The sequence below is a fragment of the Microplitis mediator genome, chromosome 11, assembly GCF_029852145.1.
Source record: "Microplitis mediator isolate UGA2020A chromosome 11, iyMicMedi2.1, whole genome shotgun sequence".
NCBI classification, from domain to species: Eukaryota; Metazoa; Arthropoda; class Insecta; order Hymenoptera; family Braconidae; genus Microplitis; species Microplitis mediator.
The window spans coordinates 19,350,473-19,409,659 of record NC_079979.1 but is presented as its reverse complement, the minus strand read 5'-3'; the positions used below and the strand labels follow the sequence as shown (position 1 = coordinate 19,409,659).

Sequence of the window (59,187 nt, the reverse complement as noted above, 5' to 3'; positions counted from 1 at the left end):
CATTCAAATACTCTCCGTAATTATCAGTATTTTCATATTTACGCGCATTCATACATACAACCGATAAGAAAAAACATCTGGGCCATCTTATCAATTATCGTTTGTGCGACTACGACTATGTAGGCTAATTATATACAAAATATACAAAACAATCGATAACAATTTTCTTAAGTGACACACTAACGATCTTTTCACTCTGTCCTTGACTTTGACAATAACTTTTATTTAAAGCCGATTTTTATCTTGAGCAAAATACGCGCGTGGAATAATAAATAAATCGAAAGTTTTTAAGGCAAAAATAAAATAAAAATTTTTTACTCATTAAAAAAAAAAAGTTATTCAAAATTTCAAACTTTTAAAAAAAGTTTACTGATCATCCCTTAAAAAATCACTTAATTTTTCGCATTCGATTAATTTTGAGTGCTGCCACATTAAAAATAATTTTGAAAATTGGTGATTAATTAGCGAAATTAATTACTCAATTAATGATGACTATTTTTTGAGCAATTAATTATTAAATAAAATTAATTTTTGGAAAAATATAAAATAAATGAAGCAAAGGGATTATAAATAAAAAATATTTTTATTTAAAAAAAAAATAAATAATTACACTACATAATTTAAAGTATAAATATAAAATTGTCTAAATTGTGTTTAAAAAAAAATTTATTTTCTGTATCCGCTGTAAGGTCCATTGGCGTTTGCATCCCAGTGAGGCTGCGCGTGTTCAACAGGCGGGTGACCATAATGTACCACTTCGTACGCGACTTTGGGCTTAGTCAGCTTGAAAATTAGCATGGCTCCACTGAGTACCAATGAAAGAAGACCCAGCGTGAGTGCTTTCCATGTTTTAAGAGCAATTAGAGCGAACGCAAGTGGGACCAAAGCAGTCGCTTTGAATTTCAGTCCCAGTAAGAAAGGAATCATGACTTTTTTAACGAAACCACGTCCTGAAAAAGATCATTAATAAATCAGTGGGTCAATTACTCTAAAAAATTTGATGGTTAATTTGGTACCTTGTCCACTGGAAGAGTCTGATAGCGAAACACTCAAACTGCGAGGCACCGATTCGACCAACGATCGCGGCACGATATTAGATCCGACAATAGCTTCAGGTAATTTAGCTTCCAGCCGATGCGAAGACAAGTACGAGTCAAGTTTTTCCAACATCAATGAACGTAAAAGTTCTTTTTTCTTAGGGTCCACGCCCTCGTACTCCAAATAGTCTTGATTGTCATCGGCATTGAATTCGCGGGACCGAATTATCGCGAGGTCTCGAGTTATTGGAACGCGATCGGAATTCACGACGTCACTCAAATACGACAGTACTTTTGGCTTGACGCACGATATCATTGACTCACTGTCCACACATCTGTAAAAAAATTTAAAGCAATTAATTGATCAGTATTTTTGTTTACTGATTTTTGGTTACTTACTTGTAGTATATTTTCTGCAGCACTTCTGCTGTTGTGGATATTTCTTGTGCGCTTGTAGCAGCTACGACTGCAGCTATTATGAGGTATACCTTCATGATAATGTATTTTTGGTAACAATTATTAGTTTAACGTATATCGATTCCGAGGTATAATCGATTTGCTAGGTGAAACACCGAGTGCCTGAGTTTACTGGCAGCACAGGATTTTATATAGCCGATGGCTGAAGCTAAGTACGGACGGTGAATTTTTATTAGCCAATGCAGTGTTGGTGTATTGAATGAAAATAATACATAAAAAGAAAGCAATTTTATCTAGGGTGACGATGATGGTTTGATATACTTTAATTGAATTATTTAGCTCACAATACTGTATATCATAATAATTATTATTATTAATTAGTAACAGAAAAATGACATTTGAGAAAACAATATTTTTTTAGTGGAAGTCACTGAAAAATATTGCACTATTAATTTGATATCCTACTCGAAGAATAAATTTCTTTAGAAATTCAAAATTTGTTCACGAAATTATGAAAAAAAGGTGAGCGTGATTTGAATGAAACTCGGACTTTTTCGATTAAGAACAAATATTGAATGAAATTTTTGAATTTTTACATCAAAAATGTCAAAATTTTGAATAGCAATATGTTTCAAAGTTATAATGTAGATAATTTAGCTTTTGTAATAAAATTTATAATACAAAGTCACTTAAAATGCAGGTGAGTGCTAATAATTTCGAAGTTGGGAATATTAATATTCATTTTGAAATTTGAATTATTAGATAGATATATTATTTATTCGGCCATGAGATCGTAATTCCTTGAGACCATACATAAGAATAAATACATTTTTACATTAGAGGTTAATATATAGTATTAGTATTAATATAAATATAAAAATATAAATTAAATTAATCAGTTCCAGGTGAGAAATAACCATGCCCGATGAAAAAAGATTTTATACAATTGTATAGAATTATATATCAATTATATATGGACTATATATAATTATATATAGACTATATATAATTGGATAGAAAAAATGGCCCGATCCAATTGTATACAATTTGTATAGAAAATTGTATACAATTCTATACAAATTGTATACAATTCTATATAATTATATACAATTCTATACAATTCTATATATTGCAATTATATAGAAATGTATATAATTATATAGAATTGTATATAATTTGTATAAAATTGTATATAATTATATAGACTTGTATACAATTTGTGTAGAATCGTATACAATTTCTATACAGTTATATACAATTGGATCGGGCCATTTTTTGTATATAATTTTATACAATTGTATAAAATCTTTTTTCATCGGGCACATAGTTTCTTAATTAATAGATTCTTGACTACTCTCTAAATATGAATAAGTGAAGATAAGCGAATATTCACTTATTCAGAGTGCTAATGGAACCACTTTTTGAAATTAGTGGTTCGATTTGCACTTGGAATTAGTGAATATTCACTGATCTTCACATTCATATTTAGAGAGTACGAAAATAGTGAATATTCACCAATTCCGAGTGCCAATAAAACCACTATTGGAAATTAGTGGTTCGACTTGCACTTGGAATTAGTGAATATTCACTTATCTTCACTTATTCATGTTTAGAGAGTACGAAAATGGTGAAATGCAGCATTACGAAATTCATTAAAAGTATCAAGAGTTGTAAGACTCGGCGGTAATGTATTTCAATACTTTGTATTCCAAATTATTATAATAATTAATAACTCAGCCATCTTGGATTTGAAATATCATCTGATCGCTTCTTAAAATTCGTTATGAGCGACCTTGAAAAATGCTACTGTAGAAAAAAAATCAGAGAAACATAAAAAAGTATTTTAAAAATGTTTTTTTATTGATAAAAATTTGAAGAATGTATTTCAATCGTCTATCTAATATTTCTTAACCGAAAAGTAATTAAGTAATTACTTTTTATCAATAATCTGAAATTTTAAATTCCCTAACGACAGTGAAGACAGGGAACATAAATAAATGGAAAAAACCAAGTCGTTAAATTCTCGACTGATCATCTACGCTCCAACACAAAGAATATTCTAAAAATACCGCCAACTATTATTTTTTAATGCCTTTATATGTTGTTTCAAATTCGTTCTAATACTAGTTACATCGAATAAAATTTTGGAAAGATATTATTGGGTGTTAATTTGACGTAAAGAAATGGGTCGGGAAAATTTACTATTCCATGTAAAACGGTGGTTGTTAATAATATTAACAATAAATTTAACATCTGATGTGCATTTAGCAGAGTTGAATAACGATGAAAAAATATCAACTAAATTATTTACAGATAATTTTTTTTATGAACACCGCGAATATGTACGAGTAATATCTGTTACTAAACATATGGGACTAAGTTTGGAAAGAATGATACATTTACCTCGTGACAACAATACTGTAAAAAATCTACGAGTATTGTTCAATTATCTTCTCAGTGGTTTCAAATTTCTTGATGATTTCACCAAAAATAATAATGTCGATGTTGCATTTATGGATCAATTATTATTAACATCGAAATACAATCAAACGACTGTTATATTTTACCAAATATTAAAAAATATCGAAATGATATTTGACAGTAAATTTGTCAATATTTGGCAATCTTATGATGACAACATTTCTGAAGATATATATAGTTTTCTCAATGATACAGTTTTCGATCCGGATTTCCGTAACAGAATAACACTGACAGATTTTTGTCATCCACCGAACAGAGTCGATTTGATGACGAATGGAAAAATTAATAAAAATATATTCCAAATGTATTTTGAGACTTTGCAAAATAACGTAAGTGATTAAATTGAACCAAAAATAAACTAGACTCTTGTATTATTAAATCAAAAAAATTAAGGGACCATAAATTTTTCTCAAAATTTTGTAATTTTACAGTACAGGTTTTTTTTCACTTTTAAATCTATCCGTAATGGAACCCATGAAAATGCTTGGATACTTCTAGTTTATAAGATTTATATCGGGGTATCTTTTGAAATAACAATTAATTTTTGGTTTTAATTTGTTTAACATTTCAGTTCAATTTGAATAATATTTGTGAAATTTCCGTGACCAAATTAATAGTTGATTTTTACGAACGAATTTTAATTGATGTTCTCAAAGGATATACAATGATTACAATAGGTTGGGAACTTTTTCGTGGACGGGAACATGGTTACAGTACGTATTGTTTTTATTCACCCTCTACACTTAGAAAATTTTTATTTTTCGAAAATTCGAATAAATAAAAACATTATCAATTTTCTAAGCGGAAAATTAAATGCTTTTGTGGAAATGTACGCGTTTGCGCTCGAGATGTGCTCTATGTACCTATTAATTATAAATTTCTCGAAGCACCTCGTTGCACTACATATATATGTGTATTTTTTCAGCTATAAAAGATGTCCAAGATTCATTTTTTAATAAATATCTGAATACAACAAAAAACATTTTATATTCTGTAAATAAATTAAACGTACTAATAACTCTACAGCATAAAATGTATAAAAAATGTGATCCAGATTATTGGACAGAAGGTACTCGAAATTACTGTTAATAAGTATTATTTTAATCGAATGAGTCATCAATTTCTTAAGATGATAAAAATAAATTACGATAGTAGTTTATTTCTTATCGCGAATTTTCGAGAGATCATGATATTAATTAATAAAATTTTTCAATAGGAAACAATTACATTCGTGTCAAAAATTATGTGTCAGACCACGCAATTTTCGTAGGGAAGAAAGACCGTAATTTCAATATACTTAAAAATAGGGGTCAAGAGTATGAATGCGACAGTTTTTCAGTGCATTCTGACTTGAGATCTGAATCTATAGAGAGTATGCGATGCCCAGAGGTATTCATATTTATATATTTACTGGAATTGTAGATTAAGTATTAAAATGCATTAATGAATAAATTACAGATTTTTGAAACGAATCCTCCTCATAACAATCTGTTTTGTTCGGATGTAGTAGATGATGAACTCAAAATTTCCGATCATAATTATTCGAAGTGGGATGTCGCGTGTTACGTCAGAACAACACATAATACCGTTTTCAAATCATTTTGTTACTGTGACAAACATTCCAATAAACATTTAAGTATTCGAACTTTAAGTTTGAGAGAATATCGCACTGACACCACGGATAGTCGGTAATGATGAATCGTTAAAAATTTATTCAAAATTGAATATCAGCTATCAAATAATTATTCAATGATCATCTTATTATTTTTATCAGAGTTGTCACGGGGATAAGATTTGCTGTCAAAGATAATATAATTTCGATAGACATCCAGGAGGGCAAGTTGGTTAATAGTACTGTGGATCGCAATACTGTTCAATGGGTCCCCGGTAATGGCTACCCTCCGTCGAAAGGACCTGATAAGATAAAACTCAGTTTTTATGTAAAATCATTCAATCTAGACGACATTGAACTACCAGACGGCTATTTTGTCACAGGTATTTTATTGTTCAAAACTGTTAAATTAATTCTTTATTTTAAAATTTTCTTTTTGTCTCTATTAACATTTATTGGTGTAAAACATATTTGTAGGTGTTAAATTTGAATTGCTCGATGACAATCACATAACGTTGGTAGTAAGAGGAACAAAAATGTGGGAAGAGTGTCAATCTTGGCAGTCATCAAATCATCACTGGTTCTATCCCATCACTGCACCCCACGATCCCAGGTGAGAGTAAAATTAATGAATTTTTTCTAATATTGCTGTATTATTATTATCATTGCTAAGGGATTATTACAATTTTTTTTCTTCGTTTATATTAGAGAAAAAATAGACATCAAGGATTATATACATCCGGCCGAATTAGACACTGGTAATGTTGTACTGAGTCGTTCAGGATCGAACTATGTCGATTTATCGGTGGGTCTCTTGTCATATAAATATAATAACTTGCCAGTAATTCCCTTTTTCGACTCACAAAGTGTCGAGTCGAACCCGCCGTCTCCACTGGGTGGATTAGCATTGACTTACAAAGGACAGATTAGTTTCGGTGGATTTTTTGCTTTCCAATTAATTCATTCTAAATATACAATCAACATATTTTCGGAGATGACTTGCTACAACAATTTATAAAATAGATACCTATCGCCGAATACTGAATCATATCAATAATAAGTCAGAGTCATAAAATTTATCAAACATTAAATGTATTGCTTTAAAAAAATTGAAAATAAATTTAATTCTGATGATGTGTTAATAATTTAAAAATAAACGTTAGTTCTGCTTCTAACAAGTTCACTTTATTTCTCCTGTCCACGTTCGAAATTGCTACCATTAATGATTGGAAAAAAACAAAGTCATTAAATCTTGGACTGATCACCTTCACTCCAATCAATTGTAAGATTTTAAAAATACAATTCTGACAATAGCAGCGATGATTACTTTTTGATGACTTTATATGTTGTTTCAATCGTTCTCATATTAGTTATATCGAATAAAATTTTACAAATTTATTGTGAGTTAATTCGACATAAAGGAGAGACGGATTTATGTAAATATGAGTTGGAAGAATTTATTGTACGATATCAAGTGGTGGTCATTAATAATATTAACAATAAATGTAACAACTGATGTGCGTTCAGTTAAATTGAATAGTCCAAGAATATCAACTAAATTATTTACTGATTCTTTTTTTTCTAAACCACGCAACTATGTACGAGTAATATCTGTTACAAAACATATGGGAATAGCTTTGGAAGGAATTATAAAAATACCTCGTAGTAATAGAGACAGTGGTGAAATTAAAAATAATTTACAAACAGCATTCAATTATTTTCTCAGTGGATTCAAATTTCTTGAGAAAATTACTCAAAATAATAATGTCAATTTAACACTAATGAATCAATTATTATTAACATCGAAATATAATGAAACGACTGTTAAATTCTACGAAATTATAACTAATATTGAAACGATATTCGACAATACTTTCATTAATAATATAAATGCTTATGATTTTTATGATAACAATGAAATGCATTATTTTTTAAATGAAACAATTTTCAATTCAAATTTTCGTAATAGTATAGAGCTGATGGATTATTGCCACATTCAAAATATGACTGATTGGATGATGGGAAAAAAAGGGAATAAAAATATATTTCAAATTTATCTTGAAACTTTGCAAAGTATAGTAAGTGATTTATCTATAAAAATATTTTAAAAAATACTCAACGTTTATAAAAAACTTTTGTAAATCTATGGCATCCATCATCACGTTCCGTAGGGTTCATATATTTTCTCAATAAATAACAGTTTTAATAAATTAATTGACGTTATTCGCGTGAAATTTCAGCTCGATGTACAAAAAAATTGCAATGTATCAATGATCAAGTTGATTATTGATTTATATGAACGTATTTTAATTGACGTTCTCAAAGGATACACTATGATAATAATCGGTCAAGAATTTCTTCACGTCAGACAATCTAATTTTAGTATGTATTTTACTCATTCTGCCTGAAGATCTATATGATTTCTCAAACGCCTTCAATTTGAACATCGAGAAAAAGAAATGTGCTGCAAACTAGATTCAGTTCTTTCATCAAAATTGACGGTAGTTCGCAGCACATATTTTTTTTGTCTTAGTATCTATATGTACTATAATTTTTTTTCTATTTATATTGACATCAAGATGTGTCTGAAGTTCAAATGAATTTTTTCAACAAATACTTAGAGACAATAACAAGAGTATTACGATCTGCAAACGAAATAACTGTATTAATTACTTTGAATCATAAAAACCATAAAGCATGTGATCCGCCGAATTGGGAAGAAGGTATAAAGTATAACTAACATATGTATATAGTAAAATGTAAACGCGGTATGAAAAACACTTTCTAGGTGATAATTACATTCGTGTTAAAAATTATGTATCAGACCGATCAGAATATGTAGCAATGAATTTTCATACTTATAAGTTGACAGAAGTTATAAATAATGGGTATAAATGCAATGACTCTCCATTGTCTACCAATGGTAACCTTGAATCTGTTAATCACATGAGATGTCCAGAAGTATAGATATAATCATACACTATATAATGATCACGTATTTGATCGTAAGCTTAATTACGTGTAAATTACAGATTTTTGAAATGGATTCTAAATTTTGCCCGCATATAACAGAACCTGCTTCCGAAACTTCTGAAGACGATAATTCTGGATCGGGTGTGAAGTGTGACGATAAAACAGATAATCATTACATTTTTCAATTATTCTGCTATTGCGATAAACATTCTGATGAAAAATTAAGCATTCGGACTTTGAGTTTGAGAGAACATTACACTGATAGCGCGGATAGTCGGTAATGATAAATCGTTAAAAATTTATTCATAATTGAATATCAGCTACCAAATAATTATTCAATGATCGTCTTATTATTTTTATCAGCGTTGTCACGGGGATTAGATTTTCTGTCAAAGATAATATAATTTCGATAGACATCCAGGAGGGCAAGTTGGTTAACAGTACTGTGGATCGCGATACTGTTCGATGGGTCCCCGGTAATGGTTACCCTCCGTCAAAAGGACCTGATAAGATAAAACTCAGTTTTTATGTAAAATCATTCAATCTAGATGACATTGAACTACCAGACGGCTATTTTGTCACAGGTATTTTATTGTTCAAAACTGTTAAATTAATTCTTTATTTTAAAATTTTCCTTCTGTTACTATTATTATTTATCGGTGTAAAACATATTTGTAGGTGTTAAATTTGAATTGCTCGATGACAATCACATAACGTTGGTAGTAAGAGGAACAAAAATGTGGGAAGAGTGTCAATCACGGCGGTCATTAAATCATCAATGGTTCTATCCTATGGCTTTACCCGATGATCTTCGGTGAGAGTAAACTTAATTAATTTTTTCTAATATTGCTGTATTATTATTATTATTGCTAAAGGATTATTATAATTTTCTTCATCTTTTATATTAGAGAAAAAATAGACATCAAGGATTATAAAAACTCAGCTGAGGTTCCTATTCAAAATATAGCAAGGAGTCACTCAGGATGGAACTACATCGATTTATCTGTCGGTCTATTATCGCAGAAATATAATAACTTGCCAGTAATTCCTTTCTTTGACTCACAAAGTGTCGAGTCCAACCCACCGTCTCCACTCGGAGGGGTGGGATTGTTTTACAAAGGACAACTTGGCTACGGTGGATTTATTGCACTTCGATTAATTAATTCTAAATATACATTCAATATACTTTCGGAGATGACATGCTTCAACAGTTTATAAAATAGATACATGTCACCGGATATTTAATTATATTAACAAAGAGACTTAAGTCTCATTATTTTCGAGTGGTTTTAACTTTTTTCAGTTTGAGAAACAAAAATAAGTCAGAAAGTCATAAAAATTTATTAAACTTGATATAATTATTGCTTTAAAAATGTTGAAAATATATATACTTCAATTTAATACGTCTAATTCATATATTGTGTTGATAATTTAAACATTTAACGTTAGTTTTAGTTTTAACGAGTTTATTGTGTTTCCCCCACACACAGCAGAAATTGATACAATAACTAGATTGAAAAAACCAAGTCGTTAAATTCTCGACTGATCTTTACGCTCCAACACAAAGAATATTTGAAAATACCACAAACTATTAATTTTCAATGCCTTTATATGTTGATTCAAATTCGTTCTGCTACTAGTTACATCGAAAAACAGTTTAGAAACATATTGTTTTAATATTTATTGGGTGTTAAACCGACGTGAAGAAATGGGTCAGAAAAATTTACTATTCCATGTAAAATGGTGGTTATTAATAATATTAACAATAAATTTAACAGCTGATGTGCGTTCAGTTAGACTGAATAGTCCAACAATATCAACTAAATTATTTACTGATATGTATTTTTCTACACAACGCGATTATGTACGAGTAATATCTGTTACCAAACATATGGGAATAGCTTTGGAAGGAATTATAAAAATACCTCGTACTAATAGAGACAGTGGTGAAATTAAAAATAATTTACAAACAGCATTCAATTATTTTCTCAGTGGATTCAAATTTCTTGAGACAATTACTCAAAATAATAATGTCAATTTAACACTAATGAATCAGTTATTATTAACATCGGAATATAATGAAACGACTGTTAAATTCTACGAAATTATAACTAATATTGAAACGATATTCGACAATACTTTCATTAATAATATAAATGCTTATGATTTTTATGATAACAATGAAGTGCATTATTTTTTGAATGAAACAGTTTTCAATTCAAATTTTCGTAATAGTATAGAGCTGATGGATTATTGTCACATTCAAAATATGACTGATTGGATGATGGGAAAAAAACAGAATAAAAATATATTTCAAATTTATTTTGAAACTTTGCAAAGTACAGTAAGTGATTTACCTATAAATATTAGGGTGGGTTGAAAAAAAACTTTTTTTTTGTTTTTCTTAGCATGGGGGTAGAATTTGTACCTTATGAAAAAAAAAATTTTTCAAGATTAAAAAAATTTTTTTACTCAACATTTTGAGGTGGCCCACTCGTTTTTAAAATAAATAATTGATCAAACGAGATAGTCCCAACGAAAAAAATTACATGGTGTTCTAGAATCTGTAGGGTGTCCCCTTGAAAGCTAATTGACAGTCAGAAGTTGAAAAAAATTTTTTCCTATTATTTTTGTAATTTCAGTAAAAAATTCAAAAATGAAAAGCATTTTCTTTTGAATTAAAATGAAAGTGAAGTAAAAAAAAATCACATTCGACAATTATTAGATGTTTTCCACGATTTTGGACAAAAAAAAAATTTTTTTCGTTGGAACTACCCCGTTTAATCAATTATTTATTTAAAAACCGAGTGGGCCACCTCAAAATGTTGAGTAAAAAAATTTTTTTTTTACAAGGTACAAATTCTACCCTCATGCTAAGAAAAACAAGAAAAAAGTTTTTTTTTTCAACCCACCCTAATAAATATAATAATAAAAATACTCGATTTAAAAAAAAAACCGCCGTAATTCTATGGCATCCATCATCAAGTGTCGTCGTGTTTCTTTATTTTGTCAATAAATTACAGTTATCGTTTCAGTTAGATGTGCAAAAAAACTGCAATATATCAATGATCAAGTTGATTATTGATTTATATGAACGTATTTTAATTGACGTTCTCAAAGGATTTACTATGATGATAATCGGTCAAGAATTTCTTCACGTCAGACAATCTAATTTTAGTATGTATTTTACTCATTTAGCCTGAAAATCTATATTATTTCTTAAGCGCCTGTATTTTGAACATCGAGAAAAAGAAATGTGCTGCAAACTAGATTCAGTTTTTTCATCAAAATTGACGGTAGTTCGCAGCACATATCTGTTTTGACTTGGTATCTATATATCGGGGAGGGAGGGGCAAAAGGGGGTACTTAAGGAAATATCAAGTTTTCGAGGACTCAAATACGCTAAATCTTTTTTTTTAATGATATTCAAAGTAAATAGAAGAAATTTTCAGTTACCGTTGAAAAAAAAAATTTTTCATTTCTGCGGGCAAAGTGGGGTACCCCCTAAAAAAAGTAAAAAAAAATTTCGGGATTTTAAACGAATTTGATTAAGTTAAATTTTTTTTTAAGTAATTTACATGAAGAAAAATTATATTTTACATGTTTATTGGATACAGAAGAAGAAAAAAAATTTTTAATAGTTTTTATCATAAAACAAACGTCATTAATATTTTTCAACTGACAATTGATTTTTGAAAAAGTTTACCAAAAAAAATTCGAAGCAACGCATAATTACATTTACAGAAGTGATTTTGGAATGTTTAAAAACCATTTAAAATATAAAATTTTTTTTTATCAAATTTTGGGGGTACCCCGTTTTGCCTACCGTACCCCCTTTTGCCCCCCCCCTCTTCCCCTACTATATATTTTTTTTCTATTTATATTGACATCAAGATCTGTCTGAAGTTCAAATAAATTTTTTTAACAAATATTTGGAGACAATAACAAGAGTATTACGATCTGCAAACGAAATAACTCCATTAATTACTTTGAATCATAAAATCCATAAAACATGCGATCCGCCAAATTGGAACGAAGGTATAAAGTATAATTAACATATGTTTATAGTAATATGTAAACGAGGTATGAAAAACATTTTCTAGGTGCTAATTACATTCGTGTTAAAAATTATGTATCAGACCGATCAAAATATATAAGAATGAATTTTCATACTTATAAGTTGACAGGAGTTATGAATAATGGGTATAAATGCAATGACTCTCCATTGTCTACCAATGGTAACCATGAATTTGTTAATCACATGAGATGTCCAGAAGTATTGATATAATCATACACTTTATAATGATCACGTATTTGATCGTCAGCTTAATTATGTGTAAATTACAGATTTTTGAAATGGATTCTAAATTTTGCCCGCATACAATAGAACCTGCTTCCGAAACTTCTGAAAATGATAATTCTGGATCGGATGTAAAGTGTTACAGTAAAACAGATAATCATTACATTCTTCAATTATTCTGCTATTGCGATAAATATTCTGATGAAGAATTAAGCATTCGGACTTTGAGTTTGAGAGAACATTACACTGATAGCGCGGATAGTCGGTAATGATAAATCGTTAAAAATTTATTCAAAATTGAATATCAGCTACCAAATAATTATTCAATGATCATCTTATTATTTTTATCAGCGTTGTCACGGGGATTAGATTTTCTGTCAAAGATAATATAATTTCGATAGACATTCAGGAGGGCAAGTTGGTTAACAGTACTGTGGATCGCAATACTGTTCGATGGGTCCCCGGTAATGGTTACCCTCCGTCAAAAGGACCTGATAAGATAAAACTCAGTTTTTATGTAAAATCATTCAATCTAGATGACATTGAACTACCAGACGGCTATTTTGTCACAGGTATTTTAATGTTCAAAACTGTTAAATTAATTCTTTATTTTAAAATTTTCTTTTTGTCTCTATTAACATTTATTGGTGTAAAACATATTTGTAGGTGTTAAATTTGAATTGCTCGATGACAATCACATAACGTTGGTAGTAAGAGGAACAAAAATATGGGAAGAGTGTCAATATTGGCAGTCATCAAATCATCACTGGTTCTATCCCATCTCTGCACCCCGCGATCTCAGGTGAGAGTAAAATAAATTAATTTTTTCTAATGTTGCTCTATTATTCTCGCTAGGGGATTATTAAAATTTTATTTCTTCTTTTATATTAGAGAAAAAATAGACATCAAGGATTATAAGAACTCAGCTGAGGTTCCTGTTCAAAATATAGAAATGAGTAATTCTGGATGGAACTACATCGATTTATCTGTCGGTCTACTATCGCAGAAATATAATAACTTGCCAGTAATTCCATTTTTCGACTCACAAAGTGTCCAGTCCACCCCGCCGTCTCCACTCGGAGGGGTGGGATTGTTTCACAAAGGACAACTTGGATACGGCGGTTTCATTGCATTTCGATTGATTTCATCTCCATATACGTTCAATATCTTTTCGGAAATGGTCAACTACAACAGTTTCTAAAGTAACTTTTTGTCGTCGATATTTTAATTACATCATTAAAAACACTCTTATGCTTCTCAAGTTTATATTTACTGATCATTACTTTATGTCATTAAAAATTACAGCACCAGTTGTGGTTTATTTCCTTACACTTAAATTTTATACATAATATCGGGATCAAAAAAAATAATGGTATTTTTTTTTATCCCTCTTATCCAACTAATTATTGCGGTAGAAAATTATTAGTACTCATTTTTATCGTGCAAAAATTTATTATTTATTTTATAAAGTCATCTTTCATCTCAGCAATAAAAATACATCTCTTAGATAATCTAGAATACGAATTATTTATCTACAGTATCCAATTAATGTCTTACTAATATTTTCGTATGGAAATTGTTCTGTACTACAGTATTACTTTTTACATCTAATACCCATAGTTATATATTTGATCATTAGCCAGGTCTCGATGGAAATTTGAAATGAATAAAAAATATATACATTAGGGGTCAAATCTTGCGATTGCTTGTCGTCGTGCTTTATCCAAGCGGTGAATAAGCATACTAGAATAGAGAGGAAATCTAGCTCTTATCTCATCATCGTAAGTGAATTCAAGGTTAGCACGTTTCAACAACGATGATGCCGCATGTTGAGATAAATATATTACCTTATAGCAGGTTAGAGTAGTATTATAAAGTATTCTTCTTCTCATCATGTCAATTTCTTCACAACAACGGAAACGTAAATCATCATACTCGGGACCTTTAACAGCCGCCATATTCGCTTCACAGACATTTAATCCAGCGGCCATCAACTTGACAATGTATTCTTTGAGAACAGGAATACAAACTTTATAGGACTTATTGTCATCATCATCATAATAATGTATTGGCAACTGTCCGTCACCGTCTATTAAGTCGACGTTAATGCCAGCATCCAAGAGACAGGCGACCATTTCTTTGTTATGGCTCAAAAAAACGGCGTAATGAAGATAAGAAAAGCCTAAATTATCTCGATAGTTGATATTTATTCTAAGATTTCTTATTAATGCTTTAGCGGCTTTCAAGTTCCGTCCCTTCTTAATAACTAGAGAAAGAGATGTCTCCACCGTAGCCGTACCCTTGATTCCCACAGTCCAATTCACATCGGCACCATTTTCCAAAAGTACTTCCATCGCTTCTGCAGAGCTATGTTGAGCACCAATATACAAAGGTGAAGCAGTCTTGACTTTATTGTAGCCATTAACTTCAGCTCCTTTATCGAGTAATATTTTAACAATGGGCGCCAAATTTTTTTTTACTGCGAGTTCTAGTGGCGTATAAGCGTACTTGCGATCATTTATCCATAATTCACTGCGTTTATTAGGATCAGCACCTGCAGAAAGTATTGCCTCAACCATTTTTGAATTTCTTATCATTATGGCGTTGAATAGAACTGGCCCAAAATGTTCCGTCTCTATCGTTACGTTCGCACCGTTACTGATAAGGAAATTAAAAAACTTCTCGTCATGGCAACCAACAGCCACGTGGAGTAGAGAAACTTCAACATAATCAATGCCGGGATCTTTTTTAAAATAGTTGTCGTATTCATTTCTGGACATACGGACTACAGTATTAACGGACAAAGTTCCATTCATCACTTGCCGATATGCGGCCTCGTATTCTGACCATTCCCGAACAGAAGATGATTCCACGTCCGATTTACTTTCTTCTTCCTTTTTTTCTTCTTCCATTTTTTCGTCTTCTTTTTCTACTTTGCTGTCTGCCATTGATGATTCGGTGTCTTGATTTTCCATTTTGTACAACACGATTTCCTTTTATTTTTTTATAAAATATACTTTTTAGTCAGCCACAATATTTATAACAAACTATTATTAACAATGAGTAATTTTTTCTATTAATGACGCAGCTGGTTGACTAACCTCGAAATTTTTTTACTAATTTAACATGTGCAGTATGATAATATGAGAGTAGGTGTCGCAGTGCGAGAGTTCGCGTGGAAACTTTACTTTCTAATTCGCAGTTAAAAGCCCAAGTACCCAACCGCCATTTTGACCAACAAGTTGATGAAAATTAGCGCGCACGAGAGTTGCCGCCATCTTGTAGTTCATATTGGAACCATATTGTAGTACAAAATTGGTCGAGGATTTTTCTGCAAGCTCTGACCCGTACGAAAAAAGTATATATGAGACATATATTCAATTTTGCCTGTATATATCCCGGTTATATACTTTTTTCGTACGGGGGCGCTAATGGACATTTGGTTGTAGCGAAAAATAAGAAAAAGGTTTTAAATAAATGTTGAAATTTTTTTAATGCTCAATTTTAATATCAGATATTTTTAATTTCATTGTGATTATAATAATTATTATTATTGAAGCAATATAATTTTATAGAGTACAAAATAGTTATTATAATTATATGCGCCGTGTTTCGTTATTTAACTTATTAAGTAAATAATTAATATAGTTATGAATAAATAGTATTTAAGCTCGGTGTAAATAAAGAATCACGTAGATGTAAATAATAGGATTATTAGATTGCAAACTGTGTTGGTGCATGCGAAATTGATGAAAGCCGTGAGATAAATGTCAAAGCGGTCACGCTAGCATTGTTATTATTGTCAACTGATGATGACGATGACGATGAGATCGATGTTGACGTTGACGGACGCTCGGCAATATTTGTTAGACAATTAATTGGTCTATGAATTAAGATTTCTCGCTGATGATTTATATCCGCCCAATATTTACGATCAGTTCTATTTGCTGGTACAAATTGACGAGTTTTTCTTATAAATTCATGAAGAGCTTCAACTTCTTGACACAATAAAATTATTTTTTTCCACAAAATTCCGTTTTCGTTCTCTAATAATTTAGCTCTTATTGCCATCTGCAATAAATCATTAATTTAATTAATTACAATAATTGATTAAAAATTTGATTAATTTTTCCCATGTAAATTTAAAATCAATTTTTTGAATTCAAAAGGAAAATTTTGATTCAAAATTCTTCGAATAATTTAGATTTTTAACGAAATTGAAAAATTTTAATTATTCAATTCGATTCGATTTAAAAACCAATCGCACGCCGTAATATAGGGGAGGGAAGGGCAAAACAGATTACTTAAGGCAATACCAAGTTTTCGAGAGCTCAAATCCACTAAATCTTTTATTTTTTAATGATATTCAAAGTAAATAGAAAAAATTTTCAGTTACCGTTAAAAAAAAAAAATTTTAGTTTTGCGGGCAAAACCGGGTACCCCCTAAAAATGGTAAAAAAAAAAATTTCCGGATTTTAAATGAATTTAATTAAGTTGAATTTTTATGTAAATAATTTACATGAAGAAAAATTAAATTTTACATGATTATTAGATGCAAAGAAAGAAAAAAAAATCTTTTCAAGTTTTTATCATAAAACAAAAGTCATTGATATTTTTCAACTGACAATCGATATATGAAAAAGTTTGACAAAAAAAATTCAAAATAACTCAATTATATTTACAAACCCACACGAAAAAATATATATGTGACATATATGCATTAATGTATCGGCTATATGGGACATATATGTTATTTATATATTTTTTTGTGCAGGAAAGTGATTTTGAAATTTTTAAAAACCATTTGAAATATAAAATTGTTTTTTATTAAAATTTTGGAGGTACCCCGTTTTGCCTACCCTACCCCCTTCCCCCCCCCCCTTCCTCTATATACTTACAAAATCTTCGCGTAGTTTCCGAGCGTCTCGTGATTTTTTAGCGGCTTCATTGTTTCTTTTACGCCGTTCATAATATTTATCATCTTTTTTATCATCAGCCATTGGTTTTTTTTCACTTCTCCGATACTTTTTACCCCCACTTAAACTATTCATTACTCAATAAATTTTTTTGAAAACTCAACTCACTTATTTAGCTATTAGATAAAACACAATAAGAGCTTGAGCTCCACGTGGTAAACAGTACAAACTGCAAGTCTAGGATGACACTAAGTGACTTCCGGCAATGAGTAAAAAAGCTCGAGTACGTATTTGTATGTATATGTTTATACATTGTATAACGTGATGTGATTGCATCGAGATTATCGTAACTGTGTGAACCATCAGGTGTTGTGTACGTTTTCCAAAGGCTTGCTCATCAGCTTTGGCCCCATCAACTATCACTGATCATCATGACAAGAGTTATACTACCATTTCCCACATATAGTTATACTTTTTTTTTACATACGTTCCTAGAAAATAGCTGATAAATTTTTAATCAATGCAATAAATACCAAGGACTGCTGGCTGTTGGATCGTAAAAACCTCACGAACGTACTTTTAGTTGCGAGGACTTTTCAATTTTTTAATTATTAATTTAGGTTACTACTTAAATAAAATTTTAATGAGCTTAATAAATTAACGTCCTGGATTAGGTCTCTTTCGCATTATATGTGTCCTACGGAAACTGTGCAGAGCATTTTTTTTTCGTCGCCGTTGCGCATCCATTATCGAAATTTTACGTAAATAACTAAAAACTAATTTAGCAACTGTCACGTGGTTATCTTTTTTCCTGTCATCTTTTTTGTCATAGTTGTACACTCGCGGCATGATTTTGGAAATTACTATTTTTTTTTTTTTTGGAAATGGAAAACTGACTGATAATTTATAAGCCGATTAACTGTCAAAATAAACTCAAACAGAGAGAAGTTGCTTGTTTCTTTTTGTTTTTAAACAATTACCGATCAACAAAATAGACTTCCCTGATTAAAAACTCCGATTGAAACTAATAAATTCCGATTGAAAGTCAATTGGATTCAATCGGAATTCAGCGGTTTCAATCGGAGTTTTTAATCAGGGTTAGTTTTGATAGAATAAAACAGAAAAATTTCATGTAAGACAAAACAAATGTCAGTCAACGAACTGGTTTAGTATGAGTTCAAATAACGTAGATCCCACTGTAGTCTCTATGTCCTACCGGTGTACCCACTCGGCGCGATACCGAATTGGTCTGGGTTCAATTCCTAGTTCGGGCTATCTATATTTTTCTCAATTTATCCATAAATTGTCTTATTGCTCTCTAAAAATGAATTAGTGAAATTCTCGCGAATCAGTGGATAGTCACTATTTCTACAGCTATAAGTATACCACTAATTCAACCAGTGGTATACTTATAGCTGGTTCCCAGTGAATATTCACTAATTTGAAGTGAATTTCCCTGATTCATTTTTAGAGAATGAAAAGGTTATTTGCATGTTTGTATGTTTAGGTTTCCACGATATTTAAGTGGTGGTCTCTATTAGCAAAATTCAGCTCTGTAGGAATTTTTGTTATTTGGTCACTTTTTATGTCTAATTTGATCGGACTACTGATATAAATAACGAACTGCAGATTTGTTGATGACCAAAATTAAGAGAAAATATCCCAAATAACCAGTTGAGCTCAACGAACAATCAAATTAATGCAGAAAATTATTGTTTGTAAAATTAAAATTAATTTCATCAGGCCATTTTCGGTGTTGAATTTTATAAAAATATATTTTCATAGGTGCTCTAGCAAATTGATTGATCAGAATAAATCTTTATACAACTAAAAGAGTTTATCTAGTTGTACTTTTAATTTTAATAAAAGATATTCTAAATGATAACTAATAACAAAAAAATTAAATTTTATTGTGTAACATTTTTTTTTTTTTTTTTTCTCTTGCTGGGTTGTTTTCCCAGCTGGCCTCTGGGTTATCCCGTACAGCCAATTTGTGTAACATTTGATTTGAAAACTTAACATTCTGCGTGATTTAGTAATCAGAAGAGAGAGAGATTTATAGTAAAGAAAAGCCAGCTCGCGACATCTAGCAACTATCCAACAAAGTAAATTCAAAAATCAAAAGGTAAAAAATATCTCTGTATCGCTTGTTCTCGGTCGTCTCCTGCTGTTGGTATATATATCTTGCTGACACCTCTCGGACTTTGACGGCTGATACGGAACAGCCACACAAGAATGCCAAGAAGTTTGAATTTTGAATAACAGATGGCTGCGATCGACAATTTAAAAAAAAATAACAAGTGGAAAAAAAAACTAAAAAGTGAAATTATTATTATTATTTGTAATTATTTAATTAATTTGTGCCTATTATTCACATTATAATAATTACTATTGTTAAATTAAAGAAAAAAAAACATGATCCCGAAGTTAGCAGACAATGAATAATTTTTGGACTTTACTGTCAACAAATCAACTACAAAAAAAAAATGCACATGAAAAAAATTGAAAAAAACTATAGATGCAATTTTTTTATAATTTATCGTTTTTAAATAAATCCAAAAAATATTCTACTAAAATAAATTGATGATGATGCTGCTAGCTTTTGAACCCTAACCCCAAGTTCTAGGTGATGATCTTAAAAAATTGAGAGGTAATTTAATAATTTTTTTGTTTATCATTCAAATATTTATTTCAATGATTTTAATTACAGCTGCAGCTAAATGTTTAGAAAAAAGAAGACAAAATAAAAAATCAATTCAATTAATCAGTGGGTTAATTAAATCATCAACTTTAAAGTCTTACGTACAAAGTATAGAACTAATGGTAATTTTTTTTAAACATTTAATTTTTATTGCCAAAAAAAATTTGACAATTGTCATTTAAATGTTTTTTTTTTCTTTTAATTGAATCTTTCAATTTTAATTTACTTTTTTGTATAGAAAATTTCCAAAATAATCATCTTGATAAAATCATATGGATTATCAGTTATTATGAGTGTGAATGTAGCAGACGAGACAAATTTTAAATAAATAAATAATTAAATTAAAGCAGTAAAATTAAAAAAAATGCGCGTACTGAATTTTCATTGATCTAAATACGCATTTTTTTATTCTTATTCTACTGAAATTTTATTTATTTATTCAAAAATTCAAAATACTGCCACTGGTCAGTAACATTCACACATGAGTGTGAATCTAGCAGACATCAGACAATTTTTTAATTTTTAATAAATAGAGTAAACAATTAATAAAATTAAATTTAAAAAAAATGCGCATTTAAAAAATTAATAAGCGCATTTTTTATAAATATTATTTTTTTTATTATTTACTCTGTTTATTTTTAATTTTAAATTTGTTTGATGTCTGCTAGATTCATACTTATTTCAGTTACAGTCGGACCTCGTTATAAGACTATCATTCTGTCTCTTTTATAAACCAGGTATCACAAAAGTTTGAGAGAGAAACTAAGAGTCTTATAACGAGGTCCTATATTTGTATAAATATATTTTTTTAATTATTTACTCTGTTTATTTATAATTTTGAATATGAGTGTGTATCTAGCAGACATCAGACGATTTTTAAATTATTAATAAATAGAGTAAATAATTAATAAAATAAAATTTAATAAAAATGCGCATTTAAAAAATTTTTAAATTAGTAAGTGGATTTTTTATAAATTTTTTTTTTTTATTATTTACTCTGTTTATTTATAATTTTAAATTTGTCTGATGTCTGCTACGTTCACACTCATATTTAAAATTATAAATAAATAGGGTAAATAATTAAAAAAAAAAATATTTTTAAAAAATGCATTTATCAATTTAAAAATTTTTTAAGTGCGCAGTTTTTTATAATTTTATTTTATTAATTATTTACTCTACTTATTGGTAATTTTAAATTTGTCTGCTACATTCACACTCATGTTTACTTAACTGTTTAATTGCAGAATGAATTTATCGGCCACCAGCTATAATTAGAAATCCAAGCAGTCATTAGATAACGAGTTCTGGTTCAGATACAAAAATACTACGATACTTAAAATTAATTAAGGCAATTAAATTTAATAAATTAAAAGGTAATTTTTATTGATTTATATTTTAAAATTTTAAATTTCTTAAAATATTATTTAATTTATTTTATTTTCAGGAAATGGAAGCTCTTAAAAATCCAATCAGCGAAATAAAGTTTTAAATTTTAAATTATCTAATTATCTTATAAAATAAAATAATTACTACCAAAGTAAGTTGTTAATTAAATAAAAACTTAAATCTAATTAAAACTTAAGTGGGATGAGGAATGAAAGGATTTAAATAAATACATTTGATTTATTATAAAAAAATAAATTAATTTATTTTTATTTCTTTTTACAAGTCAATGATGGTCTTTGACTCTATTGTTCGCAACGTACGTTATCTTTAAAAAAAAAAAAACTTACAGTAATTAAATTAAGTTACAATTAAATTAAGATAGGGTGAATATGACAACGAGTGACTCAACTGAATGATGACAATTAAAAATTTACTCATAGATAAACTTGTCCAACTACAATTTAAATCAAAAACCAACTGCAGAGACCTGCAGTTAATTTTTGATCAAACAGCAATTTTACAAATTTTTCAATGAATAAAATTATACCTGTTCACTTGCTGTCATATTCATCCTAGTACCAGTCTTGGGAGTTTCAATATCACTTTTTTTTTTGTTTATTTACATCTTGTTTGTTCGTTTTGGTTTTTATTTTTGGGAATGTTAAGATGTTTAGTCAACTTCTTCAACCGTTGGGCCAGAGTAGTTGTTGTCTTGGCGATATTGTGCTCCACAATCCTGAGGACCCGCAGAGTTGGCACCTGGACCTTGATGGAGTTTGGTCATGATAGGTGAGCATTGCTTCTGAATCTCGTCCAATTTATGTTTGTACTCTTCCTGCTCGGCCAAGGTGTTGTTGTCGAGCCATTGGATCGTTTCGTCGCAGAGCTGAGTGACCTGGTCTTTGTCAGACTGAGTCAATCGTGATCCGCTGTCCTGGATCGCTTGCTTCACTGAGAACACGTAGCCCTCAAGTTGGTTGCGAGCTGCGACTTTGTCCCGCTGCTGTTGGTCTTGGTCGCGGTAACGTTCAGCTTCAGAAAGCATGCGGTCGATCTCCTCCCTTGACAGACGTCCTTTGTCGTTGGTGATTCGGACGTCGCTGCTGCGACCGCTGGCGGTGTCCTTTGCTGTTACATGCAGGATTCCGTTGGCGTCCATGTCGAAGGTGACGTCGATCTTCGGTACACCACGTGGAGCAGGTGCTATTCCACTGAGCTCGAATTTACCGAGCAAGTTGTTGTCCTTGGTCATAGCACGTTCTCCTTCGTAGACTTGGATGCTCACGCCGGGTTGGTTGTCGGCGTACGTAGTGAATGTCTGGGACTGTTTGCAGGGTATGCGAGCGTTGCGCTCGATGATGTTGGTCATCATACCACCTGCGGTCTCAATACCCAGAGATAACGGAGCGACGTCAACAAGAAGAACATCCTGGAGGGCTGAGTTCTTGTCGCCCTCGCCGGTTAAGATGGCTGCTTGCACTGCGGCACCGTAAGCTACGGCCTCGTCGGGGTTGATGGACAGATTTAGTTGTTTTCCGCAGAAGAAGTTCTGCAGCATCGACTGGATCTTCGGGATGCGAGTGGAACCTCCCACGAGGACAACGTCATGAATAGATCTCTTATCAAGCTTGGCGTCAGCGAGTGCTTTTTCCACAGGTTCCAGCGTGGATCTGAAGAGATCAGCGCAGAGTTCTTCGAAACGTGCTCGTGAAACTTTTGTGTAGTAATCAATACCCTCGTAGAGAGCATCAATTTCTATGGTTGCTTCGGTACTGGATGACAGTGTACGCTTGGCACGTTCTGCAGCTGTTCTCAGTCTTCTTAACGCTCTTGGATTGCTCTTGAGATTCTTCTTGTATTTTCTCTCGAACTCCTTGCACAGATGGTCTACCAACCGTGAATCGAAGTCTTCTCCACCAAGATGTGTGTCACCGGCAGTTGATTTGACCTCGAAGAGCGATCCCTCGTCGATTGACAAGATGGAAACGTCAAAGGTACCGCCTCCGAGATCAAATATTAGCACATTTTTCTCGCCTTTCAGGTTCTTGTCCAAACCATAAGCTAGAGCTGCGGCTGTTGGCTCGTTGATGATCCTGAGGACGTTCAGCCCAGCAATAGCACCCGCGTCTTTGGTGGCCTGACGCTGTGAATCGTTGAAGTATGCTGGTACCGTGATGACCGCGTCCTTGACTTTCTGTCCGAGATAGGCCTCGGCGATTTCCTTCATCTTCGTAAGGACCATCGAACTTATCTCCTCCGGATTGAATCTTTTAACTTCGCCGCGGAACTCGACTTGGATCTTAGGCTTACCTCCTTCGCTGACAACCTTGAAAGGCCAGTGCTTCATGTCACTTTGAACTTTTGGGTCGTCGAACTTTCTACCGATGAGTCGCTTGGCGTCGAAGACTGTGTTTGCTGGGTTCATCGCAACCTGGTTCTTAGCTGCGTCTCCAATGAGCCGCTCGGTGTCCGTGAAGGCAACGTAGCTGGGTGTTGTTCTGTTGCCTTGATCGTTTGCGATGATTTCGACTTTCCCTTGTTGCCATACTCCAACACAAGAGTATGTTGTTCCAAGATCAATACCAATGGCAGGCATTGTGTTTGATTTTAACTTATAACTCCTCACTTAACTTCTTTATAGTTTGCTTTGTATTTGTGTACTGGTGCCGAGGCCAGTCCGCGCCGCGGCTTTTATACCATCGCTCAAAGACGCCAGAGTGGGGCGCGAATATTCTCGATACCTCGGGTACTCTCGCGTATATTTCGCATGCTCTAAAAAAAATTATTATCTATTTCAATTTCTATTATTATTTTATCGGCATAAAAAAATAAAATTGTTTAATTAGACTGAAAAAAACAATAGATTATCGATCAATAAATTTGTTTTTCATTTTTTATAAATTTTAAAATCACTAGAATTATGTAGAACATTCCGGAGCCAAGGCTGTATTTTATCATTTATTTATAATATTTGTTGTTAGATAAATTTAATTTTTTTTTGATCTAATGGTGAGAAAATTAAAAGAAATGCAGTGGAAAAATTTATATTTTTATATATTTTTTAGCGAATTTCCAGAACCAAATCGGGCTTTATTGATCGGGGCGTTCACTGCCGAAAATTCACGAATGTTCTATATTTACAATAAAACATCTCAGCCAGATGTAAAAATATACAGGAAAATTTACGTCATATTTTATTTATAATATATAAATATTTATTTTTTATTATCTTTTGTTATTGAATATGGCTATAAAAATTTAACTCGAAAAATATTTGGTGATATTTTTAGAAATTATATTTAAAATTTAAAGGTTTATTTTAAAAATTGAGAGCAAGGGCATTTTGATAATTCATAATTTTCATATTTTCATATTAATTTGAATTATTTATTAATTTTTGTTGGGAAAAAAGAGTTTTAGAATTATGTAGACTGTTCTGGAGAATTCTAAACTCGGCTGCTCGCAATCAATACCACGGTCTCGAATATTCTCAGACATCAAAGGTCAATGACTCGAACATTCTAGACTTTCTCTATTACCTTCGATGCAGTGTAGTAGAGTTCTGCAATACGATAATTGTAATTTGTAATTCAAATCGACTGTAGATGGCAACAGTATGTCTATTATTTGGTGCAAGTGCTGGTAAGAAGCAGGGTGGGGGAAAAATTAATTGATATTTAAAAATTAATTAATTATTAAATTTAATTACGAAAATTAATAAATTAATTATTTTAATTCATAATTTTCTATAATTAATTACTTTATTTTCAGCCGCGGGCATTCAAATTAAAATTCGCGAGAAAATGAAAAAAACGCAAAAAATTAATTAGGATATTTGAAAATTAATCGAATATTAAATTTGATCACAAAAATTAAGAAATTAATTTTTTAAATCCGTTATTTTTAGTAATTAATTACTTAATTTTCAGCCGCGAGCATTCAAATTAAAATTCGCGCGCTAATGAAAAAGACTCAAAAAATTAATTGAAATATTTAAAGATTAATTAATTAAATATAAAATTAGATCACAAAAATTAATAAAATAATTTTTAAATCCGTTATTTCTAGTAATTAATTACTTAATTTTCAGCCGCGAGCATTCAAATTAAAATTAAAATTCGCGCGCTTATGAAGAAGACTCGAAAAATTAATTAAAATATTTAAAGATTAATTAATTAAATATAAAATTAGATCACAAAAATTAATAAAATAATTTTTAAATCCATTATTTTTAATAATTAATTACTTAATTTTATTTTTATTTAATATTGACAATTTTACAAATAATTTATTTAAAAAATTTTAGTTAATAAAGTTAATTAGTAGTAATTATTATCTTTGATAAGAATAAATTTCAGACGCGAGCATTCAAATCAAAATTAAAATTCGCGCGATAATGAAAAGGACGCGCGTCTACAGTAGCCAATCAGCGACGAGGGTTTTTTGAATTTTAGTTCACTGCGCGTCCTGGCGCCACTTGACAGTCAGTTGTTACTCAGCTCGAACGCAAAATCTACGAAGGTTGCAAGTGCCAGTTCTTTGTGTTAATTAATTTATAACAAGTTTTTATTAATTATAATCGGTTAATTAAATCTTCATCAATTATAGTATTGTTTAAATTATAGTGAAAAATAATAATTAGTGTTAATTATCGAGTGGCATTCAAAATGGTGGTCAAAAGTTCAGTGAATCTCATAGTGTTCGATGGTGACTTTTATATTAAAAATCATTAATTATCTATTCATTTTAATTAAATCTTTTTTTCATATTTTTATTATTCATATTTTTTTAAAAAAGTGCAGTGATTATTTAAATAAATTTTCGTTAATAAGTGAGTGAAATTTATAACCCAAATGATAACTTGGTTTTGTTCTGGTGATATAATTTTTAAAAAGTGATAAATTCAAATTATATTTATTTAAATGATACTGAAAAAAAGAGAACTGAAAATTTGATGATCTGAAGTTAGCCGACAGTTCACAATTTTTTGAATTTTTTTCAACAATTCAATTTAATGACAAAAAAAAAAAACAAAAAATACGTATATATTCAAAATTTTAAAAACTACAAGTGCAATTTTTTAAAATATTTTTTTAAAAATAATTCATCGTTTTTCAAAAATTCAAAAATTATAAAACGTCGGCTAGTCATAATCCTAAAGCTAACCGACAATTAGCAATTTTCATTTTTTTTGTCGTCGATTACAAAAAAAAAACTAAAAATATGCACATATTCAAAATTTCAAAAACTACAGGTGCATTTTTTTTAAATATTTTTTTTTTATAATTTGTCACTTTTAAAAAAATCCAAAAATTATAAGACGTCTAACTTCAGTATCATAAAATTCAAATATTTAAAAAAAAGTACTCAAAAATTTTAAACTTTGTCCAAAAATTTTAAAATCATTCGTAATTTAATTAAATTTCCGACATCTGCTATTTTCAGCATCACTAATTTAAATTTATTTTGTGTTAACAAGTGTCTAAGTGTAAATATTCAGTGAAATTATTAAGTGTCGTGAGTTAAAGTGATTTGTAATTTTTTTCGAGTGCGGCTGCCTGCTATTTCCACCCTAATCTTCTCTAAAGTCTTCCTGGAGCCGGTGAGTGAAAAAAATTTACCTTCTTTTATTATATATTTTATTTATTTAATTACTTAATTACCGGGAAAAAAAACAGTATTTAAATTTATTGAGTATAATTTATTGCATTTTTAAAAAATTATTACATACCAGTAATTATTTATTTTATTTACTTTATACAATTTAAAATTTTTAATAAACATTAGATAATTATCTGTCATTGATTTCTATATTTTATTAAATGTGATGTACTGGCTAATTATTTGCCTTACTAATTTTTTGCTAATTAACTATTTAAATAATAAAATCTATTTTTTATATTTACACTCTTAACATAATTATTATTTTTTATTTAAATTATACTCTACGAAATTAAATACAAAAAAAATTCTACATCTCTACACTTTTTACAAAAACTAATTTCCAATATTTTAAAATCTGAGTACAATAATTATAATTAATATTTTTAATAATTATCTTTAAAGTAAATTATTCACATTAAATAATTTATCTTAATTAATAGTAAATTTATATTTATAATTACTGATTACTTATTACTAATTAATGAAATTATAAATTTAACTCTTCAATCTTAAGACCGCGATAATTAAATATATATTTAAAATAATAATGTTTACTAACAATAGTTAATTAACACATTAAATTTATCTTACATATGTTCGTTTAAAAAAAATAATTATCTTATAAATTGACTAGTCATAAACACAACATTATGCCCGTGGTTTATATATAATTTAAAAATATATATCGTCTATTAATAAACAGTAGAGATATTTTTAAAAATATAGAAAAAATATCATTTAATTTTTAAATTTAAAAAGCTTCGCTGGTTTAAATATTTTAGAATTTTTAAAGGCACTTTTAATGGCACTTTTATTTATTTTAATTATCTATTTATTTATTCAATTAATTAATTAATTAATTAGTAAAAAAAAAGAATAAATATTGTAGAAAAATCTATCGTTAAATTAGAAACATTCCTATTACTATTTATCAATAATCTTAGTAGTCTACTCAAATATACAGTCAATACTGATTTTATAATATTTGGCGTGTATTTTGTCATTTATTTATCATTAATTATTAATTAATAAATTAATAATTAACGATATTTATTTTTCTACTGATAAAAACACGCAGTAAATAATTATTTTGTCATATTTAAATTACATATATATATTCAATTAATTGATCAATTAATTAGTTGGTAGTCATTAGAGCAGGTACGGAAATTTTTCCTCATCATCATCGTCAGCATCACTGGATTCTTGACTCGACGGTGGTGTGTCTAGTTGTGGTAGACCGAGATCCAAATATTCCTAAATTAAATAAATATATAACGGGTTAATTTTTTTTTTTTAAATGAATAAATATTTATGAGGAGATATAATGGATCTTTATGGTGTCAGCATACCTCGTTCGCGGTTATCGTTAGTATCCTATCTAAATCCTCGACAAGTTCTCCAAACATCGGTCGTTCGTTAGCCTGATAACTCCAGCAATCTCGCATAAGCATATATCTAAATAAATAAATATTTATAAATTTAATATTTATTTACTGGATAATTAGATAGCAATTTTATATTATAATATTTACATTTCAATTGAGCAGCAGGGCGGTTTTTCCATCCTGTGTCCAGTTCTCAGTAGCTGGAATAGTTTTTCTACTGAAGGTACTGATGGATATGGGGTACCACCTAATGTCATTATTTCCCACAACAGAACACCGTACGACCATCTGTATAAACACATTTTTTAAATTATTAACTGATAAATAATTATAACATCAGTTCGATATTGAAAAAAAAAATTTATTCTTCTACAGTCGAATTCCTGATGAAATTCTCTTTTATTTGAGTACCCACATCAATAAATTTAAAAAATAAAAATAAATTGCGAAAATCATTAATATAAATAATTCATAAATTATAAACTTTTTTAAATACATGGTTGTTGGTACTCATTTGACGCGTAATTTCATCGTTAGTTCGACTGTGAAATTATTTTTTACGTAAAAAATTTTTACTAAACTATTAGTAGGATATAAAACTTACACGTCGGACTGAGTGGTATAACGGCGATCGAAAAGCGCTTCAGGTGGCATCCATTTAACGGGTAGTCTACCATCTGTAGTTTTTCTGTAGTAATCTTGACAGTGTATGTCTCTAGCAAGACCAAAGTCAGCGATCTTGAGTACATATTCATCGCTAACAAGTACATTTCTCGCAGCTAAATCTCTGTGTATACAACGTCTACTCGCGAGATACTCCATACCACGGGCAACTTGATAAGCGAATGACACAAGATCTTTTTGCGTTAATGTTTTTTTTTCTTTGGCATCAGTTATTCCATTACCGCCAATTGCCGGCTCATAACCACCGGATGACGGCCGATGGTCGCGCAAAAAATCACGTAAATTACCGTGCGGTGCAAACTCGACGACAACATAAAGTGGACCACCCTGTGTGCAGACACCGAGTAAATTTATAATATTAACATGTTTGCCAATCATTTTCATCACTTCCATTTCCGAGACTAAATCCATCATCTCCGCGTCAGTGTGTCCTTCTTTCAACATTTTAACGGCAACTACACTGGGGATTCCGGGCTTTCCAGTATTTGTTTGCGCACGTACTACTTTACCAAATGCACCTTCACCCAGAGTATTACCCAGTGTCAAATGTTCCCGTGACAATTCCCAAGCACTGTCTAGCGGTAATTCATATTCTGAAATACTTCCGCCGTTACTGTCATCAGAAGTAACTGTTGGTTTTAGTCTTTCTATTTTAACAACCGGCATCAGCAATGTGTCTTGAACATTTTGGTCATTACCCAAATTTTGTTTCTCAACAATAACTTTTTTTGTCCACTGATGTACTACTGCAGCCCGAGCTGTTTCAATTGCCAATAATTTCTTCATTTTTTCACGCTTTAAACGTTGGAATATATAAATTACCACAACAACTCCCACGGCAAAAAATACAAATAAAACGGCTGCTAGGATATTCAAAAGCAATAATTGGGGCCGTGCTGTTATTGGTACACGTGGTGGCTCGATACCTATTAATAAACGAAATCAATATTTAATAATCATATAACTCTACTTATTAACTTGTGACAAAAATATTTCCCACATATTTGCATAGAAAAAAATTATCATGCCATAGAAATTATTTCTGTAATTTTTTTTTCTACTAAATTTTCATGAGGTCGCTAAAAAAATTTTGAAATCTCAAATCTCCAAGAATCGAAGTTTTATTTGAAAAATTTTTTTTTTTTTACGAAAATTTCATTGCATGAAAAAATAATTTTTTTCTGTGCACTAATAGACTACACTGTAAAAAATTAGCGGCGTAAATTCGGAGACGATGACTGTTTATTTATTGATTCCCCTCAGAGTGAATGCGGAATTAAATGAAATCCAGATCGCTCTGAAATCACTCCGCTGAAAAATCAAACTACCGTATGCAGGATAATTTTTTTTTAAGTTCCGGAACTCCGAGTGAATACGTATTGGATTAAAATTCGTAATCACTGCGAATTAACGCCCAATTTTTTACAGCGTAATCTGAAAAATAATTAAAATTGTAAAACTTACTTTCAACAACAGAAAGATAAGCGCTACTAAATGTTTCTCCTAATGTATTTTGAGCAATACATGTGTACCATCCCTCGTCTTTTTCCGTAACATTGACGAGTGTCAAAACTTCTGGATTATCAACTCCTCCAGCCTATGAATAAATTTAAAAATTACCGACTAGCAAAAAAAAAATCCACATACAACAAAAATATTAAAGTAATAAACTTCTAATAGACTACGTACAAGAGCATGCTGTTATCCACAAGTAATATATTCCTAATTATTGTTTGCAACGAGTCTTAAATCTTAATTGCAATGAACCCAGTGCGTGTACGTTAATAGAAAAAAATAGCAGTCATGCAATTATTTGGAGGCTTTTTTATAAAATGCTCCATGGCCCACCTTAACCTCGACCCGTAAGCTCGAATTTGTTACGTTGACAGTTTCGAAGGATTTGTGACGGCCGTGGTACCACTCGAGATGACGATGTGCGTCTGACAGAACCTCGCAGATAAAACTCGCATTGGTGCCAATCAGGGCTGTTGTATTAACTGGTGCTTGGGTCAGTATCGGACGATGTTGGACACTCTCTATATCGGGAAAGATAAACCCAACCACCGATATTACGACATAATTTACAGAGATAATAAATACATAGATAAATTATGATAGGAATAAACATCTAATTAATAAAACACATAAGAGGATATAAAATAACCCGTTTAGATAATAATTATTCCGTTCACCAGACACAAATACAAAAGGAAAACATATAATTTTAATTTATACTGTACACAGTAGACACATATTAAGATGTACACCAGAGTGATTAGAAAAAGAGCGGCAAAAAATCTAATTTAATTATTTTTCCCGCTAAGAAAATAAAAATGATACTGAAGTTAACCGATGTCTAATTTTTAGATTTTTTTTTAAACGAAAAATTATGAAAAAAAAAATATTTAAAATAATTGCACTTATAGTTTTTTTAATTTTCTATGTGTGCTTTTTTTTCAGTTTTTTTTTTTGTAATTGACTTGTTAAAAAAAAATCCGAAAATTCATAATTTTCTGTTAAATTGAGATGATACTGAAATTAGCTGACGTCTAATAATTTTTGGAATTTTTTAAAAAAGATAAATTATAAAAAAAAATATATAAAATAATTGCACTTATAGTTTTTTTAATTTTCTACATGTGCATATTTTTAGGTTTTTTTTTTTGTAATTGACTTGTTAAAAAAAAAATCCGAAAATTCGTAATTTTCTGTTAAATTGAGATGATACTGAAATTAGTTAACGTCTGATAATTTTTGTGATTTTTTTAAAAAAAGAGAAATAATAAAAAAAAAAATATTTAAAATAATTGCACTTCTAGTTTTTTTAATTTTCTACATGTCCATATTTTTAGTTTTTTTTTTTTTGTAATTGACTTGTTAAAAAAAAATCCGAAAATTCGTAATTGTCTGCTAACTTTAGGATCGAAAATAAAAACCGATTTTTTCTAATCACCCTAATGTACACAGAGAAAATTATAGGAAATGGTTCCTATAGGCACAGGGAATTTACCGCAACTGTGGGAAATGTCCCCATAATTTATTGGAACTGTTCCATTAATTTTCTCTCCATGTATTTTTTTTTAGACACAAAGTATTTTATAGCTGAAAGAAGAATTATTTTTTTTGGCGTCTTTTTAAAACATAATACATATGTATATATATTTTAAATTAGGACAGTTTCAAAAGTATAAGCGTGTATATATTTAAGTGATTTGGATAGTTTCCAGATTGGTTAATCAAGAAATCAATCTCACTAACTAAAGATAGAAATTTAAAATTTACGATACTAATTTTTTAAAAATAACTATAATAGATTTTTATACTTTTAAACTGTCTAATGCGGATATATATCTACATATATATTTAACGATGACCATCCACCAAGCGATAGAAAATTTTTTGCGCAAAGATTTTTTGTGTTATGAGATGAATTTCGTGAGGTACCTCCACCGCGTGGTCTTAATTGCGGCAGTACCTGTAATAATTTTCCTTTTGGTGTTTTTTCATGATCATCTGGATACTCGGCGACCTTTAGCCACTGAATATAAGGCTCCAAGTCAGATACGATTGGACATCGGAAGCTGATTGTACCGTTTATTGCAACAGTTGCATTTTTCGGAAAGCCTTCATTGATGTAGGGTTTGTGCGGGAAACGTTCTGAACGCATTTTATTTATTTTTTTATGGGTACTTATAATTAGATTCTTGTACATTGTAAAAAATTTTTGGTCCGTCGTGGTGTCAATCATTTTGTGTGAAAATTTTCAACACCGGTGTGAAAGTTACACGATGCACGGTGTTCAATTTTTGGCCGTGTGAATTAGAACGATCACACCGTCAACGGTGTAAATGTTAAATACTTACGTTAATAAAATCATTCATTTATAAACTTTGAACCATAAAATATCTTAGAGTGGTCGTATAAATATGAGGGTAGTCCGTTTGGAACGAATACTTTTTTTTCACTCCCACTCCAAAATATTGTTGTAGAAATTTAAAAAAAATTTCCTGAAAGTTTCAGCTCTAAATTTTAATTTTAGGTTTGATTTTGAAGTTTTCCGATTTAAAATTCATAGGAAAGTTAGGAATTTTTTTAAAAATTCTCTACAGCTCAGCCGCATTTCAAGTTATCGAGCCGCCGTTTAAGTTAAAATTAAAGGCATTTGGTCGAATTTAAAAAAAAAATGTTTTAATAAAATCCCTATATCACACCGGAAAAATTTCACACCGTAAATTCACACGGCGGACACTGTGTAAAGTCCTCGAGGACCATTTTCACAGCAAAAAGTTTTTACAATGTATTTAAAATATTTTTCGTTACTACACGGAGAAGAAAATATAGTAAATTTTACTGAAAAAATAAGAATAATTACTAAATTTGGATAGTAATCTTGAAACGCTTATGATTTCTATGAAAAATTCTTAAACAGATTAGCATATTTTACAAGTCGTTTAGTACATTTTACTATCCCGTTTAGTAAATTTTACTATATTAGAATGGAAAAAAATAAAATTAAATTTTTAATATTTTTTCAACTTTTTATTATTATTGATTACTATTACTATTACTATTATTATTATTATTATTATTATTAATTCTGTCATCTGTATTGGTGTTGGTGTGGATTTTTGTTTTTTATAAAATCACTTGATTCAACCGAGATTCGAACCCTGATCTCCCGCGCGCGAGTCCTTTCCAATGTCTGACGGCCCGATGTGTCCTTTGAACAAAAGTTTCAGAACTTGTAATACATGTTTGTATATGCTATCCCCACCAACTTTTAATTTTATCTATACATAGTAGAATTTACTATACGGATAGTAAAAAAATATAATCGTGTTATCAAAAAATACATTGCGTATAGTAATTTTTAATATTTTGTATAGTAACAAATCGTATATTGTATTAGAAAATTTACTTTCTTAAATTTGTATTTATTAATAGTACTTGATAGTAAAATTTACTATACAAATAGTAAAAAATATGATCGTCTTAACAAAAAATACATTACGTATACTAATTTTTACTATCTTGTTATGTAATTATTACCAACTAGTAAATTTTACTAAACGTTTAGTAATAATTACAATACAGAATGTAATTTTTCATATCTGTTAGTAAATTTTACTGTAGTATTGTAATTTTTACTATACTTTTTTCTCCGTGTATCTTATGATAAAATTAACCGTTTATAAAAATAAAAATAATAAAGCTTACCGATAACGTCGACTTTGAAGGTATGATTGATGCACCCAAGAATGTTACAAACAATACATGTGTAATTCCCACCGTCCGTAACCACAAGATCTTCAACCCTCAATGTCCATTTGGACATAATAACCGGTCCAACGGCACGTTTAGGTTCCTCATTATTTTTAAGCCACGTAATGTTGGGTCGGGGATTACCAACACTTGGGCATCTAAGTCGTAGCATATTTCCCGCTGGTTTAACAATTGAATTATGCATCTCATCAGTCTTGTTAAACATCGGAGGACTTGCTGGCGCTGTATGATTATGATCGCCGGCATTTCCGTTCTCAGATTTGTCGTTGTCTAAGTCGGTGTCCAAATGCAGTGAACGTGTTTCCGGAAGGTCTATAATTTATTTATTTCGTTAATCGAACCACCAAGGAAAATAATTTAACTTAATAATTATTTAATTAGTAGATAGTAGGGTGGTCGTTAAAAATTAAATTTTCTCAGACGCCCCATAAAAAGCTTCTTTTTAGTGAAAAAATACATGGGGAAATTGGTTTTTCCTTTTTAAGTAAAAAGAACACGTGCTGCAGAACGATCAAAGTTCATTTTTCGATACAATCGCGGTTTTTCTTAGATATCTCATTAAATATGCAGACTGAAGGAAAAAACCATAGGAACAATTTTGTAGGAAATTAAATTCTTGACAAAAAAGGTCATGTTCATTTTTTTTATAAAATGTGTATTTACGAAGATATTTTAAAAAAACTTTTAGATCTTATCAATTGAGCATTTTAAGGATTACGAATGTTAAAAATAACGTTTTTTCTTGAATATAGACAACTTCGTAACTCGTAACATATCAATCATTAATGCTGGTTATAGTTTCTATATACTTAGAAAAATGTTATTTTCGAAATTTGTAATCCTTAAAACGCTCAATTCATAGCTCTAAAAAAAGTTTTTTTAAAATATCTTCATAAATCCGCATTTTATAAAAAAAATGAATATAACCTTTTTTGTCAAGAATTTAATTTCCTACAAAATTGTTCCTATGATCTTTTCCTTCAATCTGCATATTTAATGAGATATTTAAAAAAAAACGCGATTGTATTGAAAAATGAACTTTGATCGTCCTGCGGCACGTGTTATTTTTACTTAAAAAGAAAAAACCAAATTCCCCACGTAACCACCCTAATATATAGTAAAGTATAATTACTTCTTGAACGAAGTTCCAGTTCATTCGTTTCGTCTTCAGGTCTCAGAGCACCTAAAACACTTCCCAATTCGCTGCTCTCATTTGGAAACCCATCGTTTTGCGGCTGTTCAACTTGAATTGTTACATTGCGCCACTGTAGTATTGATGAATTTTCTAAACGACATCCATAATTTCCACTGTCTTCTATCTCGACATACTTAAATTTAATCGCTTGTTTTAGCATACGAATACGCGGTGAACTACCGCGCAATTCAGTTGCGTCTTTGTACCAATTTATGTCTGATTCGTAATCTGTTGGGCAGCGTAATATCAATTTTTCTCCTTCAGGCACAATAACATCAGCATTAGTTGTTTCTAAAATAATAAAAGTATAGTAAAAAATTTATATTTATTTATACTTATATATTTTATGAGTTATTTATATAAATAAATTCATCCGTTGCGTAATTTCGATTTCAGAGTTTCTAATATTATTATTATTATTGTTTATATCAGCCAGTTAAATAAATGGTATGAAGATATTCTACGAAAAATTTGTACATAACTGTTTTTAGTATCGGCGCCAGAGTACAGAATTTAGAAATAATTTTAGTCTATGAAATTTAAACGCCTACACAATTCTAATAAAAATCAACACATAACGTTAATTTTAAATTACATACGCATGATTTTATTATATGACTTACAAATATAAAACAAAGTATACATATTTTTATATTTTTGTCAAATTAAAATTGATAAATTATCCCGTATATATCTTTACAAAAAACATTTATTTTAATTAGTAAAAACAGTACATATATTTTTTTTGTTAAAATAAAAATGAATGATTTAAGCTATAGGACTGTTGCAAAATGTCTGAATGATTAATGGCTGGATAGTGAAGGTGTCACATGACACATCATAAACATATATCTCACTGATGATAATCAGCATGACAATTTTCTAATCCCATTGAGTCTCAAGCTTGCCTAAGCTTAATTCACTTGACCGATATACTGTCGCAATCTCTCTTTAATATACCCATCCACTCTTCACATATTTATATCTCTATATACTTATTATGATATAAATCATTGAGGAAGTCGTCGAGCATTTTCCGTACTTGAACAATTGTAGACAGTAATAAATAATATAATAGAATGAATCTAACTAAATGAATATATAAGTTTTGCTTTAAAGTCTCATTCATGAGCAGCCAGACCCGAGGATTCTGTATTATATATATATGTGATGTTTGGAATAGAGCCAGACCGTTAAATCGCGACACTCCAATGTCCCTTTGGACGTCTGTCTCCATTCCTCCCTTGTCGCTCTTCATCCCTCTCGCCATCTTGTCTTTGCTTATTCGTATTATTACTTTTTTATTTTATTTATCAACTCTCTTAAATGTTTTTTATAAAACTCGCCGCTGAAATGTACGACTAATTATAAACCTAGGCCTGCTGTTACTGTCTTCTTGTGTAAACTGTAATCGCGTGTCTCACCTCAACTCGTCGTCAATCTTATTCACATTCTCGGCTTTACATCATCAATGATTTTCTCTTTCGATTCGAAACGCCTTGCTCAGTGACTATTGTTTTTATTGTTTCAAATTCTTGACACTTCGCGCCTTTCTCTGTATTTTTTATTTTTAATTTGAACTTTTATTTTGTTTTTTAATTTATTTTAATCCTCTTACATTGTGACACGTCTATTTATTATTAAACTCCATTCTCTGACTTTGTTACGAAACTTTACAAACATCCTGTGCTTCAGATGCTAAACAGTGAGTTTCGTTGTTAAAAAAGACCCTCGAGTTTCTCAAATCGATTGAGTTTATTTGCTGGTATATACTACTGCTGTTTAACTCGACGTCTGGATCACACGTGATTTTGAATTTACTCTACTTTTTTTTTTTTTCTTTACGTAATTTTTAGTTTTTTTAAACCACTGTAATATAAATCACTTAGTCGTTTAGTGAGTACTTGAGTACACTATTTTTTTTTTTTCACATATTTTAATGTCTTTGATTTTTTATTTTATTTTATTCCTACATTTTATTATTTTTTGTTTTGCTATGGGTAATTTTTGAACATTTTTTTGTCATCATTAGACGCACTGTTTTTTTTGTTGCTTATTTAGATAATGATGTCATGAAGCATCTGTAGACGCCAGAATAGATTTTATATATTTTTAAGATAGACAAAAAAAAATATGAATTTTTTTTTATCTTTCTTATTAAAATTTTTTTACTAAACTTTTTTTTTTTTTTTGCTGTCAATTAATTTAAAGTCTCAAAAAAATTTGAAAAAATTTTATTTAAATTCATTTTTATTTTCCATAAAATTTAAATGTTTAACGTGACGTTTAAAAAATTTCTCTTACTTAAAATAAACATATCTTGTAAAGTAATAAAGATATGAAAAATTTACATAGAATCAATTTTGTAGAGAATTAAATTTTCTACAAATTTGTTCATGACTAAAAGTGCCGTAAAATTAATAGTTTAAAAGTTATATCGCATAAAAGTAGAAAATTTTAATTTAACACAGCATAAATTTTTTTTTTACACTAGTAATCATTTATAATTTAAAATACTGTGTGAAATAGTTGGTCTCATATTTAGGTATGGAAACTAAAATAATAAAGATTAAAAAAAAAAAAATACTGTCAGTATTAAGCGGCATTTAGGGTTACGATGATAATGTATAAATGAAAGCGCGTTTGTTTTTTCAAGTCAAACTCGATCGTCATCATCATCATCATCATCCTTCCATTCCTGACAGTATTTCCAGGTTAAATTTTAGTCGTTCTACGAAAGCAGCCCAATCGCGACAAAATATTCGTTGCTATCATTACATACGAGTCACAACGACACAACGTGCCTCGACAGCTGATTCTAAATTAATGTTTATGCATCATCTTTTCTTTAAACCGAACAGTAAAAAATAATAAAACATCCGGTTATTTTAAATTAAATTTAACTTACAAAGTAACATATTTTATTACTTAAACAAATCCAACTAAAAAATCTTACTCTCTATAATTGCAATCTATACTAATAATAACAAAAATAAGTATTGTATCGAGACTATCCGTACATAGAATTGAGGTAGACGTTCTTATATTCACTCTCGTATCGCGCAAGTTCTAAATTTAAAACTAAAGCTTTATAACTCCCTGAAGGCACGTGCCGGCCGTAAATAAATTTGACTTGTCTTTAGTTTTACTTCTTTGCTATTTTATTTTTATTTTATTTGTTTACCTTTTTTTTACTTTTTAAAATTGCTAAAGAGAAATCCTGCGGTGTCAATTTTACGCGACTTCACGTAACAAACTCGAGTTATTGTCTAGCCACAAAAAAATAATAATGATAATAAACAAAGCAACAGACTTTAAAGTGAAAACTATTTTCTGACATTAATTAAACCGCTAATTTTTTTTTTTAATTACTAAATGAATCAGGTAAAAGACGCAATCATTCAGTAGTAAATTAATTTTATTATTATGTCTCATTTTTTATTGCACTGTAGAAAATTGGGAGTGAATTTTGAATAATTATGGATTTTATTTAAATCATAATTCACTCGGAATTCCGGAATTTTAAAAAAATTCAGAGCATACGGAGTTTGTTTTTCCACCGGAATGATTTCAGAGTGATCTGGATTTTATTAAAATCCACATTAACTCCGATTTAAAGCTTTAATATTAAAATAAACTCTTCTTAGGAGTGAATTTCACTCCGACCGGGAGTTTCAATATTAAAATAAACTCCCATTCACTCCGGATTTACTCCACTAATTTTTTAGTGTGGAATTTTCACCTTAACTTTAAAAAAAATTTTAAACATCACATGGATGTTAATAAAATTTTATTTAATATAAAATGGAGGCATTGAAATAATTTGAAACAATAGAATAATAAAATAAATTATATATATAAATATATTTTTTTTTTTACTGAGATTAACGAATTAAAGAAGGGTAAAGTAGCAGATGTCTTGCTTAAAAGATTCTCCTCTTGTCTCACATCATTATTTATATTTGTATATATATATATACATATACATATATATCTCAAGCTCGTCAAATCGCGTCCCGCCATTTCTTTCATTGTACAATTGACAATATTAACCACCATTACGCCATTGAATACGTTTAATAGACAAAGGATCGTGGCAGTGTTTCTCATCCGTATTTAATTTTTTTTTTTCTTACAGTTTCAAAAAAAAAGTTAATAAATAAATATGTAAACATGATTATAAAAGTTAAAAAATTTCAATATTAGTAGTAAAAATAAATATACGAATTTGTCTAAATAAAATACAGTAGAGTCGAAAGAGATTTTTATGGCAAAGAGAAGATATTCAATGACCGTACAATTGGACAATTGCGTGTAATCATAATAAAATATTCATTGTAAGTGTAACTATTTAAGTTGAGGGGGATAGCCACTGTGAAATTTCAAAAAAAAAAATTTTTTTTTTTTTATTAAATCAAAGTGTATATGTTCAAAAATATGTATCTAAAGTTTTATATGAAAATTCCGAATATTTTTCAAGTTATAGTCATTTTTGTGACAGCGCGTCAACTGACCATTGCATCGACTAAAAACTTTAAACGCATTTTTCTCGAAACTACTTTTTTTGAACTGGTGGCATCTGTAATTTGCATAAATATCAACCGATTCGCAACTTTTTTTTTTGCCGTATTCGTCTATTCAGTAGCTAAAGTTGCACGTAGGGGATTTTGAGAATTTTGATTTTTAAGATTTTTCAGGGCTGTTTGAATCCAAAAAAATGAGAAAAAATAACGAAAAAATTTTTAATATGTCACCATTTTTTTTCAAATCCAAATTTTCAAAATCCCCTATGTGCAATGATAACCACATGCATACAGATTACAACGCCGTTTGGTCTTTTTGTTTCTGATAATCCGTTTTTGAGTTAGAGATGACACCGTGGTGGGGGAAATTTTTTTGTTGCTCCACAAAAATGCTTATAACTTTGTAACAACATGATATTTTTTAATGAAAATTTAGGGGAATTATCTTCAATGTATACTTTAGAAAACAAAAAAACCCGATCCCCAAATTCCTTTATTATTCCAGTCAAAAAAATTCCCGAAAATCACCTATTTTTTCGATCCTCACAGTGGCTATCCCCCTTAATGTTTTACGTACACTGTAAAAAATCACCGGGGTAAGACCAAGCGGTGTAAGTGTTAAAATCGGCGGTGTTAAATTTCAACACCGAAAGCGGTGTGAAAATAATGCCGCCGCCAGTGTTAATATTCTGTACCGGTGTTAAAAAAAATTCCCCGGTCTTAAAATAACGCCGCCGCGGGTGTAGATATTCTTTACCGGTGTTAAAATATTTTAACACCGCTCTTTTTACAGTGTATAATTATATTAAATAGTTTTTTTTATTTTTATTATTTATTATTGTAATGAAATAAATAACGAATACAATTTGACGGTTATTTTGTTGGCGGTATGGAAAAGGTTTGTTGCAGTGATATATATTAGGGTGAAGAAATAGACACATGTGAGTCGCAGGCACAGGTTTAACTTTTAGTTTAGTTTGTCTTCGACGAATTTTTCTTATATGTATATGTATATTTATGTATATATATTGTGTTTATGGGTGACTATGGTTACTGGGATGACAAGTCGATCGTGGGTGGATCTGTGGACCAGATGTGACGAGCTTTCTAACCGTCCTAAATGTCAGGGTCTTTGGACAATAAAATATTTTGAAAATTTTAAATAAAATATTTATTTAATAACCAGCATTAGTTAAAAATTCAAGATGAGGTAGAATGGGTACTTTCATTTTGCTTTTGCTTTTGATTATCATAATTTCAGTGGAATAAATTTATTCAGTAAATTAAATATGAATTTTAATAATTTATAAAAAATACGGCGGTAAACTTTTTTTTTCTTAAAGGATCTGCTTAACAAGGGTCGATTTGAATCACTTATCGACATTAAATTTATTATAATAAAATAGCCGATGAAAACTATTTTTAATATAAAATCTGCATTGGAAATTTTTTTTCACAAACAAACGCGACTCACGTTCGCGTATATAATATATATAAATTTATTTATAACAGTGTTCGGATTACCGTTGCTTGGGACAAATAATTCTCAGAAGCTTTTGCGCATCTATACGTTTAAGAATGTTGGTTAATTTATAAGACACTGGAGTATACAACACAGCTCAAGAGAATGGAAAAGAGATGGCGATAAAAAAAAGTTAACAATAATAATAATAATAATAATAAAGACGAAAGAGACTGTCGGATTTATTAGTTGCATAAATTCTAATGATTGGCCATGGACTGCAATTTACGCTCTATTCAATAGATCTTCAATTAATCTCCATAATAATTTGTTGCGTTTATTTATATCATCATCAGAGTAGTTGCGCCCATACGTTAACATATATACATATGTTAAATGTTAAATGTATTTTATAATTCTTGGTGCTGTGAATGTGATTTATCTCATAGACAAGATAAAGAATTTTATTTTTATACTTTTTGTTTTTAAAATAAAAAAATTTTTTGCGCCCTGCGGGCAAGATTCATCATCCTAATGTTGCTGCTGGTTATAAAATCGCTACTGAAGATCTCCTTGGAGGCTGTATCAAGTGCTGGAGGAAATTTGATCGCTTTATGAGATTTAGCTACACCGCTATATCTTATATATATATATGACTAGTGTAGTGTAGAGATATAGTATGGGAGGTATTATAACGAAAGAAGTGAAATAATTCATGATTTCTGGGTGGGAATTTTCTGATGCTCTTGCCTCTGTAGACTCGATGAAAACACGTAATTTATTTTTTATTAAAATTATTACCGTCTCATATTTATGGAGAAAAAAAAGTGTTAATGGGTTTTTAAATAAAACTTATTTATGTCCTTTTAAATTGTTAGTTTTTTTTAATTAAAAAATTTTTAATTATTATTCATTAATTTTTAAAAATTACTAGATGTTAATTCTGTCAGAATTTAATTTGCAAACGTATCATCGATTAAAAAAAAATCACTTCTTGCGTGAATTAAAAACTTTTTAAAATTAATTAAACTAACGTGTAAAAAATTTTTTTTTTATTAATTTTCAGTTATTGGTTTGTTCAAAAAGAAATGGAGTTAAAATTTGTCTCAAAAACTCGAAATATTTTTTTTTCTGTCGTTTAATTTTCATCGAAAATTTTCAAATAATTTTTGAAAAATTTCTATGCGGCTTTTTTTTATGAAAAGTACCAACGGATGAATTTTTATTAAAGTCACATTTCCTGAAAAATTTTAATAATAAAATAAAAAACTCACCTAGACGAATAATTCGTGTATTGACAGAATAAATCCCCAGTAATAACAACAGAAGGGTGATGTAAAATCTGTAATTTTTAACCGCCATCCTGTCTGGATGCACACACACTCTTAAAATTCAACTAAGCTGCAACATGAGCCTTGTAGTCTGCAAAAAAAAAAAAAACCCAAAGTTAATATTTACAACAACATTAAATTATAAATCGTGGGCGCAACCTTCTATTTAAAGACATACTATATAATTAAATATATATTTTTCTTCTCGGCACCTCAACTACTCTCCAATTCTGGGGAATAGATACCCCATATAATATTTTCCAGACCAGAAAATTTTTGGCTAGCATCCAAAAGTGAAAATGCGCTCATAAAACCCCGTCTGCATTATTCTCATCTCTTTCTTACACTTACGCGTACTCTTTTCGTCTCACACTTATTTATCTCTTTCTCATTCTACTGAGTATACCTTATTCTTATGAGATATTGTGTAGAGCAACACGTGCGTTTAAAGCCGCATACAACACTCGAATAAGATGAGAACTAAAGCACCCGAAATTCAAAGACCAAGATGAGACACTCGCGAGTGTTTACAACCATAAACTAAAATAGTCTTATAAAAGAGGCATTTTATTATTAAATTTTGCGAGGGAGAAAGTGCATTCCATTATTTTTTTTTTTTTATTATCATTATTAAGACTAAGAACAAATGATAATTCATCCGCAATCCCCTTGATCGCGAGTTAAAATAAAATGAATAAGTTGTCACTTAAAAATAATTCCCGCCAATTTATTTATAAATTTGAATAATATTTTTTAAATTTACACTAATTGTCATTTTATCTTTCCGACAAAATATCTCATGTATATATCAAGCTTAAAAGCTTAGTATACGTCATCAACTTTATAATATATATACATTAATATTTATTTTTTAATGCATTTGGCAAAGCCCAAAAAAAATCGCGGCTTTTAAAACAAATTATTTCTAAAATCTTATTGTGCTCTTGTCACTTTTTTTGAACCTAAGAAAAATCTGGCGGGTTTTTTTTTACCCTTTCATGTTATTTTGAATACATATTTTTTCTAAAAATATTCTTTCAAATATTTGACGTTATTTTTGTTATTTTTTGTCATAAATATACGCATCTAATCGAGCGTGTAATAGATATTTATTTAAATGTTTACATTTACTTGGGAGAGAAATATTAGAATATAAATAAATATACGTTTAAAAATTCATTAATGCGTTACAAATTCATTTTATACTAGATTATCAATGCCGTTTGTCAAAATTTGTTACGGTTTAGGTTTTTTATTAAATTTCTGACGTAACAAATCAGAATATTTTAAATAAATTTTTTTTTGAAATCAAAATAAAAACAACAAATTTTTTACCCTTCGAATTTAAATTGCGCCTAAACTATTGACTTTACAGATAAAATCATCAGAAGCTTTTTTGTAGATAATTTAATTTCCTACAAAATTGTATTCATGTATTTTTGTCATATTTTTGATAGTTTGGTCAGAATTTTAATTTGAAGACCAAATTTTATTAATTGTGTCAGATTTTTAACTAAATCGTGAATTCGATACTTAAAATTATAATTACAAGTTTTCTATTGAAGATACGGTAAAAATACACGAGTACAAAGTTATAGAAAATTAAATTTGCTACAAAAAAGAATTCATTAATTTTTTTCGTAGACTCAATAATTCATGAGTTATTGCGATTTAAACTTTTATTTGACTTTTAAACAAACTTTTTTTTTTTAATAGTAATAATAATAATCCTACAGAGTCAATGCCTTCAAAAGGATTAAGGGCTTTCTCTTTTTTATTATTCAAAATCTTTTTAATTCCATCAAATGAAAATCTCATAATAATAACCTAAGATAAATATCAGAATATTAAAATAGGTTTAACTGAGATTTATACCGTAAAAAAAAAATCCCACGTAAATAAAAAAAAAATATTATTCTAACCGTATAAATAAAAATAAAACGTTTACGATAAAATTAACACGTTTCTTAATTTAAGTATAAAAAATACGATTTCATTATTTTTTTTTCAAATTGTCTCTTATTACAAAATCAATTTCGTCATATTAATAGAAAAAAATAATAACATTTCAATTTAATAAATTATTTTCACGTACAATAAAAAATGTGTAATTGCGTTTATTGAACCGGAAATAAATTTATTCTTCCGCGTACGCACGTCCGTTTCAAAATTGCATAATGCATTATAAATCTCAGTTACTCTACAAGTGTTTTATAATTAAAGAGAAGAAATTTTTTTATTTTTACAATTAATAGTGACTTAATAACAGAACTATTGTAGACTCATAAGTAATCAGTGAGTTAATTTACAAACGTTAATGCAAAGTTGAACAAAGGAAATTAGTATCTATTGAATAAACTCAAACAATTTTTCAAATTATAGATAATAATAGGATTAATTTTTTTTATTTTTGTCTAGAGTCTAGACTTATGGAGATAGACCTCGAATTATAGTTGAATCGAAGGTCTTTTTCTCTTTATTTCTCTCTTTCTCATACATATACATGTTTATTCTTTCTACTGACTCTCACAACACGAATTAGGATTAGATTATACTTTTCATTTACACTAGGGTGGTCTCAATATTTAAATATTCTTTTTTTTTAAACTTTTACTGCCAAAAAACCATAAAATTTTTATTTATTCAAATTTAAATAAAAAATATTTTTTTAAAGAAGTAGTTCGTTACTCGAAGTAAAAATAAAAATAAAGAAAAGTATAATTTTCAAAAAATTTTAAATTGTACTTGCGCCACGTGTTTGCGTTTAAATCCTCGATCGTTCTTCAGCTCGCGCCAAACCACATGACGTTTTTTTAAAAATTATCTTACACAAACTTATGCGCACATGCATAAAAATGTGAAAATAAATAACAAACAAATTTATGTTTTAAGTTTCTAATGTACAGAGGTACGCAAATGCAAGCGTTAAATGCATAGGTACGAATGCACTGATAGTTGGGCGGTTAAAAAAGAAACGCTCACGGTCTTTTGTTGGCTAAAGTAGGCGTTAGATTGCATTGTCTAACGGTTTACAAATAATTCACACATATAATGGAAGTATGTAATGGTAGTGTGCATTCTCAATCCATTTTCGTTGTCTAATGCGTACTAAATCATGGTTAAAACATTCAACAAACCATCTTGGGTCTTGACTTGGGTCTGGCTTGGGACGTTGGGACCTCGCCTACGCTTTACCGACCATAGATAATACCCGTGACGAGCATAAAGAAACGATTTTATATATAATAATAAATATATAAAAGTACGTGCGTTGCCTTTTCACACCACACGTACATAACAATCACTATTGGCTGGTTACGCTATTAGAATATATATTTATCATCGGTGCAGTCAGCGAATGCTCATTTGAATTTTTCTTCGTTTTTTTTTTAAATTTACCCTCGTGTTGCCTTGTAACTTTTTTATCTGCACGTTATCGCAGGTAAATACGACTAAGGTACCTTATATGTATATAAATATATACATGTACATATATATTTGTGCAGTGATAATTTTGTCTTAGGGTTAAAGTTTTAAGAAACGAAAGTTTGCTCACGGATTTTAGTCGAGATAAAATTTCCACGGCATCTCGTGATTAGACTATTGATTTTATCGCAATTATTCTCAGGAGCTTTTTTACAGTAAATTTAATCCCCTACAAAATTGTTTCTATACATTTTTGTCGTATCTCGTATAGTTTACGTGTAATTAAAATTTTAAATATTTTTCCAAGGTCTTCAAATCAAAATCAACTGATTTCTGTGCGAAAAAAAAATTTACATAGATCAGGATTTAATTGAAACCTTATGTTTAGTGTTTTTTTTTTTTTTTTTTTTATAACAAAAATAAACAATATTTTTAATTAAAAAAAAAAAAAAATGCAAAGCAACTAATCGCCGGCGCCACAGTTTCCGTTTCCAAGAAATAACATCTCCCCACTTCCTATGTAACTTCAAACATCTGCTGGGTCCAGTAAATTTTTTTAACTCCGGAAAAACATCCCGACAGTCATGGTACGTTTACTAGGGTCAAAAATCAATGGTAAAAAAATAAATCTAAATAATTATTGTATTTATAATCGGTTGTTTACACGTCCATTGATACCTTATCAATCCAGGTAACTCAGCATTGAACTTGATTGTGTGCTACTATCTCAGCTTTTATCTCTCGTAAATAAAAAAAAATGTGTGATCGTGTAAGATAGTAAAGTGTAGAAAGATTTTAATTTTATTATTTTAAAATGGAAATTTAAAAAATTTAAGATGAGGAAACAAGATGGGAAGTGAAGACTTAATGTAACACGTTAGCTCGTAAAAATCCGAGCCTTTGCCCCCACCGATAGTGAAACGAGTGGGCCACGCTCCTCCGCACGCGTACATCGTCTGATCATCGTAATGGACCGTTTCCTGAATAGAACAGCCGCAGACGGTAGTGGTCACTCTCTTGCTTTTTACTCTCAAGAGTACATATATATATATATATATATATATATATATATATATATATATAAAGTCTCGAGACTACTCGATACCAGACTCTTTTACTTTGCTTGCTTGTTACTTACACATATGTAGAAATATATGTACATATACATGCATAAATTATTTGCTATCATATGTATTGGAGAGAATGTTATAATGTATAGCGCTCGTAATAATCCACTGGTCCCTTATATTATATTACACGCAGTGAGTGCATTATGTGTTCATGAAGAGTTTGCTTGACCCCAGGGACATCTCAGACATACCGGACTAACGATCTTGAATCTTTATTTTTTTATCAACTTAGAGTACATAAAAAAATTTCATATTTATTTTATCTAATTACAATAATAATGCAGTAATTAGTATCCACTTAAGTCAGTTTAATTTAAAAAATTCTAATCTGCGTCATTAATTTAATTTTTTTTATTTATCTCATTATTTTTGAATTTAAAAAAAATTATTATTTTTATTTAAACTTGAATTTTTTTTCTCAAGTACGTACAAGCGCATCTGCAGTGCATTAAAGGTCTGGTTCATTAGAGAGCTTCCTTCTTAACGAGCAACAACGTTAGCAGCAGGACGCTTTTCCATTGACTAATTTTAATTCTAAGAATCATTTTACGGTTTGAAACTAAAACATATATATTTCCAAAGCTTTATGATATGATAAATATGAAAATTAAATTTTTTCGGTGGTTAATTAAAAGTTAAATATTAATTTATAATCAATACATGAAGCAGGAAATTGTAATGTGGTTTTTATTATTATTTTGGACACCGGAAGTGACAAAGACACGTGACATTTTGAACTTTGACCCTATCGAGTTAATAACACTGCAGCTTATTTTTAAAAATTATGTATTTATTTTTTTTTAAGCAGTTTTGTAAAGTATTATTATAATTTACGGTAAAGAACTAACAAATACTCGAAGATCCGGTTGTTAAAAAATTTAAAAAAAACATTCGTGGGTGTTTATGCAAACGATTTATAGTAATAAAGAAAAGTAAAGAAAAGAAAAGTATGTGAAGAGAATGAAAATTTAGTATTTGGAGGACGTTACCATCGTGACTCACTTCCAAAAGTTTCAATTTCGTTTATTTATTTTTAGTTAAAAATAAAAAAAAATTAAAACCTCAGAATTGGATTTGAATATGGGGTCGAATTTGAATTTACGAACGTAGAAAAAAAAATTTTTTTATGAATACAGAGAGCGGCAAACAAAGAATTAGTTTTCCTGGTCGCTTTGACTCCCAACGAAATTTAAACTTCAATTGCTTCTTATTCTACAAACTATACACCATAAAATACGCGTGCAGACAAACAAGTTTTATTAGTAAGAATGAACCCACATGATTCGTACTTTTAACGACTACTCACTACTGACTCTCGCTGAACAATAATCTTTTATGTCTACATATATATTCTGTGGAGGATTATACACATTTTTTGACAATATAACGTACAATAGCTAATCGGGGAATTGTTCAAAAAATACGTGAGAATTTTATATTAAAATTTTTTTTTTTTTCAAATAAAAAAATTCGGAGTAATTTCACTGAATTAATTAATTTTACAAGTATTCAAAAGTACTCTAATTTTTTAAATTTAATTAAATTCTCAATTTCCAATCAGTCAAAATTTTTTTTCAAATTTGCTCCATTTTTCTGAAAAATATTTTGCGTCTCAAAAAATTTTTTCTCCAAAAATCTGAGCTGATAAAACAACTCAAATTTTATTTTTTATTTCTCATCATAAATCACAAATTTTAAAAAATGTATTTTTAAATTTTTACCGCCAAAAATAACGAGACCGCACTTTTGAATCTTTTATGTCTACATATATATTCTGTGGAGAATTATACACATTTTTTGACAATATAACGTACAATAGCTAATCGGGGAATTGTTCAAAAAATACGTGAGAATTTTATATTAAATTTTTTTTTTTTTTTTCAAATAAACAAATTCTGAGTAATTTCACTTAATTAATTAATTTTACAAGTATTCAAAAGTACACTAATTTTTTAAATTTAATTAAATTCTCAATTTCCAATCAGTCAAAATTTTTTTTCAAATTTGCTCCATTTTTCTGAAAAATATTTTGCGTCTCAAAAAATTTTTTCTCCAAAAATCTGAGCTGATAAAACAACTCAAATTTTATTTTTTATTTCTCATCATAAATCACAAATTTTAAAAAATGTATTTTTAAATTTTTACCGCCAAAAGTAGCGAGACCGTACTTTTGGATAATTACTTTTCTATCATAAAAATAATAAAATAAAAAATGTTGCATCATTAAATTTATCCAGTTTAATGACATCATTAATATAAAATATATATTTAATTCGCGATCCCTATAGGCGGTCTTGTAAAATCCACCTGCATTAATTTCACTGTTGTTAAGTGTCCACGACACGCGACTCTTTAAAATGATATCCACAACGCCTACAGATTTATATCCACATACATACATACATTCATATTAATATATCAATGATGTACATATACATAGTGCATATATATATATAGATGATTTGATCGATGAGCAATCATCTTTAAGTCATCTTTCTCAACCACGTGTATACTTAAGACCTGAGATTACCGATAAAACGCCAACAAGAAATTATACTATTAATATCTCCAATAAGAAATAGATATTATTAATGAATATATATTAATAACCAAGTATAATAATAATTACAGCTTAATGATAAGAATGAAAATAGAAATATAAAAAATAAATCGATAATTAATTGAATTACATTAAACATTACACGGAGCTTAGGTCATACAAAAAAAATTCAAATGCTTAACAAAATACTTGCTCTATATATTTTATATGCGAACGTATAGTTGTATGATATAAAATATATACGAGATGCATCTCTAATCACTCGACCCTGGAATAGAGTAAGTGAATAATTTAAATGACAAATGTAATTCAATAATATAACTCTAAATTGCGCATGTGAATTGGAGCATTCAATTGTATAATAAAAATATATTGTTTAATTTTATAAACCAATTTTTCTATTTTTATTTTTATTACTAAGGCTCTGATTATAAATAATCTTAGTAATTTTTTATTTAAGAGAACCTGGGGTAAAATGAGAAATTTTTTTTTTTTAATTACTCGGGGCAAGTTGGCCACCAGACAATGCGCCGAATTAAAAATTTTTAGTAAAACAAAAAAAAAATCGGAAAAACTGACTTTGAGGTAAAATGGGCAACTTTTCACTAAAAAACTTTAATTTACCCAACTGTTCGGGCTGACCAATTTGCCCCATAAGTTTTTTAAAGCCATAACTAAGCATTTTTTCACACAAAGAAAATTTTTTATGGTAAAAATTGTCTTCCATTTTGCCTCAGATGAGAAATTTTTTTTTTTTTAATTACTCAGGGCAATTTGGCCACCAGACAATGCGCCGAATTAAAAATTTTTAGTAAAACAAAAAAAAAAATCGGAAAAACTGACTTTGAGGTAAAATGGGCCACTTTTTACAAAAATATTTTAATTTACCCAACTGTTCGGGCTGACCAATTTGCCCCATAAGTTTTTTAAAGCCATAACTAAGAATTTTTTCACACAAAGAAAATTTTATATGGTAAAAATTGTCTTCCATTTTGCCTCAGATGAGAAATTTTTTTTTTTTAATTACTCAGGGCAAGTTGGCCACCAGATAATGCGCCGAATTGAAAATTTAAAGTAAAAGAACAAAAAAATTGAGAAAAACCGACTTTGAGGTAAAATGGGCCACTTTTCACTAAAAAATTTTAATTTACCCAACTGTTAGGGCTGACCAATTTGCCCCATAAGTTTTTTAAAGCCATAACTAAGCATTTTTTCACACAAAGAAAATTTTTTATGGTAAAAATTGTCTTCCATGTTGCCTCAGATGAGAAATTTTTTTTTTTAATTACTCAGGGCAAGTTGGCCACCAGACAATGCGCCGAATTAAAAATTTTTAGTAAAAGAACAAAAAAATTGAGAAAAACCGACTTTGAGGTAAAATGGGCCACTTTTCAGTCAAAATTTTTAATTTACCCAACTGTTCGGGCTGACCAACTTGCCCCAAAAGTTTTTAATAACGAAGCATTTTTTCCCACAAAAAAATTTTTTTACGGTAAAAATCGTGTTCCATTTTGCCTCAGTTCCTTTTATAAAATGCCGGTAAAAAAAATGTTTTAATTAAACAAAATAAATTTCTTTATAATCCATAGCAACAGTTTGCGTGTTTGTCATCATCTTATCTTATAATCCTTATTGATTCTTTAGCATGAAAAAAAAACCAACTCGCCAATCACTCGACCTCGTTGCGCTAGTTCCGCCAATTAAACTCATCGTGAGCATAACATATCGTGGTTGGTTATTGCTGTACGCGGTCTCATACTGATTAAGACTAAATTTAATAAGATTTCTGGGAATAAATCGAGTGCCGTGAGATATTATTTATTTATTTTTGGTACAAACTCTTCTAGTCCCTTTTTTATTTACAACAATAGAAATTAAATTTAAATAATAATTATAATTATAATATTAATAACCGTGTCTTGAGTATCAATTTATTTATATTAATCTACTGTCTGCAATATAAATCCCAGACCTTGTAGGGCTTTCAAGTGGTTGTCGCTAACACGTGAATAATAAGAACATTGAGAGAGAGTAGAGAGTTTTAACCAACGAGTTGAGTCTGTTTAATCTCGATTGGCATCGAATAACATATATGTATATATGTATATATGTATGAATATGCTTTAAATCCACACGGCAACTCATGTATATATAATTTAATATGTTGTTCATGTGCGCGCGTATATCTGTACCAGGGAGAGACGAGGGAGAGACGAGGGTGGCCGATTGGGAGGACATGAATGATAATAAAAAATAATAATTATAAACAAAAAAAATGTTTATATATATACGAAAAAAATAGTTAAGCTTAAGTGTATGTGACACGATCCCACGGGAATGAAAGCGTGCCTGGGATTCCGTCTTCTCGAGCATGTGAATCAGGAACAGTTAAAGAAGTTACTTTTAAGATTTATATTTACAAAAAAATGTGACTTGAGAACCTTGAGGTCTATCTGGAACGCTGAGTGGTTCTTTTTTTTACGAATGCCCAGTGGCTTTTAATTATGTCTGGAATTACATATTATATATATCTATATAAAAAATAAAAATGACTACTGTATAACTTTTTGTTAAAGTCAAAAAAAGACATTTTATTCAATTGCTTCTCATGCTCGAACTATTAATTTTAGCGACATTAGTCTCGGGAGGTTTTTTATAGAAAATTTAATGGCGAACAAAAGTGTTCATGTGACTTTTTGCAGTATCTTTTATAGTTTAGCTGTTATTTATATTTAAATACACGCGATAAAAACAAGATTGATGTTATCGGTATTTTTATTGGCCAATTGAGCACAATATCGGTGTTAAGATTCCAATTTAAATGGGAAATAAGACCAGTGGTTGCTTCTGCGGTTGGATAATGATCTTAAAAACCCATCTATATACCCATCAATCCTTTATGTATATTTATATTTATAAATATACGTATGGATCTGTATCATACACGTCCGCGAGTTTGCGTACGAAGCGTGAAATACGGACGCCTGACAGGACCCACCTGGTCACGAAAAGTATTCAGGTTCTTCTTGCTACACCACCGATATACAATAATATATATACTCATATATCCACATATATAAATAAAAAAAGCTTAAGCAAATAACCTGTTACCACAACTTTTGCTTTACTTTTTCTTGTCTTGTCTTCTCCATCTGTCTCGTTAACTATTTTTTACACTTTTATCTTTTTGTTTCTAATCCCTCGTACCAATAATCTCACATATGTATAAAAACGTAGACAAAAATAAATTATTTATCATTTTACTCTATTTCTAATCTAATTATTTTTTTTTTATTGAGAATTTTTATTCTGTTGGTAATTTTTTTTTTAAGTGATGACTCGCATGAAGAACTTGAACTTTTACGGTTGAGAAAGCTTTCAGTGTTATTACGGACAACGAGCAAGAGTAATTAGCGTGAAAGACGGGACGGTAATATATATATATATATATATATATATATACATGTATGTAAGATGCATCAGAACGAATTAGTTGGGCTCGTGCGCGTATGTTTTTCATCATTATCGTTTTTATTTATTTTTATTATTAATTTTATTTCATTATTTTAGTTTTATTGCAAGCATCGAAGCATGTGGTCTTGTGGTTTTACATGTTCGGGTGTAGATCGTTGACACCCGAGACATGGCGATGATTGTAGATAGATGAAAATGCGTAACTAGTGTAGAGTATCGCGGATTATTCAGTGATGAGTCTGTATATTACGGCATTAGTTGCTGATGTTTGTAAGAGGGTATGTTGGGACTCATTTAAGTTGGTATGTGTGTTAAAGATATAGACAGATGACTTGGATTCCGTGAAGCGGCTACGCTTGATTTACACCCAGTTACTTATTTTTTACTTTTATTTTACTTTTATTGGGAGCTTTTTTATTTTACTCACGCATTCTTACTCGCCTTATTCTTCTGTCATCAACCAACTAATTGCGCAATCAACGACAATTGTCCACAAAATATTACCCGCGGATTATATATTTTATTTGACTTGTTTTTTTATATTAAATTTACTTTTACATAAATTATAGATTCTAAATGGGTCATTTATAATTAAAATAAAATTATTTACATGATTTTATTATCAAGAAATATTTTGAACTGCAGCCAAGTCGCGTATTTGAAAAATACTCGAAATTTAAAAATATTCTTATAAAAAATTTAGTACCCAAAAAATTAATATACCGCCTTGTTATGTCTGGCCCATTTTACCTCACACTTGACTTATCCAGTAAACATATAAATCTTAATGTATATTATTCATCTCAATACAAACGTCTCATATGTTATGTATGTGTGTATATATTTAAACATGTCACAGGACTATGGCTAATTTATTTTCGCTCGGCGACCGACTAAATCTTGACCGTCAGGTCGTTAAGTTCATCGTTAAACTCCAGACCGCTGTGTAATATAATAGACTAATCTTCCACTGAATTACTGAATTACTAACCGCTTACTAAATCTATTTGGTTTCTCGAAAATACATTTTTTTATGTAATTTTATTTTTATTATTTTTCTCACATCTCCCCACTCTTCTCGAAAATTTTTACTTTTTTTTTCCAAGTTATTTTAAAAGCCGAAATTTATTTTAAACGTCGCCTTAAAAATACCTCAAAAAAATATAGACGTTAAATAGTGATACTGAAATTAGCTGACGTCTAATAATTTTTTGATTTTTTAAAAAACGATAAATTATGAAAAAAAAAATATTTTTAAAAAAATGCACTTGTAGTCTTTTTAATTTTCTACATGTGCACATTTTTAGTTTTTTTTTTTCTTCAAATTTAATTGTTCAAAAAAAAAATCAAAAAATTTTTAATTGTCTGCTAACTTCAGTGTCATGTTAAATATAGTTTTTTTTTTTCAAATTTCAAAATTAATAATTATTAATTTACATGTACAAGTGTGAGCTAAAGGATTTATATATCATCTCAATGGACATAAACTCATGATTTATAAACGTAAATTAATTCCCGGGAAAATTGAATCTTTCGCCGTTTAAAATAATCCTCAGTACCAGTATCGACAGTAATTACACGTCTGCGATCGGTTGTCTCGTAGTAGTCAGTAGTAAAAAAAAAAAAAAAAATAATAAATAAATAAACTAAACGTAAGAGTGAAAATGTTGACGCACTTTTATAATAATTAATCTTCTTCATCTTATTTTTAATTATTTATTTTTTTTTCTTCGTCTTCATGATCTCGATATAGTCTTGATCATAATAAAGTGTATCATAACTCGCGGTACGTTTTGTGCAATAACTAACGATCCATTCTACTGACAATTATTACTTACAGAGGTCAATGACGTTAATACATTTTATATTAATAATTAATTATATTTTTATTTATTGTTTTTTTATTAATGGCCGTGAAAAAAAAAATAAAAATTAAATAGAGTTGGGTGGTACTGAGAGTACTTACAACTATTATTATATTCTCACAGAAGTTTAACCGACAATCACTTGTATTATCGTCTTATATATATGTGGTATGTATATGGCACATATATATGTGTATGTATTAAATAAACCACTCCAGTGTTATGTAGTATATGATATTAAATCCAAATCAGAGTTCTGTGTTGTGTTTTGTATTCCGATGAATGAGAGTTGTTGGTCGGTTTTGTGGATCGGTGGCTGTGGTGTGATCTGTCAAATAAATCGCAGACTTCTTGTACTTCTGTCAGACTCATCTGTATATGTAGTACTTTCTTACTCTTACATTACATATATAATATGTCAGTATCATGAGGGCACTAATATAAAGGGAGTAGGATATTATGCTCATATATATCTGATACTTATATATATATATATATATATTTAGAGAGCAGTTGATTCATGGATATAATCCCGGGCTAACAAAGAGATTAGAAGAGTAAAAGGCAGTGGAACAACTGTAACACTGTTTCGGAGTTTAAAAATAAATTAATTATTTTAAATTCATTTTTAATTCGTTACTTGAATTATTTTTTAAAAATTCAATCATAATTTACAGTGGGTATTTTTTTTGATGCAATGAAATTATGTATGGAAACTCAAGGTCTGTTTACATTTAAATTACCGTACCCTCATATATATTTAAAGACAAAACCACTTGGCTGTTAAATTTATTAACCGGAAGCTTGTTTGTATCTAAGTTGTAATCTTATTACAGGTCAACTCTCAATTAAATTACCGATGTCTTTTTAATTTAAATTACGACTCTAAATTAGTGGTTTTGAATAAAAACAAAAAAACCCGCGTAATTTAAATATTAATTTTTAAATATTTAAAAATTCATGAGGTCAGTGATGTGTAATATATAAGATCATAAATGAATTTACAGTTTACAGTTCAATTGAACTGTGACTCAGCCTACTGGGATATAACGTGATTGAGTTTACGACGTCAGTTACACGCGAAACTGGATCAATGTTTATTATTATATATTTTTAAATATTTATATTATTAATATCTGATAATACGTCAATCATATATTTAGATTTTAATCATGAGCGATTATAAAAAAATTATTTCATTTCGTAATTTATTATGATACTGAAATTAGCCATGAAACTGAAGTTAGCCGAGGTCTAATAATTTTTGGATTTATCTTTCATAACAGTAAATTTAAAAAACAAATATTTGAAAAAAATGCACTTGTAGTTTTTTTAATTTTCTACACGTGCATTTTTTTAGTTTATTTTTTTTTTTTAATTGAATCGTTGAAAAACCAATCCAAAAATTCGTAATTGTCCGTTAACTTCAGGATCATAATTAGCCGAGGTCTAATAATTTTTGGATTTATTTTTCATAACAATAAATTTAAAAAACAAATATTTGAAAAAAATGCACTTGTAGTTTTTTCAATTTTCTACATGTGCATTTTTTTAGTTTATTTTTTTTTTTAATTGAATCGTTGAAAAACAAATCCAAAAATTCTTAATTGTCCGTTAGCTTCAGGATCATAATTAGCCGACGTCTAATAATTTTTGAATTTTTGTAGAAACAGTAAATTAAAAAAAATAAAATATTTCAGAAAATTGCACCTATAGTTTTTTAAATTTTCTACATGTGCATATTTTTAGTTTTTTTTTTTTCAAATTTATCGATTATAAAAAAATCCAAAAATTATTAGACGTCTGCTAACTTCAGAATCATAATTTATTTTTTTAAATAATTAACAATATTTTTTTAAAAATCTCGTAACTAGTTATTAGTTATATATATATATATAAATATGTATAGGTAAAATAAGTCCAGGACTAATTGAATTGACGTAGATAATAAATGTTTTTACTTTGAAAGCGATGGTTGTTAAATTAAATCCAATTGCCATCGGGTACTCATTAGATTTGTCGTTAATGTTTTTAATTCGCTGTTTTAATTAATACGTGATTTATTTTTTTAATAATAATAAATTAAATCGTTTATGGTGACGGTCTTCAGTATCACGATAGAAAACTTTCTTAGGATTAATCGCTTAGTATCGATGCAATCGTAATAGCTAATACTGTACCGAGATCAATTAGCGGACTAACGAACTGCTATTGTACAATTTATTTATCTCTTAAGTGAATTCTATCGACGATAAATATACTCTGTATAAAGACTTACTAACAACATATCATTTATAATTATTACGTACTTACAATTCAAACTATTTTTATCTTTATTTTTTTTTAGTGAAAAAATAATTGCGGCCTTGTTTTTATTTATTAATCAAACATTTAAAATTTTTTTTGCTCCAAAATCATGAGCCATGAGAAAAAAAAAATATATATATAGAAGACTTACCACAAACTTAATTGATAAAATCACGTTAAATAAAATTAATGTCTCGTTTAATTTAAAATCTTCAATCAATCTCACAGTTTATAAAATTATGAATTATTAAAATCCCTACCGGAAGTCTTATTTATTTTTTTCACTAACACAAATAATATATCACTGCCAGTCACATTAATCCCAAAATTACGGCACACATCACTAATTTTTTTTTTTTTTTGGTAAAAATGATAATTAATTTACGTGATTTTTTGAATTAATTGTGTTAATGATGAGGTTAATTAAGATTGATGAGTAGTTAATATGATAGAGCTTCTGAGGTGATTCAAGGAGCGACACTGACCGACGTTTATCCAAGGATGCTCTCAGGAAGCTCGGGGCGAAGTGCCAGAGCGATGCTTGAAATAAACCGCTCTCGCCCACATCTCTCTCCGCCAACCCTCGTTCCACGTTCCCCACTACTTACATCAGTAGCTATATATATGTATACATATGTACATATGAGTAGAGAAGCTGAATACGACTTAGACGCTAACTTAAAAAAGTTCTCCCCACCAGCACCCTCATACGACACCCACCCTCTCTCCCACTGACGCCGTGTCAAGTCGGCGTTTTGTCGTACGCACACGTGCGTGTAGTAAGAGCTCGTATCGTATCGGAGCATAATGTTAGAGTAGACACTCAATGCTACAGTACACTAGTCGCATCGCGGATGTGATGCTCCGTGCTTCCATTCGTCTAGATCTCATGCGCGCATCATCTCAGATATTAACTATTACTATATACATATATATATTATACACATGATACTTTAGTGCTTCCCGCCTTCAATTCATCTTCTTATGACTTACCATCAATAAGATTTTTATCTAAATGTCTTGCTATATATCGTTTTTCATAGATATTAATATTGGAAATTTTTATTAATAA

At 29.4% G+C, this 59,187-nt stretch overlaps 6 protein-coding genes and 1 long non-coding RNA gene across 10 annotated transcripts; 3 read left to right on the top strand and 4 right to left on the bottom strand.

Moving 5' to 3' along the window:
- Window positions 1-656: 656 nt before the first annotated feature.
- On the bottom strand, window positions 657-1,862 carry LOC130677389 (uncharacterized). Its single transcript, XM_057484132.1, has 3 exons — window positions 1,437-1,862; window positions 1,017-1,372; window positions 657-950 (listed from the first exon to the last, which is right to left on the bottom strand). Exons 1-3 carry the CDS (start codon window positions 1,529-1,531, stop codon window positions 667-669), a joined length of 735 nt encoding a protein of 244 aa, XP_057340115.1. The 5' UTR covers window positions 1,532-1,862; the 3' UTR covers window positions 657-666.
- Window positions 1,863-3,645: 1,783 nt separating this feature from the next.
- On the top strand, window positions 3,646-7,021 carry LOC130677401 (uncharacterized). Its single transcript, XM_057484149.1, has 8 exons — window positions 3,646-4,264; window positions 4,507-4,648; window positions 4,861-5,004; window positions 5,152-5,324; window positions 5,394-5,623; window positions 5,710-5,930; window positions 6,025-6,160; window positions 6,256-7,021. The coding sequence occupies exons 1-8, from the start codon at window positions 3,824-3,826 to the stop codon at window positions 6,563-6,565; spliced, it is 1,797 nt and encodes a 598-aa protein (XP_057340132.1). The 5' UTR covers window positions 3,646-3,823; the 3' UTR covers window positions 6,566-7,021.
- A 1,587-nt stretch (window positions 7,022-8,608) lies between these two features.
- Window positions 8,609-9,286, top strand: LOC130677724 (uncharacterized). Its single transcript, XR_008991698.1, has 3 exons — window positions 8,609-8,797; window positions 8,884-9,104; window positions 9,199-9,286. It is a non-coding gene; the product is annotated as an uncharacterized LOC130677724 (long non-coding RNA).
- Window positions 9,287-12,876: 3,590 nt separating this feature from the next.
- On the top strand, window positions 12,877-14,170 carry LOC130677022 (uncharacterized). The gene is made up of 4 exons (XM_057483540.1): window positions 12,877-13,085; window positions 13,172-13,392; window positions 13,487-13,622; window positions 13,712-14,170. Exons 1-4 carry the CDS (start codon window positions 12,877-12,879, stop codon window positions 14,019-14,021), a joined length of 876 nt encoding a protein of 291 aa, XP_057339523.1. The 3' UTR covers window positions 14,022-14,170.
- Window positions 14,171-16,305: 2,135 nt separating this feature from the next.
- On the bottom strand, window positions 16,306-18,746 carry LOC130677912 (nuclear factor interleukin-3-regulated protein-like). 2 transcript variants are annotated; one of them, XM_057484827.1, is made up of 3 exons: window positions 18,314-18,746; window positions 17,719-18,238; window positions 16,306-16,891 (listed from the first exon to the last, which is right to left on the bottom strand). In XM_057484827.1, exons 2-3 carry the CDS (start codon window positions 17,869-17,871, stop codon window positions 16,535-16,537), a joined length of 510 nt encoding a protein of 169 aa, XP_057340810.1. In that variant the 5' UTR covers window positions 17,872-18,238; window positions 18,314-18,746; the 3' UTR covers window positions 16,306-16,534. The 2 variants fall into 2 exon arrangements, with proteins under 2 accessions (XP_057340810.1, XP_057340811.1); XM_057484828.1 differs by having other exon boundaries at window positions 17,719-18,227.
- A 3,308-nt stretch (window positions 18,747-22,054) lies between these two features.
- LOC130677911 (major heat shock 70 kDa protein Ab-like) lies at window positions 22,055-24,508 on the bottom strand. Its single transcript, XM_057484826.1, has one exon. The coding sequence runs from the start codon at window positions 24,417-24,419 to the stop codon at window positions 22,494-22,496; it is 1,926 nt and encodes a 641-aa protein (XP_057340809.1). The 5' UTR covers window positions 24,420-24,508; the 3' UTR covers window positions 22,055-22,493.
- Window positions 24,509-28,234: 3,726 nt separating this feature from the next.
- Window positions 28,235-58,661, bottom strand: LOC130677910 (fibroblast growth factor receptor homolog 1-like). Of its 3 annotated transcripts, none has more exons than XM_057484824.1 (10): window positions 58,267-58,661; window positions 43,297-43,444; window positions 35,975-36,328; window positions 34,777-35,154; window positions 33,035-33,216; window positions 31,024-31,156; window positions 29,480-30,485; window positions 29,023-29,163; window positions 28,840-28,945; window positions 28,235-28,744 (listed from the first exon to the last, which is right to left on the bottom strand). In XM_057484824.1, exons 2-10 carry the CDS (start codon window positions 43,382-43,384, stop codon window positions 28,640-28,642), a joined length of 2,493 nt encoding a protein of 830 aa, XP_057340807.1. In that variant the 5' UTR covers window positions 43,385-43,444; window positions 58,267-58,661; the 3' UTR covers window positions 28,235-28,639. The 3 variants fall into 3 exon arrangements, with proteins under 3 accessions (XP_057340807.1, XP_057340806.1, XP_057340805.1); XM_057484822.1 differs by lacking the exon at window positions 33,035-33,216 and adding an exon at window positions 31,408-31,595 and having other exon boundaries at window positions 28,238-28,744; window positions 58,267-58,660; XM_057484823.1 differs by lacking the exons at window positions 33,035-33,216; window positions 58,267-58,661 and adding an exon at window positions 31,408-31,595 and having other exon boundaries at window positions 28,237-28,744.
- Between the last annotated feature and the right edge of the window lie 526 nt (window positions 58,662-59,187).

Excerpts from the sequence above, each read along its gene's own strand:
- LOC130677022 (XM_057483540.1), top strand. The coding sequence starts at position 12,877 with ATGGATTCTAAATTTTGCCCGCATACAATAGAACCTGCTTCCGAAACT. Across the intron at positions 13,393-13,486 it reads AGACGGCTATTTTGTCACAG|GTGTTAAATTTGAATTGCTC; the intron begins GTATTTTAATGT and ends ACATATTTGTAG. Across the intron at positions 13,623-13,711 it reads TCTGCACCCCGCGATCTCAG|AGAAAAAATAGACATCAAGG; the intron begins GTGAGAGTAAAA and ends CTTTTATATTAG.
- LOC130677389 (XM_057484132.1), bottom strand. The coding sequence starts at position 1,531 with ATGAAGGTATACCTCATAATAGCTGCAGTCGTAGCTGCTACAAGCGCA. Across the intron at positions 1,373-1,436 it reads CTGCAGAAAATATACTACAA|ATGTGTGGACAGTGAGTCAA; the intron begins GTAAGTAACCAA and ends ATTTTTTTACAG. Across the intron at positions 951-1,016 it reads AGACTCTTCCAGTGGACAAG|GACGTGGTTTCGTTAAAAAA; the intron begins GTACCAAATTAA and ends GATCTTTTTCAG.
- LOC130677911 (XM_057484826.1), bottom strand. The coding sequence starts at position 24,419 with ATGCCTGCCATTGGTATTGATCTTGGAACAACATACTCTTGTGTTGGA.
- LOC130677401 (XM_057484149.1), top strand. The coding sequence starts at position 3,824 with ATGGGACTAAGTTTGGAAAGAATGATACATTTACCTCGTGACAACAAT. Across the intron at positions 5,624-5,709 it reads ACTGACACCACGGATAGTCG|AGTTGTCACGGGGATAAGAT; the intron begins GTAATGATGAAT and ends TATTTTTATCAG. Across the intron at positions 6,161-6,255 it reads ACTGCACCCCACGATCCCAG|AGAAAAAATAGACATCAAGG; the intron begins GTGAGAGTAAAA and ends CGTTTATATTAG.
- LOC130677910 (XM_057484822.1), bottom strand. The coding sequence starts at position 43,384 with ATGGCGGTTAAAAATTACAGATTTTACATCACCCTTCTGTTGTTATTA. Across the intron at positions 36,329-43,296 it reads TACACGAATTATTCGTCTAG|AAACAACTAATGCTGATGTT; the intron begins GTGAGTTTTTTA and ends TTATTATTTTAG. Across the intron at positions 28,745-28,839 it reads TAACGATAACCGCGAACGAG|GAATATTTGGATCTCGGTCT; the intron begins GTATGCTGACAC and ends TATTTAATTTAG.
- LOC130677912 (XM_057484827.1), bottom strand. The coding sequence starts at position 17,871 with ATGAATAGTTTAAGTGGGGGTAAAAAGTATCGGAGAAGTGAAAAAAAA. Across the intron at positions 16,892-17,718 it reads GGAAACTACGCGAAGATTTT|ATGGCAATAAGAGCTAAATT; the intron begins GTAAGTATATAG and ends GATTTATTGCAG.